This window comes from Cryptomeria japonica, chromosome 10, assembly GCF_030272615.1.
Source record: "Cryptomeria japonica chromosome 10, Sugi_1.0, whole genome shotgun sequence".
Taxonomy (NCBI): domain Eukaryota; kingdom Viridiplantae; phylum Streptophyta; class Pinopsida; order Cupressales; family Cupressaceae; genus Cryptomeria; species Cryptomeria japonica.
The window spans coordinates 394,254,153-394,326,241 of record NC_081414.1 but is presented as its reverse complement, the minus strand read 5'-3'; the positions used below and the strand labels follow the sequence as shown (position 1 = coordinate 394,326,241).

At 37.1% G+C, this 72,089-nt stretch overlaps 1 protein-coding gene across 2 annotated transcripts; it reads left to right on the top strand.

Moving 5' to 3' along the window:
- The first annotated feature begins 28,977 nt into the window (after positions 1–28,977).
- Positions 28,978–35,067, top strand: LOC131038532 (glucan endo-1,3-beta-glucosidase 13). Of its 2 annotated transcripts, none has more exons than XM_057970985.2 (4): positions 28,978–29,224; positions 29,338–29,589; positions 34,390–34,423; positions 34,523–35,067. In XM_057970985.2, exons 1-4 carry the CDS (start codon positions 29,167–29,169, stop codon positions 34,701–34,703), a joined length of 525 nt encoding a protein of 174 aa, XP_057826968.1. In that variant the 5' UTR covers positions 28,978–29,166; the 3' UTR covers positions 34,704–35,067. The 2 variants fall into 2 exon arrangements, with proteins under 2 accessions (XP_057826968.1, XP_057826969.1); XM_057970986.2 differs by having other exon boundaries at positions 28,980–29,224; positions 34,526–35,067.
- Positions 35,068–72,089: the final 37,022 nt, after the last annotated feature.

Sequence of the window (72,089 nt, the reverse complement as noted above, 5' to 3'; positions counted from 1 at the left end):
ATTATCCAACACCTTTTCTCTCAAGAAGTGATACTAAATGGATATGTGCTTTGTTATAGAATGTTGTACCGTATTTTTAAAAATGTTTATTGCACTAGTTTTATCACACATGATAGAGATGGGTTCATTGAATTTTATGCTAATATCCTTCAAAGTCTGCTTCATCCATAGAATCTGTGTGCAATATGAAGATGTTGCAATGTATTTTGCTTCAGCTATAGGTAAAGAGACATAATCCTGCTTCTTATTGTTAGACAACTCAGATAACCAGAGGACAACTAAGAGGTGTTGGGGGGGGGGGGGGGGGGGGTGAATTAGTTGTCAACAGATTATAGAACTTTAATCATTATAACCTTATTACCGGAATACATAAACCAAATACCGAAATAGCAAATATAACAATTAAGAAATATAAACCACATAACATTTACCAACCATCCACAAAAGATAACACCAAAATTTGTACATGGAAAACCCAGTAAAGGGAAAAACCACGGTGGGAAGCCTCCCCACAATCAGATAATACTTCTGCAATAAGTATGTGATTACAATAAGAGGGTCATGCACATGCAGGAAGGCCAACAACCTAGAGCACACTGCTCATCACAAAAGGAGCCTCACTGGCTACAAAATAAATCTAGACTATAATCCGAAAGAAGAATGAACTGCAAGAATAGAATCTCCTATGCCTAAGTACAATTCCGGTTAAGCTCAGTACCGGAGGTCCTAAACCTCTTTTACCAACACAATTCAATCACCTATGATCAACCAAAAACCTCTGCATATGATTACAACTTTATTCGCACATAGATAATCCCATAACCATAATCCCATGATCTACAAAGAGATCTTACATCATATTTATACCAACCTGGAACCTAAACAATTAGGTTGGGCACCTAAAATATAATACAATAAATTTAAAACTTAAACCCATAATCTAATGATCAACCAAGTTGGTTTGAGACCGAAACAACATAATCCAATCAATAAACCCAGCTTGGTAACACATTAGGATCATCCACCAACACGTTACATAAATCGGCCCATAAACTGGTCGAATAAGATAGCATTAGGTCCAGACCCAAATCCAACACCACTAATCAAAAGGAACACAAACAAGATAACCAACAACATCCTGAAAGCTATCTAGAAGTCGTGCCAACACCACTTATCACGTGCATCAAAATATCTTCAACAAAGCTGTATCGGTAGAACCCTTACTGATGACCAAAAGGCTTACTAGAACAAGTGATAGCTCCTGAGTCATCAATATTGAAGCAATTGATTGTGATACCCATCTGAATAGCATGAATGATAGATCCAAACCAAGTCCACAAGCCAAAACATACCGGAGCATACCAAATCAATATCATAAACCAACCACTCTATTGGAACCTACCGGAAGCCGGTAAACAACCAAAATAGCCGGTGTTGCCATCAATGACAAAAAATCAATGTAACACATAATTAATTCCTCCAATTTACAACACTTACTTGACCAAGCAACTAACCGGGAGCCAAGAAAGAATGCTCCAACACTTGTACTTTTCCTATCATCAACAGTTCTTTCCCAATCTACATCAAAATAACTTGTCAAAGTGAAGTCTGAATCTATGGGATACAATAAGCCAAACTCTTTTGTTCCTTTCAGATATCTAGATATTCTTTTTACCACCACAACATGTGATTCCTTTTATTCTTTCTGAAATCTAGCTGCCAAATACACTACATACATGATATCTGGTCTGGTAGAAGTCAAATATAATAGTCCTCCAATCATTGATCTATACTAACTTGCATCTATTTAGGGGACTTATCATCTTTTTTCAACTTGCATTCGGTGGCCATAGGTGTACACATCGGTTTGGAATTCTCCAACCCAAAATTCTTAGATAATTCCTTAATGTATTTAGATAGAGAACTAAAAATTACTTTATCATTTTGATTTAATTGCGAACCAAGAAAGAAATTTAACTATCCAATAATAGACATCTCAAATTCCTTCTGCATCTCATTAGCAAATTTTTTGCACATACCTTCATTTCCTCCAAAACTTATGTCATCAACATACACTACAACAAGCCAACACATACGGGAGCATACCAGATCAATATCATAAACCAACCACTCTACCGGAACCTACCGGAAGCCGGTAAACAACCAAAACAGTCGGTGTTGCCATCAATGACAAAACATCATTGCAACACATAATCAATTCCTCCAATTTACAACACTTACTTGACCAAGCAACTAACCGGGAGCCAAGAAAGAATGCTTCAGCACTTGTACTTTTGCTATCATCAACAATTCTTTCCCATAGCTAATTCCTATATCTAATTCTTCTCTTGTTTGATCCAACTCTTCTTTCATTGCCTTCATCCAATTCTCATCATTACATTTTTTATTCAATCTCTAAAAGTAAGCATAATAGAACATGCTTTTGAGCTACTTTTCTTCTTGTGATGATACCTTTGTTCTTATCTCCAATAAATTGATCCATTGAATGATTCTTCTAAACATATCTTTGCGTCTTAAATGTAGATGTCGGAGCTTCCTAAGCTTCTTTTTCTTCTTCTCCTTCTCTGATCTTCTCTTCCCTTTTTTTGTCATCCCATTCATCACTCATATACTGCTAATTTGTCAGACTCTTTAGAAGTATCTTCATCAACTTTCACATTTGCATTTTCAACAATCTTGTTCAACCTTTTGTTGTAACATCGGTATGTCTTGCTCCTTGTAGAGTATCTTAGGAATTTGCCTTCATCAGCTCTGCTATCAAATTTTCCATGATTATCCTCATCTCTCTAGATGTACCACTTGCTTCCAAATACCTTGTGAACCAAGGGAAAGGTCTTGGTTGTAAGGTTAGATTGAATCCAAGCACAAAAAACATAAAACATTCAAATAACAAAATATGAAAAGCAATCTATATACCTTGCCAAGAGAGTTATCATGTTCCTATGATTTGGACTCTTGTTGAAGCCAAGAACGCGCCCTTTCATAGCTTGATCTGATTGGTCGAATAGGGATGATGTGGTTGGATCTCTAATATTATGCACAATGGATAGAGGATGGATGGATGAGGAAGGATGGATTGATGATCAAGGTATGAAATGGCTAAGTATGGATGAGTGCAAATTTTGGTATAATAAGGGTATGAGGATGATTTCTTGGGCACAAAATAGCAGCATGGATTTACTAAACTTGGAGATGAGAAACAAGGGGATGGAGTCCTCAATTTATAGGAGGATAAGAGGAGAAATGGAGGGCTAGGATTGACCCAAGATGAAGGGTCAAGATTTATTTTGAGCCTACACAAGGCCCAAGAGGAGGTGACAAGAAAAGTGTGGGGACCAAGAGATATGCCTTAAAGGCATTTCTTGTCTCCACACTCCTCAAGGCTCATTGGGAAGACTTCCCAATGTTCCTAGGGAAGAGAAAGGAATAAAGTATTCCTTGAGGGATGGAGATGAGGAATTAAAAATTATTCAAAAAGGATGATCATGGGGATTCGAGGAATAAGGAGGAATTAAAATTTCCTTGGAGGATGGGATGCCTGGAGGAATTTGAAAATCTCACATTCACCTAGGAAAAGAGCATTTAAGGAAGGTAGTTGGATGAAAGGGACAAGGAGTTGACTTTGTGGCTAATCATGATGATTAGCCACTAGCAACTCATTAGGAGAGGGATTAGAAGAATGATTAGGTAGGATTAGGGTAGATAAGATTTGTTGGAGGATTTGACTAAGAGAGAGAATGAGTGGAGGGAATTAAAAATTAGATGAAAATTATAAGTGAGTTTAGGGAGCTTCTAGAAGAATTCATTAGGTTAATGATGGATTAGGAAAAAGGTGATTTGTAGGAATCACCTAGATTAATTATATTGAAATTAATTAATTAAAAGGAGGAATTTTGAGGGGACTTAATATTAGGGATTTTTAGTGGAATAAAGGTGGATTTATTCAATCAACAAACTATAGTGACAACATTAATTATATTTAATTAATATTGGGGAGGAATAGGAACTGACATAATTAATAAATTAATTATGCAAAGAACTTAAAATATTTATTTTTAAGTGTCTACATTTTGCCCCTCTTTTACACATCGACAAATTTGGTGGTGGGTAAAAGATAGAAGAAAAAAGAAATAGATGCCCCAGCATAAAGCGTGGGTGGTGTATGCCCCCTCAAAAAAAAATTTAATTTGTTTTTTGTAAAAAATTGACGAAAAATTCTCGAAATGAAGAAGGAAGAATTAGGGTGGAAGAGATGAACGAAAAAGAATGATAGGGCGGATGAAGAAAAATAGAAGAGGAAATAGAAGGAGGGAGACCGCAGAGGGAATGGACCCACAAGGGGGGTCCATATAAGCCACAAAGGGCCCAATGAGGAGTCATTGTTACACATAAGCCTTGAAGCCAATCAGAGCCTAGAAGGAGAGATGGAGAGATGGATCGCATTCCCACATGTGAGCATCGCACTGAGAGGATCTGATGGTATGAGAGGCCCACAGTCTATGGACCATCGGTTTGTAGGGCTATCCTCCTTTGTGAATTTTTTAGGTTTAGGGTAGAATCAGGGCTTAGTTTATGGCCAACTTTGGGGAGGCAGATGCACTGATCAGCGTTTCAATTAGAGCATTCACAAGCAGAAGGCAAAAAGAAGGGGTTTGGGGGGGGCACTGGTGTTTAGCACATGATCGTGCTACTACCTGGGCACTCGCGATGGAGGAGTTTTAGGGTTAGGGTTAGGAAAAAGTCAGCTAGCGCGAGCGGTCGCGCTGGGGTAGGTTAGGGTAGGTTAGGGTAGTGGAAAAAATTTGGCTAGTGTGAGCAGTCGCGTTAGGGTAGGTTAGGGTCTCTAAGGGGGGTCTGTTAGTGCGTGCACCTGCAGAATGGCATGAGCACCATGGTTTCGGTGCGAGCGCTAAGTGATGTAGGGTGGATTTTTCCAATGAGATCGAGCCCCCACTGTGAGAAGGGCCAGGGTGTAATGAACAGTTGCAATTCTTGTGATGGCGCATGGATCTTGTCACCATGTTGTTGGCAAGGGATGCATTTCTTCACATTGTTATATGCATCTACTTCCATTTTAGGCCAGTAATATCCTGTTCTCAAGATATTTTTAGCCAAGGTGAGCCCACTTGAGTGTGCCCCATAGATGCCTTCGTGCACTTCACATAGTTCCCATTCAGCCTCTTGTTTATATAAACATCTGAGGAGGGAACCATTGAAATGCCTTCTTAATAAGGCTTCTCCAAGCATATTGTAACGAGCACATCAGCAGATGATTTTTTGTTGTTGGGTCTTGGTAAGGTGTGGGGGAATGGTGTTATCTTTTAGGAAAGTGAAGGTCTCTTGATACCAAGGGGATTCAGGACCAACAAGTACACACACCATTTCAGATTTTGGTAGATCATATGCTGGTATGAATAATTGCTCGACCAAGAACTCACACTTCTGACTATGTGTTGGCATCTGAAGGAGGGAGCCAATGGTGGCCATTTCATCTGTAGCTCTGTTGTTTGTTCATGGGATTTGATCAAACTTGATTGTTGTGAAATGTTGTTTAAGATCTTCAACCATGCTACAATAGGGGAGAAGTTTGTCATCCTTTGTTTGGTATTTGTCATTGACTTGTTTTATGACAAGTTGGGAATCACCATAGACTTGTAATTCCCTTATCTTCCATTGGATAGCCAAGCATAGTCTGGTAATGAGTTCCTCATATTATGCGATGTTGTTGGTACATGCAAAAGCTATCTTATATGACATTGGGATGCAATCTCCCTGAGGTGTGATCAATAGTATTCCTGCCCCGATCCATTTTGGGTGCAAGAAACATCAAAGTACAACTGCCATGTGGAGGATGTGGTGATAGTCATTATGAATTCATTTGGCAGTTCTGTAAGGATTGGATGGTCACCTGGAAGTGGAGTGTCAGCTAGTTGGTCTGTGATAACTTGTCCCTTGATTGTTTTTCTATCCACGTATTCAATGTCAAACTCGCTTAACAACATGACCCATTTAGCGGTTCTGCCAGTGAGGGCAACTTTTGACAAGAGATATTTAAGAGGGTCAATCTTAGCAATTAATTTTGTTTTTTTGTTTAGCATGCAATGTCAGAGTTTCTATGTATTAAATACAAATGCCAAGCATGCTCTTTCAATGGGGGTATAATTGAGTTCATACCCCACTAGTGTTCAACTGATGTAGTATATGGCATGTTCCTTCCCTTGATCATCTGTTTGCGCCAATAATGCCCCCAATGCCACTATAGTAGCACATATGTACAAAATAAGGGGCTTTCCAGGAGTAGGAGGCATAAGAACTGGAGGTGACACCAGATATTCTTTGAGTTTTTCAAAGGCCTTTTGACATAAGCAGACCCATTTTGAATTTGTGTCTTTGCACAACAGGTGTGCAAATGGATGGCATTTATCAAGCTGTGAAATAAAATACCTAACAGATTGGAGTTTCCCCTAGAGGCTACACAATTGTTTGAGGGTCTTTGGGGGAGGCATTTCCATGATGGTTTTCACCTTTCTAGGATCGACCTCTATGCCTCTACGAGAAAAAATGAAACCTAGTAGTTTTCCCGATGTGACACCAAGAAAACACTTTTTAGGATTGAGGCGCAGTTTGTATTTTTCCAATCTTTCAAAGATCTACCTTAAGATAGGGATGTGCTCTTGTCTTGTTTTTGATTTTCCTAGAAGATCATCCACATAGTCCTCCATAATTTTGTGCAAGAGGTCATGAAAAATTGTTGTCATTTCATGTTGATATGTGGCTTTGGCATTTTTTAGGCCAAAAGGCATGACCTGGTAACAAAAAGTCCCCCATGGTGTTGTGAACATATTTTGTGTTGATCTTCTTTCGTGATCCAGATTTGATTATATCCAGAAAATACATCCATTAGTGATAGCATCTCATGTCCCGCTGTAAGGTCAACAATCATGTCTATGTTGGGGAGCGAGAAATCATCTTTAGGGAAAGCCTTCTTTAGAGCTTGGAAATCAGTACAGATGTGGAAGCCCCCAGCAGGTTTGCTGACAGGTACAATGTTGGATACCCATTCAACATAGTCTATTGATTTGATGAATTTTGCATCCAACATCTTTTGGAGTTCTTCTTTGACCAGGAGTGCAATATGTGGATGCATTTTTCACAGCTTCCGTTTTACAAGTTTTGCATCTAGGTGGATAGCAAGATTATGAACCACCAAGTCAGGATCTAGACCTAGCATGTCAGCACAGGACCATGTGAAGTTAATATTTGTCTCTATGAGGAAATTGATGAAGTCTTCCTTCTCTTGATCCGTGAGGGACTTGGCAATGAGCACGTTTTTTGGAATGTCTTCGGTGCCCATATTGATACTGTTTGTTTCCTCTATTAACAAATTTGACCTATCTTGTGGAAGATGACCAATGGTAGGGAGGTCAAGTCCCTCATCCTCAAGTGCCTTTTCTAGGTTTTCACTTTCGAATACGCCCTTTGTTTTTACTCTTTTCTCATCCAAAGGTGCCTCAGAGAGGTTTTCACCTAGGGAATCATGTTTTTTCTTTTCATTATATTTTTTGTGGCTAAGGGAATTGACCTGACTACCAAAGTATCCCTTTTCATGTAGTTGAATCTCGTGTACTTTGTGCAGTCTTCCAAATTTTGCATAGTTAGGAGAGTAATGAGAGCGTTATCATCAATGCAGATATCTAAAGTGGGTTTGTCTTGTTGGCCCCAGTCTAGGAGTTTAGGATGGACAAGATGTAGCTCGTGTGAAATGGGAGGGGTTATGGGAGTGATGGTGTTGATGTGAGTGTCAAAGAAGATGTCGTCTTCGTATTCAAAAGGCATTTCAAGAAATTCCTCTTCGTTAGAGTCTTCAATAGCCAAAGGAGGACTTGAAGGGGCATCAATGATAGTGATCTTAGGCACTGGAGTGTACCCCAAGCCTCTATTGTACTTGTAGGAGATAGGATTTATGGGTGCTTTTCTTCCTTCCATCCCAAGTCATGTCCTTTGTAACCCATTTTTTCAACTATAGCTGACGCTTTTGGATACATTTTTTTAGGTATTTTTGTTGGGTCTTCATCTTCTTCTTGGTACAACCATGAAGAGACATCTGTGTCGAGGCTCTCCTCATCAAGTGGGCCCCATTGCTGAAAGGTGGTATCTTTGTATTGTATAACTGATTTTTGATCATTTTTGAGTTCTTTTGGTTTGCCAAATGACTTGGGAGATAAGGGGAGGTTGCCTATTAATAAGACATCCTCCAATTTGTATCTTGATTTGTGGGTTTGCTTGGGATGAGGTGGAGATGATATTTGAGGTGTCAGATGGAGGAGTTGGTGAGGATCTATTTAGTGGGAAATGATATGGATGCTTCCCCCTCTAAGAGCTTGCGATGTTGAAAAGGTTGTGGATCACCTTTGATAGTGATCTCTCTTCCATTGAAGGGGAATTTGATGCATTGATAATAAGTGCAGGGTATGGCCTGCAAGGAATGAATCCATGGGCGACCGTGAAGAATATTGTAAGGGAGATCAAGATCTAGAACTTGGCAAGGGGTTTCGGGCCCACTTGAAGAGGTAAGGTGATCATGCCTTTAGAAACTCTTTCTGCATTATCATATACTTTTATTGTGATTCTTCCTGATGTATCTACCAAGTCCTCAGAAAGTCCCAATTGTTTTATTAACTTGTATGTACACAAATTGAGTTCAGATCTGTTGTCTATCAGGATATGTGTGACCTTGTGTTTTTGGATAAGGGATTCGATGTGCAAAGGTTTATTATGGTCTTCATCTATAGGAGCATCATTGGAAGTGAACACAAGGTGTTGCCGGGTGGAAAGGTTTCCAATGAGATCTTGGAATTGGGCAACATTAATATTATTGGGAATGTGAGACTCAAGGAGGGCTTGTTCCAAAATTGCTTTATGGACAGGGAAAGTCTTCAGAAGTTCTAGGATGGAGATCTGTGTGGGGGTCTTCCCGAGTTGGTCAAGGAGGTCATATCAATGGGTGGAAGACATGGGGGGAGGGTTTGGTGGAGGAGGGGCTCCTTGAACAGTGACTCGACCTTGGTGCGTGGTTACATTGCAGTCATTCTAAGAGTGTGAAGCAGAAGGTGTAGCACCTTGAATGACAATAAGAGGGTCATGCACATGCAGGAAGGCTAACAACCTAAAGCACACTACTCATCACAAAAAGAGCCTCACTAACTACAAAATAAATCTAGACTACAATTTGGAAGAAGAATGAACTGCAAGAATAGCATCTCCTATGCCTGAGTACAATTCTAGTTAAGCTTAGTACCGGAGGTCTTAAACCTCTTTTACCAACACAATTCAATCACCTATGATCGACCAAAAACCTCCACATATGATTACAACTTTAGTCACACATAGATAAACCCATAACCATAATCCCATTATCTACAAAGAGATCTTACATCATATTTATACCAACCTGGAACCTAAACAATTAGGTTGGGCACCTAAAATATAATACAATAAATTTAAAACTTAAACCCGCAATCTAATGATAAACCAAGTCGGTCTCAGACCGAAACAACATAATCTAATCAATAAACCCAACCCCGTAACACATCCGGATCATCCACCAGCACGTTACATAAACCGGCCCATAACCTGGTCGAATAAGATAGCATTAGGTCTAGACCCAAATCCAAAAACCATTGATCAAAAGGAACATGAACAAGATAACCAACAACATCCCGAAAGCTATCTAGAAGTCGTGCCAACACCACTTATCATGTGCATCAAAATATCTTCAACAAAGCTCTATCGGTAGAACCCTTACTGATGACCAAAAGGCTTACTAGAATAAGTGATAGCTCCTGAGTCATCAAATCCTGAAGCAACTGATTGTGATACCCATCTGAATAGCATGAATGACAGATCCAAACCAAGTCCACAAGCCAAAACATACCAGAGCATACCAGATCAATATCATAAACCAACCACTCTACCGGAACCTACCAGAAGCTGGTAAACAACCAAAACAGTCGGTGTTGCTATCAATGACAAAAAATCAATGCAACACATAATTAATTCCTCCAATTTACAACACTTACTTGACCACGCAACTAACCAGGAGCCAAGAAAGAATGCTCCAACACTTGTACTTTTCCTATCATCAATAGTTCTTTCCCAATCTACATCAAAATAACTTGTCAAAGTGAAGTCTGAATCTATGGGATACAATAAGCCAAACTCTTTTGTTCCTTTCAGATATCTGGATATTCTTTTTACCACCACAACATGTGATTCCTTTGATTCTTTCTGAAATCTAGCTGCCAAATACACTACATACATGATATCCGGTCTGGTAGAAGTCAAATATAATAGTCCTCCAATCATTGATCTATACTAACTTCCATCTGTTTTAGGGGACTTATCATCTTTTTTCAACTTGCATTCAGTGGGCATAGGTGTACACATCGGTTTGGAATTCTCCAACCCAAAATTCTTCAATAATTCCTTAATGTATTTAGATCGAGAACTAAAAATTACATTATCATTTTGATTTAATTGTGAACCAAGAAATAAATTTAACTCTCCAATAATAGACATCTCAAATTCCTTCTACATCTCTTTAGCAAATTTTTTGCACATACCTTCATTTCCTCCAAAACTTATGTCATCAACATACACTACAACAAGCCAAAATATACCGGAGCATACCAGATCAATATCATAAACCAACCACTCTACCGGAACCTACCGGAAGTCGGTAAACAACCAAAACAGTCAGTGTTGCCATCAATGACAAAAGATCCATGCAACACATAATCAATTCCTCCAATTTACAATACTTACTTGACCAATCAACTAACCGGGAGCCAAGAAAGAATGCTCCAGCACTTGTACTTTTGCTATCATCAACAGATCTTTCCCATATCTAATTCCTATATCTAATTCCTATATCTAATTCTTCTCTTATCTGATCCAACTCTTCTTTCATTGCCTTCATCCAATTCTCATCATTACATTTTTTATTCAATCTCTAAAAGTAAGCATAATAGAACATGCTTTTGAGCTACTTTTCTTCTTGTGATGATACCTTTGCTCTTATCTCCAATAATTTGATCCATTGAATGATTCTTCTAAACATATCTTTGGGTCTTAAATGTAGATGTCGAAGCTTCCTAAGCTTCTTTTTCTTCTTCTCCTTCTCTGATCTTCTCTTCCCTTTTTTTGTCATCCCATTCATCACTCATATACTGCTAATTTGTCAGACTCTTTCAAAGTATCTTCATCAACTTTCACATTTGCATTTTCAACAATATTGTTCAGCCTTTTTTTGTAACATCGGTATGTCTTGCTCCTTGTAGAGTATCTTAGGAATTTGCCTTCATCAGCTCTGCTATCAAATTTTCCAAGATTATCCTCATCTCTCTAGATGTAGCACTTGCTTCCAAATACCTTGTGAACCAAGGGAAAGGTCTTGGTTGCAAGGTTAGATTGAATCAAAGCACAAAAGACATAAAACATTCAAATAACAAAATATGAAAAGCAATCTGTATACCTTGCCAAGAGAGTTATCATGTTCCTCCGATTTGGACTCTTGTTGAAGCCAAGAACACGTCCTTTCATAGCTTGATCTGATTGGTCCAATATGGATGATGTGGTTGGTTCTCCAATATTGTGCACAATGGATATAGGATGGATGGATGGATTGATGATCAAGTAATGAAATGGCTAAGTATGGATGAGTGCAAATTTGGGTATAATAAAGGTATGAGGATGATTTCTTGGGCACAAAATAGCAGCATGGATTTACTAAACTTGGAGATGAGAAACAAGGGGATGGAATCCTCAATTTATAGGAGGATAAAAGGAGAAATGGAGGGCTAGGATTGACCCAAGATGAAGGGTCAGGATTTATTTTGAGCCCACACAAGGCCCAAGAGGAGGTGACAAGACAAGTGTGGGGACCAAGAGATATGCCTTTAAGGTATTTCTTGTCTCCACACTCCTCAAGGCTCATTGGGAAGACTTCCCAATGCTCCTAGGGAAGAGAAAGGAATAAAGTATTCCTTGAGGGATGGAGATGAGGAATTAAAAATTCTTCAAAAAGGATGATCATGCGGATTGGAGGAATAAAGAGGAATTAAAATTTCCTTGGAGGATGGGATGCCTAGAGGAATGTGAGATTTTGAATCTCACATTCACCTAGGAAAAGAACATTTAAGGAAGGTGGTTGGATGAAAGGGACAAGGAGTTGACTTTGTGGCTAATCGTGATGATTAGCCACTAGCAACTCATTAGGAGAGGGATTAGAAGAATGATTAGGTAGGATTAGGGTAGATAAGATTTGTAGGAGGATTTGACTAAGAGAGAGAATGAGTGGAGGGAATTAAAAATTAGAAGAAAATGATAAGTGAGTTTAGGGAGCTTCTAGAAGAATTCATTAGGTTAATGATGGATTAGGAAAAAGGTGATTTGTAGGAATCGCCTAGATTAATTAAATTGAAATTAATTAATTAAAAGGGGAAATTTTGAGGGGACTTAATATTAAGGATTTTTAGAAGAATAAAGGTGGATTGATTTATTAAATAAATCAATCAATAGACTATAGTGACAACATTAATTATATTTAATTAATATTGAGGAGGAATAGGAACTGACATAATTAATAAATTAATTATGCAAAGAACTTAAAATAATTAAAATAATTATTTTTAACTGTCTACATTTTGCCCCTCTTTTACGCAACGAAAAATTTGGTGGTGGGTAAAAGATAGAAGAAAAAAGAAATAGATGCCCCAGCGTAAAGTGTGGGTAGTGTATGCCCCCTCGAGAATTTTTTTCAATTTTTTTTTTTGTAAAAAATTGACAAAAAATTCTCGAAATGAAGAAGGAAGAATTAGGGTGGAAGAGATGAATGAAAAAGAATGATAGGGCAGAAGAAGAAAAATAGAAGAGGAAATAGAAGGAGGGAGACTACAGAGGGAATGGACCCACAAGGGGGGTCCATATAAGCCACAAAAGGGCCAATGAGGAGTCATTGTTACACATAAGCCTTGGAGCCAATCAGAGCCTAGAAGGAGAGAAGGAGAGATGGATCACATTCCCACATGTGAGCATCGCGCCAAGAGGATTCGACGGTACGAGAGGCCCATAGTCTATGGACCCCCGGTTTGTAGGGCAATCCTCCTTTGTGAATTTTTTAGGTTTAGGGTAGAATCGGGGCTTAGTTTAGGGCCAACTTTGGCTAGACGAATGCGCTGATCGTCGTTTCAGCGCAAGCATTCACGAGCGGGAGGCAAAAAGTAGGGGTTTGGGACATGTGATCATGCTACTACATGGGCAGTCGTGTGGAGGAGTTTTAGCATTAGGGTTAGGAAAAAGTCAGGTAGCGCGAGCAGTCATGCTAGGGTAGGTTAGGGTAGGGGAAAAAAGTCGACTAGCATGAGCAGTCGCGTTAGGGTAGGTTAGGGTCTCTAAGGGGGGTCTGTTAGCACGTGCACCTGCAGAATGGCTCGAGCGCCATGGTTTTGGTGCGGGCGCTAAGTGATGTAGGGTGGATTTTTCCAATGAGATCAAGCCCCCACTGTGAGAAGGGCCAGGGTGTAATGAATAGTTGCAATTCTTGTGATGGTGCATGGATCTTGTCACCATGTTTTTGGTGAGGGATGCATTTCTTCACATAGTTATATGCATCTACTTCCATTTTAGGCCAATAATATCTTGTTCTCAAGATATTTTTAGCCAAGGTGAGCCCACTTGAGTGTGCCCCACAGATGCCTTCGTGCACTTCATGTAGTGCCCATTCAGCCTCTTGTTTATCTAAACACCTTAGGAGGGAACCATTGAAATTCCTTTTGAATAAGGTGTCTCCAAGGATATTGTAACGAGCACATCGGCAGATGAACTTTTGTTGTTGGGTCTTGGTAAGGTGTGGGGGAATGGTGTTATCTTTTAGGAAAGCGAAGGTCTCTTGATACCAAGGGGATTTAGGACCAAAGAGTACACACACCATTTCAGATTCTGGTAGATCATATGCTGATAGGAATAATTGCTCGACCAAGAACTCACACTTCTGACTATGTGTTGGCATCTGAAGGAGGGAGCCAATAGTGACCATTGCATCTACAACTCTGTTGTTTATTCATGGGACTTGATCAAACTTGATTGTTGTGAAATGTTGCTTAAGATCTTCAACCATGCTATGATAGGGGAGAAGTTTGTCATCCTTTGTTTGGTATTCATCATTGACTTGTTTTATGAGAAGTTGGGAATCGCCATAGACTTGTAATTCCCTTATCTTCCATTGGATAGCCAAGCATAGTCCGGTAATGAGTTCCTCATATTATGCGATGTTGTTGGTACATGCAAAATCTATCTTGTATGACTTTGGGATGCAATCTCCCTGAGGCGTGATCAAAAGATTCCTACCCCCGATCCATTTTGGGTGCAAGAGAAATCAAAGTACAACTGCCATGTGGAGGATCTGGTGATAGTCATTATGAATTCATTTGGCAGTTCTATAAGGATTGGATGGTCCCCTGGAAGTGGAGCGTCAGCTAGTTGGTTTGTGATAACCTGTCCCTTGATTGTTTTTCTGTCTACGTATTCAATGTCAAACTCGCTTAACAACATGACCCATTTAGCGGTTCAGCTAGTGAGGGCAACTTTTGACAAGAGATATTTAAGAGGGTCAATCTTAGCAATCAATTTTGTTTTTTTGTTTAGCATGTAGTGTCAGAGTTTCTATGTACTAGATACCAATGCCAAGCATGCTCTTTCAATGGGGGTATAATTGAGTTCATACCCCACTAGTGTTCGACTGATGTAGTATATGGCATGTTTCTTCCCTTGATCATCTGTTTGTGCCAATAATGCCCCCAATGCCACTATAGTAGCACATATGTACAAAATAAGGGGCTTTCCAGGATTAGGAGGCATAAGAACTGGAGGTGACACCAGATATTCTTTGAGTTTTTCAAAGGCCTTTTGACACAACCAGTCCCATTTTGAATTTTGTGTCTTTGCACAACAGGTGTGCAAATGGATGACATTTATCAAGCTATGAAATAAAATGTCTAATAGATTGGAGTTTCCCCTAGAGGCTATGCAGTTGTCTGAGGGTCTTTGGGGGATGCATTTCCATGATGGCTTTCGCCTTTGTAGGATCGACCTTTATGCCTCTACGAGAAACAATGAAACCTAGTAGTTTTCTCGATGTGACACCAAAAAAACACTTTTTAGGATTGAGGCAGTTTGTATTTTTCCAATCTTTCAAAGATCTACCTTAAGATAGGGATGTGCTCCTATCTTGTCTTTGATTTTCCTAGAAGATCGTCCACATAGTCCTCCATAATTTTGTGCAAGAGGTCATGAAAAATTATTGTCATTTCATGTTGATATGTGGCTCTGGCATTTTTTAATCCAAAAGGCATGACCTGGTAATAGAAAGTCCCCCATGGTGTTGTGAACATAGTTTTGCATTGATCTTCTTTCGTGATCCTGATTTGATTATATCCAGAAAATACATCCATAAGTGATAGCATCTCATGTCCCGCTGTAAGGTCCACAATCATGTCTATGTTGGGGAGCGAGAAATCATCTTTAGGGAAAGCCTTCTTTAGAGCTTGGAAATCAATACGGATGTGGAAGCCCCCAACAGGTTTGCCGACAGGTACAATGTTGGATACCCATTCAGCGTAGTCTATTGATTTGATGAATTTTGCATCCAACATCTTTTGGAGTTCTTCTTTGACCAAGAGTTCAATATGTGGATGCATTTTGCACAGCATCTATTTTACAAGTTTTGCATGTAGGTGGATAACAAGATTATGAACCACCAAGTCAAGATCTAGACCTGGCATGTCAACATAGGACCATGTGAAGTTAATATTTGTCTCTGTGAGGAAATTGATGAAGTTTTTCTTCTCTTGATCCATGAGGGACTTGGCAATGAGTACGTTTTATGGAATGACTTCGGCGCCCATATTGATATTGTTTGTTTCCTCTATTAACAAATTTGACCTATCTTATGGAAGATGACCAATGGTAGGGAGGTCAAGTCCCTCATCCTCAAGTGCCTTTTCCAGGTTTTCACTTTCGAATACGCCCTTTGTTTTTACTCTTTTCTCATCCAAAGGTGCCTCGGAGAGGTTTTCACCTAGGGTATCATGTTTTTTCTTTTCATTATCTTTTTTGTGGCTAAGGGAATTGACCTGACTACCAAAGTATCCCTATTCATGTAGTTGAATCTCGTGTACTTTTTGCAGTCTTCCAAATTTTGCATAGTCAGGAGATTAATGAGAGCGTTATCATCAATGCAGATATCTAAAGTGGGTTTGTCTTGTTGGCCCCAATCTAGGAGGTTAGGATGGACAAGATGTAGCTTGTGTGAAATGGGAGGGGTTATGGGAGTGATGGTGTTGATGTGAGTGTCAAAGAAGATGTCATCTTCGTATTCAAAAGGCATTTCATGGAATTCCTCTTCGTTAGAGTCTTCGATATCCAAAGGAGGACTTGAAGGGGCACCAATGATAGTTATCTTAGGCACTGGAGTGTACCCCAAGCCTCTGTTGTACTTGTAGGAGATAGGATTTATGGGTGCTTTTCTTCCTTCCATCCCAAGTCGTGTCCTTTGTAACCCATTTTTTGAACTATAGTTGATGCTTTTGGATACATTTTTTTAGGTATTTTTGTTGGGTCTTCATCTTCTTCTTGGTACAACCATGAAGAGACATCTGTGTCGAGGCTCTCCTCATCAAGTGGGCCCTATTGCTGAAAGGTGGTATCTTTGTATTGTATAACCATTTTTTTATCTTTTTTGAGTTCTTTTGGTTTGCCAAATGACTTGGGAGATAAGGGGAGGTTGCCTATTAATAAGACATCCTCCAATTTGTATTCTCGACAGCCATTATCCATGATCTTGATTTGTGGGTCTGCTTGGGATGAGGTAGAGACGATATTTGAGGTGTCAGATGGAGGAGTTGGTGAGGATCTATTTAGTGGGAAATTATATGGGTCTACTTTTTGAAGGGGGAGGGTTGGCTCCTTGGATAGTTATGACGTTGAAATGGTTGTCTACAGGCTCAATGCGACCTACTAAAGAGTCAAATCTTTTTATATGACTAGTGCAGTTATATTTCACAGTGTTAAATGATGAGCCTTTTCCTTTATCATGTTTTGGGAAGGGTTCCTGGTACATTTTGAGGTTGTCATTGCTATTACCAGCTTTTGAATTCGCTACCTCAATCTCACCCCTATCAATGAGATCTTGTATGTAGATTTTAATCTTCATGCACTTTCGTGTATCATGCCCCTTGATACAATGATACTCACAATATTCACTCTGATTATACCACCTAGGTTTGGGTTGATTGGGATCAAACGGGCAAGTAATCAGGAAGACCACTGCGCCTGCTTGGACAAGCTTTTGAAACACCACTTCAATGGACTCAGCAAGAGGAGTGAAATCTCTTGGAGTCCTGTTATTGGATCGGGGTGGTCGCCCCTAGATCAAGACATTTCTATGAGGATTTTAAGATTGATTTTGATTATTTTGATTGTTGAATTGGCGATTGGTGGTGGTGGGCTTTGGAGGAGTGGCCATGGTCTGGACCCGTTTTGCATCAATCACACCATCATTGACTACGTTTTTTGTTTTTGGACCAAAATTTTGGTTTATCATTATGATAAGAGGAAGAATTTTGACTTGATTTTTGGTAATGTTTCAAGGTTCCTTCCTCTAACAAGACATGTTCGAGGGCTAGGCCCTTATTAGTCAATTTTTGGAAAGATTTAATACATTGAGATGTCAAAGGCCTTGATAGTTCGAGCACCAGATTCTTTTGAAATAATTCGATTTGGTGTTGTTCTAGCATGTCCCATTGGAATTTCTTGATGACGTGTCGCCATCTTTGCAAGAAGTTAGCAAAAGTCTCTTTAGGCCTTTGCTTCGTGTTACAAAGGTTCATCATGGAAACATCATTAGCCATGTTGTAGGCATAGTGAGCCATGAACTTCTCTACTAAGTCTAGGAAGGAGGTAATGGAACCTCGAGGTAAGGACGAGAACCATGCAAGAGAATCTCCCGTGAGACTCTTAGGGAAGAGGCTTCGAAGGTATAGGTCGCTATAGGAGACTTCTTGACATAGGATGTGAAATTCTCGAACATGGTCTCGGGGGTCTCCTTTTCCCTCATACTTCGTGAACTTAGGGATCTCAAACCCTGGTAGGTATGGTGCAACTTATATATACGGGTCATAAGGACAAGGAAAAAATTCCTCAAACAAGTAAGGTTTCATTTTGTTAGTCCCTTCCTTCATGTCATTGATGATGTTTTTCATGTCCTGAATTTCTTTAATGAGGTCTTATTGTGGATTTTGGACATGATGAATTGTGTTTTCCCCTAGAACCGGATGAGTCATGGAAGTTCCACCACCACTAATGTATTGATATGATGAGGAAGCGGGGATGTGAGATGTGATGACCAATATCACAGGGACTTAAGTGACAGTCAGTTGCAACCTGCAAATTGTTGTGACAGGAGGAAGTGAGGCTTGAATGAAGTTAGCGACATTGTTGATAGGAATGGAGGATTGTGGAATAGAAATGTATGGTCGGGTAGAAGAAGATGAGATCAGATTTGATAGTGGCATAGATGCTAAGAAGGAAGAAGGCGGAATGGAGACCACGAGGACAAATGTCGCGGGTGCTATTGATTGGGTTGAATGATTGGCGGGGCACAATTGATTGAGTTTGAATAACGGGTGCGACGGTATGAGTAGAAGCGAGGTCTCCTTGTGGTTGTTGACCAAGAGTGGATATATCAAAATCAAGTGGGAGTTGAGCTCCATTTTCAAGGAGAGTCTTTAGAAGAGCACTAGGATTGTGTCGGATAAATTTCTCCAACATTTCTTGATTATAAGAGTCTTCTAAGAAAGTTCGCACTTCCGAAGAGAGTTCATCTTGGTCAACCATATTAGGATCTTGTGGTTGACTTTTAATGCTAGGTTGCACACTTTGTGTAGGATCTTGTGTAGGGTCTTCATATAGGACACTAATGTCCGACATACCATATTTTTGTTTGGCCATCTTTTTCTTTTGAGATCTAGTTGGGACCATACAAGAATAACCTTAGAAAATATTGATTGGAGAAGGAAGAAATTTTGATGAAAGGACCTAGCAAGGATCTTGAATTTTTGGATTTGAATTTGATGAAATTGGATTTTGTTGATTGATAGGGTCCTTGGATTAGGACATGGATTTGATTAGGATTGCACCTTAGTCCTTGGATGAGGATTTTAGGTGGGAAATGTTGATGAAACCACAAGTGAGGTAATGACCAAGCTGGGTAAAATTTAGACCTTGGAATGATGATCAAAAGCCTTTCTTCCACTAAGGGTTGACTAATGTCCCTAAGCAAAATAAAGACGTGAGATAAGAGTCTTGATTGACTCAAAGGATAAGGCAAAGGTACTTGGAGAGGATTCTTCTTCAAGCACAAAGCCAAGTGATTGATTGATTAAGGATGAGGTCTAAATGAAACTTCACAAGGCATAAAACCTTAACCTGAGGTTAAATTGGATTAAAGGATGATTTGATTTGGATTTGAGAATTGATTTGATAATTAAAGGTGATTGATTTTGTGATCAATTGATGTGCTAAGTCTTTAGGAAAAGATTACAAATGATTGATTGAAGAGGGATGATAGTGATGATTAGAAGAAATTTGATGACTAGGCTATCCTTGGCATGAACATGACTCAATAGATGATTGGTTCGGATGGCAAGTTGTACGAAGGATACAACCACCCTGATTCTGACGATAGTTGGTGTTAAAAGATAAACATGAACCTTGATGGAGGGCATAGACTCTTAATTCATCACTAGCATCAAACTCATTGCTATGACCATGGACATAATCGTGGTAATGATGCAAGAAGGTCCTATGTTTGAGCAAGAGTTTGTGGTTTGTGTACCAAAACTTCCGACGTCTAATGAGTTGTGCTTGTGTGAGCTTCTTCTTCTTGATAGGTCAATGGATTGACTTCTTGGGATGCTTATACAACTTGGGTTTATGAAACATGAGATGGATGAAGTTTTGATGCAATTGGGACTTTGCATGGAAGACTACTAGGATGTGACTTGGGTATAATTATGATTGGAAATGTGATTAGGACTTTGACTTGGATGATTGTTTGTTTTTAGACAGGTGTTTTTTCAAATTGTATGAGGATAATGATGTGTTTAGTCTACTCTTGGCAAGTAAGTATCAAGCAAAGAAAACACAATAATCAAATGAATTATAACTCAAAGAAACTCATGCTCATATACAACATTCTTAGGGATAACAAGGACAATAGTCATTGGATCCCAATTAGTTTCCCAGCTACGCTTACCTAGAGCAGACACTTAGATGCTTGACCCCACTGGCTCCCGTCCACGACACTCACTTCTTCGGGACAACCAAGCATCAATTCCCATGAAAACTCCTCATGGCGAACTTTGTGTCTCTACTAAGGGCCATAAAAATATGGGCGGCTTCGGAGGTTCGACCTCCTCCACCAATGACTAGAAGGTTTTTGGCCACTATGCACAAGGTGTTTAGTATGGATTTCCATTAGGAGCTACCCTTCACAGTTGCACAAATGCAATTGAGGCCTATATCACAACGAAGCACTAAGAACTTAGTAGTCACGCAAGCGTGACTGAGATCTCTAGGATCCTACTAAGCACACAATGTGAGAGTGAACTCTCATATAGCCCCAACCATTGATTCTTTCGATCTTAATGGCCTATTTATTATAGTGAGTTGATAACCCTAGGTCCGGGTGTACTCACTTGGGTCGTTCCCCTCTCACCGGCTCTGAGAGTAACTCGGGAGGGCAGACCCACTAAGGGTAAACATGCAATAAACCTAGAAAAGACCAAAGGGGTCTAGATTTCTGATTGCCTAAATAGGAAAGAGCATACTCTCCTACCCTTTGACTCTTCAAGACAAGGAAAATACAAGATTATTTTACCCCCTAATTAGATCTAGGTGCCTAATAAAAGAAACACAATGTTTGTTTGAAACTCCTAGGCAACCTGCAAAAACCACTCGATTAGTAGTTTTGTATTTTTAGGTCTTGGACAATCAAAAAAGCTGCAAAACTCACCAAAAATGTTGTTAGTAGCCATAGGCCTGCAAAAATAGTGCACGCACTGATCTACAGTCAACCGCACTGAAGCGCCTACGCAGGCGCTGAAACGCCTTCGTACGTGCTAAAGTGGGCTGAAAGCAAAATAAAGAAATGCAAAAAATAAAACAAAAGAGAATTGTTGATTTATACCTGACTATCGCGTTGTTTTGATTTTGTCGTGCTGAAGCACCTGTGCTCACGCTAAAACACAAAAACTCCGAAACTAGTTAGCGATTAGACAAAAAAATTCAATTTTTTTAATTTTAAAAGCTGGGCGGGATTTTGAGAAATGGTTGCGCTGATATAGCTACGCCCGCGCTGAAGCGTGAGCGTACACGCTGAATGAGGTCAATACAGTCAGCAGTATTCTAAAATTCAAAAATTTAAATTTAGGTGGGGACCCAATAGAGCGCCTGTGCTATTCGCAGGTCGCTTGCGTTGAATTAGGTCTACTGAAAAGAAAATGCTAGTTAAGCAAGACTAACTAATTTTTTTTTTCTTTTTTTGGATTTTTAAATTTTTTTAGTGTTTTTAGATGTTGATAATAAGATAAAAGACAAAACAAGAAACAAAAAACATTGTTAGATTAAGTAGAAAACTTCTTAGAGCGAACGCGCTATTCCCGAAGTGCTCGCACTAATGTGCGGACCTACAGGGGAGCGGTAAAACAAATTTGAATCTACTACGGTCGCGTTAATGCACGTGCGTGTGCAAGCACTGAAAATATTGTCGCTCAGGCTGAACCCAAGTCGGTCGTGCCGATTTGCAGGCGCTCGCACTGTTCCAGTACCTGCGATAAAAAACTCACAAAAAGCTCAAAAAATATTAAATTTTAGGGACGTGGGTCCCACCGGGCATGCCAAAATGAACCAAGGGAAAGGTCTTGGTTGCAAGGTTAGATTGAATCAAAGCACAAAAGACATAAAACATTCAAATAACAAAATATGAAAAGCAATCTTTATACCTTGCCAAGAGAGTTCTCTTGTTCCTTCAATTTGGACTCTTGTTGAAGCCAAGAACGTGCCCTTTCCTAGCTTGATCTGATTGGTCCAATAGGGATGATGTGGTTGGCTCTCCAATATTGTGCATAATGGATAGAGGATGGATGGATGAGGAAGGATGGATTGATGATCAAGGTATGAAATGGCTAAGTATGGATGAGTGCAAATTTTGGTATAATAAGGGTATGCGGATGATTTCTTGGGCACAAAATAACAGCATGGATTTACTAAACTTGGAGATGAGAAACAAGGGGACGAAGTCCTCGATTTATAGGAGGATAAGAGGAGAAACAGAGAGCTAGGATTGACCCAATATGAAGGGTCAAGATTTCTTGTGAGCCCACACAAGGCCCAAGAGGAGGTGACAAGACAATTGTGGGGACCAAGAGATATGCCTTAAAGGCATTTCTTGTCTCCACACTCCTCAAGGCTCATTGGGAAGACTTCCCTCCCAATTTTCCTAGGGAAGAGAAAGGAATAAAATATTCCTTGAGGGATAGGGATGATGAATTAAAAATTCTTCAAAAAGGATGATCATGGGGATTGGAGGAATAAGGAGGAATTAAAAATTCCTTAGAGGATGGGATGCCTAAAGGAATGTGAGATTTTAAAAATATCACACTCACCTAAGAAAAGAGCATTTAAGGAAGGTGGTCGGATGAAAGGGACAAGGAGTTGACTTTGTGGCTAATCATGATGATTAGCCACTAGCAACTCATTAGGAGAGGGATTAGAAGAATGATTAGGTAGGATTAGGGTAGATAAGATTTGTAGGAGGATTTGACTAAGAGAGAGAATGAGTGGAGGGAATTAAAAATTAGAAGAAAATGATAAGTGAGTTTAGGGAGCTTCTAGAAGAATTCATTAGGTTAATGATGGATTAGGAAAAAGGTGATTTGTAGGAATCACCTAGATTAATTAATTAATTGAAATTAATTAATTAAAAGGAGGAATTTTGAGGGGACTTATTATTAGGGATTTTTAGAAGAATAAAGGCCAACAGACTATAGTGACAACATTAATTATATTTAATTAATATTGAGGATGAATAGGAATTAGCATAACTAATAAATTAATTATGCAAAAAACTTAAAATAGTTAAAATAATTATTTTTAAGTGTCTACACCTTGAAATATTTTATTGTTAGAGTTCTATCTTGCCATAGTTCATAAAATGTTTTTCTATGTCTTTTTCGATATAGAATTTTGTTAAGAGTGTAGACAATAGTATGAATTGCTTCTCTCCAATAGACTTTCAGGAGTTTTTCTCCTTTGATCATTGTTCTGGTTGCCTCTTGAATTGTTCGATTCATCCTTTCCACTACACCATTTTGTTGAGGTGTCCTCAAGGCTGACAACTATCTTCTAATACCATACTTCTCACAAAAATTATTAAACTCATCAAAAGTAAATTATCCTCCTTTGTCAGACCTCAAACACTTAATCTTTCTGTCAACTTCATTTTCAACTTTAGCCTTGAAAATTTTGAATTTCTCTATTGCTCTTGACTTATCTCTCAAAAATGCAACCCATGACATTCAAGAATAATGATCAATCAACAACATGAAATACTCCTCACCTTGTATACTCCTTATTCTGGTTGGACCACATAGGTTTGTATGCACTAAATCCAACAATCCGGTGGAGGAATGCTCCTTTCCTCTATAAGTTCCTTTTCATCTGCTTCCCAATTTGACATTCTCTACAAATGTTGTTATCTGGTTTGGTCAGTCTCGGTAAATCTCTCACTGCACTTGATGAACTAATCTTCACCAAGTTGTCAAAATTGATATGACACATTCTCCAATGCCAGATCTAGCTATCATTGATCTGAGATAAAAAACCAATGCTTCATAGCTCCTTCTAGCAAATATATGTTTCCACTAGTTCTTTTCCCTGCCGCAATAACAATTCTAGATCCTTTCCAGATCTCACAACCATCATCCTAAGAAACAACATTGTAACCATTTTTGCACATTTGTCAACACTCAAAAGATTATGATGCAAACCCTTCACATAGTAAACATTGTCAGTATTATGCTTTCCATCAAAACAAATAAAACCAATTCCCACAATTTGTGTTGTCTGATCATCTCTAAACCTAACAGATCCACCATCATACTTATCAAGTTTCACAAACTTACTTTTGTCACCAGTCATAAGATATGAACATTTCACTATCAATCAACCATTCATTTCTATCTCTTCTAGCATGCAAAGCGATAGAAACAATATTAGGAATATCAATCTTAGGTATATCTCTTTCTACAAAAAACAAACAATCACCATCTTCATAATTTGATTCATCATGTGAAATTCCAACATCATCTTTGACATAATAGGCTCTCTTCTTAAAATTTCCTATACCTTCTCTAGATTTCGGTCTTGAACCTCTTTCAATACATCTAGTAGCAATATGACTAGTCTTTCCACATCTAAAGCATTTAAGGGGTAACATACCTTTGTATTTTCCGATGCCTTTCTTCAATTTCCTTACGAAGTTTTCTTCCATCTCATTTGAACTTTCATCTTCCGGATCTTCCTTAGAGACTTTAAAGGTAGACCCAGTCTTAATTTTGTCTTTTCCAAACTTCCTTATCTCAAATGCTGATAGAGTACCATAAAGTTGCTCTCTAGTAAACTTCTTTGGATCATAGGTTTCTTCAATAGTCGAGATCTTGTCATTGTAGCTTTCTAGTAGGGACATTAACATCTTCTCAATTATGTCTTCATCAATCAAGGTGCTTCCAAGTTCTCTGATTTTATTTAATGCACTATCAACCTTCTGAAAGTAGCTAGATATGTGCTCTCTCCTTCCTCCATTTTCAAGTTCTCATATCTATGCTTAGCTGTTAGCTTCTTTGATTATTTGACTCTGTCATTTTCTTCATAGATATCTCTTGACTTTTCCTAAACCTTATAAGAAATATTCAATGAAATAACCTTTATCAATTCAATCTTAGGTAAAGCACTAAAGATAGCATACCTTGCCTTTTAATTCTCTTCATAAGCTTGAATCTCATTTGGAGTGGTAAGGCTATTTGTTGGTTGAACATACTTAGTTTCCACTACTTTCCAAGTATTGTATCTTAAAGAGATTAGGTAGTAGCCTCTTATCTTCACTTTCCAGAAACTGTAGTTGGATCCTTCAAAGATAGGAATAGTAAATTTATGTGCCATCAGATCAAAATCTACCTCAAGCAGTTTAGCTCTATCCAAGGAACCAAATCTATGATACCAATTGTTGAATATCTGGGCAACTGAGAGGGGGGGATCTCTGGGAAGCATAATCTTCCAAGTCGGCCAAATCAAAGCTCTAAAATAGGTCAACACTAAACATTCCAGTGGTGGGAAGGAATGAGAAGTAGACCATACCACAACACACATCAATGGTCAAATCAACACATTACAACCATTGCAAATTCCAGATCCAAAACAAGACTCACACGCTACATCAAAGTTTCTACACATCTTTGAATTCCAGACTTAATCAAGAACCAGACATCATTGCCCAAACCATCAAAAATGAGAATGGAACCAAGATACACATGAATACCACCGATCAACACCATATTCAATAACCAGAAATATTTGGATCACTAACAACAAGAACATCAATGCCAACCAAACATAATCATCAACAAAATATTTGTAACACAATTTTATTCTTTACATAATTGGGATGCAACACTTGTTCATCATCTTTTGTAATCTTATGTGGGATATCAATTCCTATGACCTTAGTACCTAGGGTCAACATTTGCTTTAATGTCAATCTCTAATATTGCCTCCTCACTTCCTTTTCATATTTACAATCTATCCAATAATCTTCAATATCTGGGACATGCACCACTTTCTTGGTAATAAAATTATGTATTTTCTCTAATGGGTCATAGATTTTTTGCTGATAGTTGAAATCAGGCAGATGCCTAGCTAAAAGATCTTCTTTTTCTTTTCTTGTGCTAGCCAATGAGTTACATACAAAGTTACCCATTTTTACTATAATTTAAACCCCAACTTGTGATGAGAACTATGATATATGTATCATGAAATTCCAAAATTTACTTGTAGAATTCTATTAGCCATGCCTAATTGGATGGATATCTAGGTAGTCTAAATGGTTTTCCAATAAACCCTTGTATTTTGAGGTATGACCATGTAGGAAAATGGATATACCATCTGCCAAAGACCTTAACCACATCTTGTACTTCCTTCAACACCCTGTCGCCAGTTCTTCCCTTTAATTCTCGAGTAACTAACATCTCAAAGTAATAATTGATCTCTCGGTAATGAAGAAATGATTGCTCCCAAGTGAGCTATAGATAATACACATATACTAGGTTCTTTCCTGGTCCAATACCTAGGGTTCCCATTGTGTCCAGGCCTTGAATATTAGCCTTAATGACACATGCATAAACAACATAAGATGACATATAAAATTCCTGGATGGTTCTAATACAAATTCATGAATTGAATCACTAGTAAGTTGGGGGCAATCAAATAAGCCCTTATTCTTCCTGATACACTGATTGAATGCAAACATCCAATCCTTGATTGCCCACTGACTTCCAACCTTGCTACTCGACTCAAGAAAGTGATTGCTTGATAGATTTATAGGTGAAAGTTTATTCTTTCAAGCTTAAGCAATTTGGCTATTACTTTTCCTTTCTTCCTTTTTTGAGAAGTTTGTTGCTACTTGATCTTTAGTCATCACCATGACTGACTTAGTTCAGACAATACCCAATACTCCTGTAATGCCCTCTAGGGTTAAATCTACATACAGTCGACCACTCTTGGCAACCATCACTGCTCTAGATCATAATCGAGAAAACATTGTTGTGCATGCTTGTGTGCTTCTATAGCTATGGGGAATCCTGCTACTTCTACTAATCCACTCTTGCCCAGATTCTTCATTTCATCAATAGCTAGATAGGTTCCCTTATTCAACCAATAAGGTCTCATAATTTGCAATCTCCCAAGTGAGTATCTAAGATAAACTTTCCTCATGACAACACCTGTGGCAGTTTCCACTCGAATTCTCTCTTAAACTTAGCCTTTCTAGAACCCATGTGTTCACTTTTTGTGGTTCCTAATGAGGATACACAATTATTAACAATCTAGCGACGAGGTTCTCTTAAATTTTAAATTCAACATGTCATTGCGTTCTTGTTACTTGTTATAATGCATAATTTATAATTAGGGTTCTGGGCACATACCTGCACAACTTGTAGAATCACCTTTAGAGGTTGCAGATAATACAGGTTGTCATGGAGATTTGCCTCCCTTCATGTACTCAAACCCAAAGCTTCTGTATTTAGAAATTTATCCTGCTAAATTTTACCATTACGTGTTTTTACTTGTGGCACATGAAATATGGGTAATTTACAACTAAATGTAAAAAAAATCACGCATAATCAACCTATAAAGTTGCTTACAACAGGCGGGGAATTCAAAAATAAGGACACACTTTATTACACATGTACTTCCATGTTAGAGTGTATCTTTCATTACCTACGTGATGTGTATACTCCATCCGTTTTACTCTCTCTAAACATGTGCGTTTTCATTGAGGTTTTGCAAGTTAGCTTTATTTTAGACTTCTTGTGAGCTTCAAAGTAATTGATGTTCTGTTTACCCCTTAATTCCTTAATGTCCATAACGCCCATCTTTCCTTATGTCCACTAAGAATATTACTACAAGAATCGAAAGCAAAGTAACACAATCACCTTTTAAATGTTTCACAAATTGCTTTCTGTCATTTTCCCACAAAAGTAATCATTCGATTATCTTTTCCACTACCCATAGTGTCGATATTTCCCCATCCCTACTTCGTTTAACCTTGTGACGTGCGGAAACGATAAGTTTTACTTCTTTTCTAACCCACTTAATTTATTTCTCCAAAATTTCTAGCGGCTCAACTTATGTCCTTATTATATACAGTTCCGCAGTCTGCGAGCAAACATATGATTTCCTTTTCCATTCACAACAATCTTTTTTATTGTATAAAAGTCACTTTTCCTCCGCAGTCTGACTCATAATTGCTTTTCAACCCTTTTAAGTGCATTTTACTCTCTTATTTATTGTGTCAAATTCTCTTCTCTAAAAATGACGGGTCCCCATTTTCACAAAATAAATGGGGCAGGCTGTGAAACCTCACAATAGGAGGCAAGTATGAGATGTTAAGCCACATTTAAACCCCATCTCATCTGAATTTAAAATAATAAGATGGTTTCCAATTTCAATAGTTGTTGACATATAATTTCCACAATCTATGATGTTATTGTACATAGCTTTTGGAATCAAGTCTTGAGATTATTTCTTCAATGTTTGAGATCAAACTCCATGATCCATCATTAGGAAAAAAAAGCACGACAAGAAAAAAAGAATGAAATGATTGTTACCTCAAACCAAAATGAAAAAAAGAAAGTAGATTAAAGAATATACATATACATGCATATGACATAGACTTATCCTCCTCTAAACAAATGTGGTTTTTGGATTTGAAAGATATCCCAAAGGGCAACTCTCCTTTTAACACACTTATGTACAAATTAAATAATTTTAAATATAAAAATATTGCTTTTTGGAAAAACACGGATGAAAAACTTAATTTAATAATTGCTGACATACATTTTTCTTTGTGTAGTGGGTCCTAATGAGTCAAAACCTGCAAAATTGTCTTCTCAAATGATTTCAGTAGATGTACTATTACTGACCATTCAAAGGCCGACACGTCGAGCACATTTAAGCTCTTCCCTCCCATTCATCTACTTCAAGGTTTAAAGACAAGCTACACGCAATGGTAATGTGCATGCCACTTGCCAAACACGACAAAAGCATAAGCAACTTTACTGTTGAAGGATTCACAATGTTATAGGATTTTGCCTGTTCTATCTACCATAGGTACCTAAGTTGATCAATGTAGAAGCGCACACATCAAGCAATTTGTCGATCTTAGGAGGAAGGGAGGAGAGCTCTGTTGTAACGGCAATGGCAGTATTTCTGTATGCATTGCTGTTTGCTATAGTTTTCTCGGCAACTACTTCAGGTATGTTGGCTTCATGTTGTTTATCTTAACACCATTTCTATTTGTATGAAAAGGGTTTCATTCCTGCAGATCTAGGATTATGTTGGAATGATTTGTGGGTGGGTGTGTAACAGAGGGGGCAGTGTCTCAGTGGTGTGTAGCAGACCCTCAGGCACCTGACTATTTCCTGCAAAGTGCATTGGATTGGGTTTGTTCGTCAGGTGGGGCAGATTGCAATTCCATTCAGCCCAACCAGGCGTGCTATGAGCCTCAGAATCTGGTAGCCCATGCCTCCGTTGCATTCAACAGCTACTGGCAGAAGTATAAGAAGCAGGGGGCTTCGTGTTATTTCAACTCTGCGGCATTTGTTACAGAAAACAATCCAAGTCTGTTTCTTAATAAGATTGTAAGATTGTTTGTTTTTAATGCTTGTTTACTCTGGTTGTGCTGCTTATAGAGTTGTGATTAGTCTTTCAATTTGAGCCAGTTCTGTATAAAACCGGTGTTTCTTCAAGATCCCGGGATGGGGAGAGGCCAATTTTAGGGACGGGTATTAACCTACTTAAATAATCTAAAAGCAGCTGAAATTTTAAAAAGTAAATATAATGTATTGAATTTACAATAAGAATCTCTTTGAGTTTAACTTCATCTTTTAGAAAGACCACCTTTCTTTCTATTTATGCACCAACTGTAGAAGGCTGTCTAATCTTGTAAAGAGAGATTCCCTCTCCAAATCCCCAATTCCTCAGGGTAGGGACGCCACTCAGACCCAGGGACATATCGCTTTGGAATGCTGAATAGAACCCATAATAGGGTCCTTGGTATATTTGCATATGAAATTTGACAATTTTTATTTATTCTGCAGTGCTGTGACCTGCTTCATATGTCCACTAGTCAAATTAACAATTCCTTTTCGAGTTACAGTTTTCATTTCTTATCAGAAATACAATTTCTAGTGATTATTTTAGAAAAACCCTTTACGCTCATGATGATAATGCATTCATCAGTACAACCAATATATGTAGGTAAATACAACTTCTAACTGTAACTGCCTTAGGTTTTCTATATGGGATGCACTTAACTTCGTAGGATTTACTTCTAGTTAAAGATTTCGTAAACAGTGAAGAAGGTCTTCACCTTGGCTTGTGCTAGAATATGAGATTCCTCTGCCTGGATTTGTGTTTCTCAAGTGAGAGGAGTTAATTGTAGCTTTTCTTAGAACCTAACTGTTTATCTGGTTTGAACTTCTAACAAATCTTGGGGGCAAAAAAGGCTTTGCTGAAACTGTCAATTATGAAGAATGGGAGCCAAATTGCCAATACAGCTTTCTATTGGATTTGTATTAGGTCGTGTAAGTTTTTGGCGAGCTGGCTAATTCAAAAAGATATTGATGTAAAAGTTACAGGTGTACCTAAGCTCCACTGAAATATTCCAGCTAAGGCCCAAAACATCCCCAATGACGGAAGCTATAGAACTTGATATCTCAACTTCCTTACCAGGAAAATGAACAAAAATATCTCTAGAAACAAATTGGATTTTCACCATCATATAATTTTTTAACTAACAATGCATATGTACAAATGTTACCCCAATGCATGGCATGATCTATGCACACAATGCCCACCTCATATCTTTGAAGCCCATCATTTCCTCCCACAGTTCTAGTGCCCATGGTTCGATGAATACCTTACTGTCCAGGCTTGCTTTGAATCTCCCCGGAAACTCTTTTTCCCATATAAAATCGATAGAAATCAGTTTATCCAGAACTTGACAGAATCAATTTAATGTAGTAAATTACTAGTGAAATAAAAGAAATCAAACAAACAAAAGCATCACTTACTGAAGATTCTTAAAAGAGTTGCAGATTGAAATAGCAAGCAAATAAGTCCCATCACTATTTTGCTAAATGTACCTAGAACATTGTACAGCCCCAAAGATCTCAAGTGAATTGATGAATTTGTCAAACAGTTAATTTCAGTTGTTTACTTTATTAAATTATTTTGTATAGAACATGTCAGACTATTGAAAATTCTTACTAAACATCTCAACAAAATTGAGAACTGATGCCACCCACCATATAAATAGCTGATGAAATTATGATGGTAATAAATGCTGTAACTTATCTAATGCTCGTGCCACCGCTCTATTTTTAACTCCTCAATTTTTTCTGTCTCTGTGTTTCTCATCTAATTGTGTGAGAATAAATCGCGAACAAGCTTATTGTCTCAATACAAGAGGATTATGAGCTCTGATCCTCACCACAGCCACCGCTCTATTTTTAACTCCTCAATTTTTCTGTCTCTGTGTTTCTCATCTAATTGTGTGAGATTATATCGCGAACAAGCTTATTGTCTCAATACAAGAGGATTATGAGCTCTGATCCTCACCACAGGCTTTGGCTTTAAAGCTAGCTTCTTTTCTAGTTCGAAGCTATTGTCATACAACATTACAATTTGAAACATGTTACTATTCTTTGCACTTCAGAGCTGGAAAATTAATCTCGCCATTGTTTTATTTTTAAAATGACGTATTTACAAGTCCTGGTTTTGGCTTTGAAAGGGAAAACATTTAAGGGGAAAACTCTACCTTACACATTTCAGAAATATGATTTTGGCAGAGTGCAACAACAATTATGGTGAAGTGACATTTGAACTCCATTTACTTCTGACAAAGGTAGATCATGAAATCCAACATATGTATTAAAAAAAAGAGTTGGTGATACCAAACACGTCTGATAACATGTTATATCTTAATTGTAACTAAGATCATTCAAAGTGTATCATATGTACTTCTGAAAAAAACTTAAACTTTCTCTCACTGTAGAAAATTGAATTGAACTCGAAGGAAAAAGAGGAGGCAAATCTATGCATTTCATTTGAATACACTGAACCTTTTTTGTGATGTGTATTAGTGAAGCGATATTTGAACTCTATTAGCTTCTAACACAAGTAGAGTATGAAATACTAGATCTATATAAAATTGAGTAGTTAGTCATACTGCAGTGAAATGGTTTTTAAACAAAAATGTTTGGTGTCTTTTGAAAATCTTAAACTTGGTTTCTGTTGAAATTGGAGAGCTTTTAATAGATTTTCTCTTTTGCTTACTAGTTCTCTAATGAAATGGTACCCAGTATCAATATGCTTGCTTCACCCTTCATATATGACATGACAATGACTTCCTTTGAGTCATAAGAAAAAAATCATTAGTCACCCAACTCAATCATTCAGACCTCGTTCAGACCTTATATAATTGTTATTTCGTTTGATATGTGAATATTTATGCTTGTAGAACATTTTGAACATATTTGTGAGTTTTTGTCAATTGAATACATCAGTCCATACACAATTTATTCGTATACAATTTTTTATAGGTTATTTTCTTCCACTATTTGTTCCAACACAATTTAATAGAATGATTCTTCAATCAAAAAATAGTACAAACATGAAGATCTCTAACATGTCTTTTTTATTTCTTTGTTTATTACAATGAGAACACTAGGAACACTGCATTTCTTAAATTGAATTGTTTGTAGCTATATTACACATCATTTGTATTTTCTTTTACTTCTAACATATTCAAAGTTTTCATTCTTTTCTTAAGCTTAAAATCAATATTTTTTTTATCATCATCACAACTAGCAATATTTGTAGATTAAAAAACAATGTTATCTTTAACATTACACTTATCAAAAGAAGCTTTAGTTATATCACATATGTCAAATGATTCATCAAATGAATAACATAAATCATTTGTATCACATGAGATATTACATTGTGTAGGCTTGAACCTTAGACATTTTTTTTAAAGTATGCTGCAGTAATTGATCTAATTGATTATTTTGTTCTTTCAATTTTCATATTTCATCCTTTTGAAAACTATTTTCCTTTATAAAGATTTTAGATTGTTTATCAAACCACTTCAACTTTTATTCCAATTTCTCAATTTTCTTTTTAACATAGTGAGCCACACTTGAACCAAAGATGGACCAGTTGCGAAGAGGGCTGGAAGCTCCGTGGTAGAACACACCAACAACAAATTGGAGGTCTTAGGTTTGACTCCTAGGTGGTCAATGAAAATTTTAACATGGTAGGAAAGCCTAGATCATAAGAGCCATCAGCCAAGCCAGGATACTAGAGCACTTGTAGTGTGGCTTAAGGGGGGGTGTTGGAAAATGAGCCAGACCTAAACTGAAGATGAACCGGTCAGTCACTAAGAGAGCCGTTTGCTCAATGATAGAGTTATCCCAGCAGCAAATTGGAGGTCCTAGGTTTGACTCCTAGTTGATCCATGAAGAATTTACTAATTTTAATGTAGCAAATTAAAAAGAACATTTGAAGGAAAAAGGAAGGCAAAACTAAGCATTTCATTTGATTACAATAATATGCTAGTGAAAAATAAACATGTTTGATGACATATTATACCCTACATGTAGGGTAGATCGGTAAGGGTATGTCTTTTACATCTTTTTGAAGAATCTTGAACTTCCTTTCATTCGAAGGAAAGAGAGGAAGCAAATCTATGTATTTCATTTGATTGCATTTAAGTAACATCTGAACTTCATTAGATTCTAACAAAAGAACATCATGAAACCCTAGATATATGTAAAAATAAGGAGTCGGTTATACTGCAATGAAATGACTTTTTGAATAAGCACATTTAATGAGACATCATACCCTAAAGTTAACTTAGATCTGTCAGAGTGTGTCTTTTAGATCATTTGAAAAATCTTTTAACTTTGTTTCAGTGTAAAAGTTAAAAAAGAATTCGAATGAAAACGAGGCAAATCAATTTATTTCATTTGATTGCACTAAATGTATTCTGGTGTATACTAGTGAAGCTACAATTGAATTCCAGTAGCTTTAAACGAAGGTAGAACATGAAACCTTAGATATATAAATATAAGAGTTGGTGATACTGCAATGAAATGGTATTTTGAATAAACACTTTTGATGACATATAATACCATAAGTTTTACTTTCTTTGATCAGTAAGAGTATGTCTTCAGATTTTTTTTTTGAAAAAGAGTAGATTTTTTTTTAGTTGAGAGAATAAAAATGAATTAGAAAGAAAAAGAGGAGGCAAAGCTTGCATTTCAGTTGCTTGCACTGAATGTTTGTTCTGGCATATACTTGAAGAGGATTTTATGTCATCTAAAAAATTAGTTTATTGGGCATTTTTTATTACAGGCAAGGGGAATTGCGTTTACAATTTCATTGTGAGGTATGCATCATATATTGACGAAGCCTACTGATAATATTTCTCATATAAGATTTTGAAATTCGCAATATTTCTATTTATTTTTATTAAATTGTTTTTCAGCAGTAGTCCTTCAAGCCCGGCAACTAATCCCAACTTTCCAGTCTACAATTCCAGTATTCCTGGAGGCATACCTAATGTAGGTTTCGGACCATATTTCTCCATCGGCACCAGTTTACCATCATCATCTTTGTCTTTGGCATTTCTGGTGTCTCTGAGTGTGGCTACATTAATGCTCACTTAAAGACTTTTGAATGTGGGCACCCAAGATGTGTGCTGCAGGGTTTCCATCTCGAGCCTCAACAGCTCAAAATAAAGATGGCCTGTATGAAATGGTATTGATTTGTTTAACACGTAGTGAGGGATATGGTGATATAGATGCTCATCTTAGTAGTTATCCTGTGCAAGTATTTTGGTTTGTGAAAAAAATTACATAGTTAACGTAATTTGAAGATGGGCATGCCATTCAGGTCTGTCTTATTCGTTTTCTTACCAGAGAGATGCTTATGCCTATAGAGGATGTATTGTTCCCAATATTGTAAATACATTGTACTAGTGGGTGGTGCATGGATATAATGGATATATGGGAATACTCTCATTTCTGTTGATCTTAAGTTTCCGCAGCGATATTGTCATTGTGTGTGCTCATTTAACCAGCAAGCTTGTTCCAAACAAATTGGCAAATCCCAGTAATTAAGTGTTTCTTTCCATTAAATTATCTTTTTACTGCATATGGATAAGCACTGAAAAGTTTTGGAAGAGAAAGATAGCTATTCATGTGGGAGTTTGCACATATGATTTATGGATTCAACCGTTTAAGGCATCAACTATGAGCTGGAGAAGAAAAATATTCCAATATAAAAGTTTTAGTGGTTATTGTTTTTCATTTGCCTTTATTTTTAGGTTATACTGTTTTTTTTTAAATATTTAATATTATTTGATTTATTAAAATTATGCATGGGATTTTAATTGTGAAAGTTAGGAAGATAATTGTTTTTCTTATTGCTATCAATACACTTTTTTTTCAAATAATGTTGTTGGATTATGGTATTGTTTGACTTATAAAGATAAAGAAATGTAGTAATTTAATAATTATCAATTGAGATATTTATTTTTTGTGAAGGATTTTTTCCTTCTATTTATTCTATATATTATTAAACTAGATGTACAATCCTATACACTTATAAATCTTCTTAGAAAATAACTAATAATTTAAGAGAAGTTCAATTCTGAATTTTGTTAGAAAATTATTAATAAGTTAAGAGAAGAATGACATTGAATAGGTTAAATAATTCAAAAACTAATGCAACAAAATGACAATAAAATATATGCTTATAACATCAAATTATCATACAAATCTTTTCAAGAAATTTACACTATGTTGATATATTATCTAAATAACATAAATATAATATATATGAATTTCCTTGTGCCCAAACAATTTGACACCTTAAAAGAATTTGCCCTCAAAGTGCACACAAATTCTTAGAGAATCTATGTTAATGCATTCTATATGTTGCTTGTTTTTTATATGATCATTTTAAAAGTATATGAAAATTTGTTGCATATAACAAATTTTTTATGTACTTTTTAATTGATCATGTGAAGACAAGTTGCATATTTGAGACTACTAGTTGCATTGTCTTCTCAAATATGCAACTTGCTAGTGTGTTTTACTAATGCCACAAGCTTGTTTTTATGGGCACAACATTTACAAGAAATTACCTAGTGGTTTTAAAATATTTAAAAATACATGCATATATAACTATAAGCCACAACCCTTTGCATTCCATGTCTCCTTGTGCTACAAACGACCTCTCATGCTCCACACGTCTATACATAAAAACAAGAGTCATATGTACATTCAAACACTCCATTTGACTATTCTCATACCTTTAGAGGCTCTTAACATTTTGAAGGTTTTGTGAAGTGGTTTTCCTTGTGCTATTTGGATTGATGCACCCAAGTTTATTCTTCACCCTAAAGGAATTTGTGTTTATTTCTTTAGTTCATATCACTCCCAAATTAAATATATTTCCCAATCTTGCAAAGAACATTTACATGGGATAACATCTAGCTAACTAAATGTAACATTCCACCTTAAGTGTACCACAACTTACACCACTAAAAATTTAAGGTGAAGAATGCCTTTTCCCATCATTTTTCTACTTGTATGCATTACATATAGGTCGAATAAAAACATTTATTTCAATCCAATAGATTCACTTCCAACAAACTTGCTATTTCCCTATGCAAAAATAGGGATTTATCTATACAAAGCTCCCAACTTAACAACAAATATCATAGGCAAAAATTATTGTCCTTAAGATCTTACACAACCATGGATCTAAAATTGCTTATCAAAAAAATATTGACACTCTTACAGAATCATATTGAATAACTTATAAAATCCTAGGTTAGTGCAACATAAGGAAATATCAAAGCATATGGTCCCTTAAGAAACCATTTTGAAAATATTCCTAGCAATAAACATAGCATCACTTTGATAGATTATCTGAATAGCTAGATTACAATATATGGAGAATCTCATTAATGGTCAAACAACTTTTTGATGCATTGTAAAGAATGTCTTGAACACAAATATGCACTCTCACATAACCTCTTCTAAATGCACTATATGTGGTGCTCTCCTTAATGTGATCAATCCAAAAATGTATAGAAACTTTTTACAATACCATACAACCATACATCCCTCACCATGCCTTCTTGGGATCTTATTGCAACAATATGCAACCTATTTACAATAACCTATCTACCACCTCTAGAAAGTAAACATACTTAATGCCCTTACAGGTTCCCTTTAATGTTCATCAACATAATTGAAAGATATAACCGCTTAACACATAACATAATGTGCATAAAATAAACATACAATGATCTTCTTAATTATGAGCATGATATAATAATTCACAACACATTAACTTTACTACCTATTGACTATGCTACAAAGCTTTTATCATTTCACTTGAGACCAAAGTAAAAGTACATAACAATCCCATTTCCCATAATCCCATTCCCACTATAGAATGAATACTATCCTTGCATCATTTTCCCCTTGATTATTATTTACAACATCCATACAATTAATACTTTTCATTTGATAACAACATATATAATAATGCAATTGCAATTTCTATTAATGCCTTCTACTCAATTTTCATAATAACACAATAAGATCATAAAGGGATAGATTAGGAAGGGTAACATAACTTTTAAAAACATTGTTTCAAATACAAAGTAATCATCCCTTATCATAGTTCCTATAAACTACCCTCCCTTTTACAATGCTTTTCATAAAATTACATATTTATTATAAGGCCATTCATGGCTTACAAATAATATTTACAATATTTGAATGTACTAGCTCAAAAAAAAGGTCTTCAACATCTTCAATCAAGGATCAAGAAGCATCATCAAAAGAGATCACGAACACACCTCGAAAAAAATATTTACCACCCAACCACGTGGAACCACAAAGGTCCACTCCCCCGTGCTAGGAGATAAAACCAAGGTCCACGCAAGTACTAGGGCAATACTAAGGCCATGAGACATGTTTCCCCAAAATAATAAACAAGAACCACATATCACATAACAACATCAAATAACATCACAAGAGAGAGAGAGAGAGAGAGAGAGAGAGAGAGAGAGAGAGAGAGAGAGAGAGAGAGAGAGAGAGAGAGAGAGAGAGAGAGAGAGCCAGAACACCTACTAGGTGGGTGTCATCATACAGCCTTAATGTTGGGATCCACCTTGCCTACCATGTACCGCGATTCCCTCTCAAAAGGATCCACCCAGCCTGTAACAATGGTCGCGGTACTCCAACAGGCCTATATGGACTAAAATAATCATTTATCTTATATTAGTGTGTTATATCCGAACCCAACCCAAGTTCATTTTTAAAAAGGTTATCACTTGAATTAAACCCACTCATAGGATCTCCTAGAAACCACTTTGGGTCATGGCAACCTATAGTGAGCCACCCACCTAGGGTATCTAGTTACCCTACTCAAAACATTTATCAAATAAAAATAATAATAATTCATCTCACACAATAAGCATATAAGTTCAAGTACTCTCCCATGTACTCCAAACCATAAGGATGAGTTTGACCCATATCCCTAAGCCACAATCAAGCATGAGAAGGAGGTGGCCAATACATAACATATATAAAACATTTTATTTTATTTTTATCATGAACACCTCACATACATGAATTAGAGTCTTTAAAATAGAGGTACCTACACCCAAACCCCTAAGAAGGAAAATCAACCCAAAGAACAACTCAAAAACCTATTAAAATTGAACCATGTTTCTTGTTGTTTAATAGATATTTATCTTGATAAATGGTTTGAGTGAAGACTGAAATATATTTGAGAAAATAGTATAATGATTTATATTTAATTTTAGCCTCAACCAAAGATTATAATAAAAGTTTAAATAAATTTTATTAAAACTATTTAAAACCCTCTTTGATAGAGTTGAGTAAAAGAGTATGTTCATAAATTAATTTTAAATCATTAAAAGATGATGGATTATTATAATATTTGGAGTTTTATTTCATATCCATTTATTTTATAATCATTTGGTTTTAGTTTGAGGAAGATATTTGATGCCCTAGTGACACAAACAATGAATGATTTTTAGTTTTGATTGACAGAAAATTAGTCTCCAAACAGGGAACATAACTTTCAAACTAACCGTTGGATTTTCTTAAATTCTGAATATGTTTTAGTACGCCTAGATTCCTACGTTTTCACCAAAGCGATTTGACAAATAATATCTTTAGTGAAAGTTATGAATAACATAATAAGAACTAGCAAAACTGGGACAATTAAAAATTATAAAAACAAAACTAAAACAAATACAAGAATTATTACTCCCAACATGACACTCATTTTCTCTAGGTTGAATTTCCCAGCCAAGCATATCCCTTACACAAACAAAGAAAGAAGCAGAAGAAAGTATTTCAAGAATAGCACTCAGAATTTTAAACTTAAATTTTCATCTAATATTTATTTAAATTATGCAAGCATAGCACAAGTAAGCCACATGGATTCTTCCTGGAATGAGGCCTACCTTGGTTCTTGCGGAGAAAATCCTTTGAGAAAGAACAAGAAAAAATCCAACCTCTTCCTGTGCAAATCTCTCTTTCTGCTCCTAAACCTTCAAATTCCTTCTGATTACCTTCCCAGAAAATACCAACCCCCTTCTCCAAAAATACAAACTTCAATAAATAATACCAACTTGTATAGTTGGAGAGGTTGTTTTACGGGAAGAAACCATTCCAACCTCTATGGTTGGTATTATTTATTAACACTAACTATAATAGTTTATTTAAAATTTAATAGATACCCCATGTAAATAAGCATACTAAATACTAGATAGCTAACAAAAATCTCAAATAACACATATAACTCAATGGTAACTATCAAGACTCATACAAGAGAAGTCATAGGTTCAAAACTCATTGACTAATATAACATTATTTTAAACGTCAATCTTTTTATTTTATCCTCTTTTTTTTTTTTTTTTATATATAGAATTAATAAAAACAAATCTTATTTTACACATACATATATATATATATATATATATATATATATATATATATATATATATATATATATACATACATATGTATATATATATATACATACATATGTATATATATATATACATACATATGTATATATACATATGTATATATATATATATACATATGTATATATATATATATACATATGTACATATATACATATGTATATATACATATATACATATGTATATATACATATATACATATGTATATATACATATATACATATGTATATATATATATACATACATATATATATATATGTATATATACATACATATATATATATGTTCATAGATATAACATAATCTATATTACTTTTGTTTCATCTTTTTAATGCAACATAACATAAACCACTTAAGTCATTTAATGTGTAGGTATCCTATCAAAGAAATAATAAAAAAATACGAACAATATAAATCCAAACCAATCAAAATACTCAACCCAATACCCATCATAAACATGACATTGCACAACCCTCAAGATAGGGTGATCTTCCTAAACAGGAGACCTACGTCCAATAGGTTTACTTGTGGGAACCTTGGTGTTATCTCCGCAACAACAACATTCGAGGATTTAGAGACATGCTCAGACCTGTGTAGCTAGGTGGAGTCGATAACCAGTACCTGTAATCCTGCATCGTCGAAATATATATCCATATACAAATGATAAACAAGGAGGGGGAGTGCGACATCATGTGGGTCTTCATAGAGTAACTACGACTACCTCCCCTCATCCTACATATATCTCATATAGTAATCTATTCCAATCATGGTTGGGTTAGCATTGTTAGCTCGAGATAATAAATATAAAATATAGCAACCATATGAAAAGATTATCATAATGAAATCCTGTACATAAACCAATGAAACCCCTAACTCACTAATGCATCAGATAACATACTGAACCATAAAGGTGCAAATATAACTAAATATGTCTCATCATCTACTCTAACAAGGAAATATAGAGTCCAACATCACCAAATATAACAAATAATGTCCATGCCAAGAAAAGTCGTTAGGGTGGGTATTAAAATTCCTAAATGGTGTACTTGAAGAGGAGGTATATATAGAGCAACCAGATGGGTTTTCCCTATCTGAAGACAATGATATGGTGTGCAGGCTACATAAAGCCTTATATGGTCTAAAACAAACACCTAGGGCATGGTATGAGCGCCTACATTCCCATCTTGTGAAGATTGGATTTGAGAGAACAAGTGAAGATAGCAATATCTACTTGAAGTCCGGAGGAGATCAGATCCTGACCTGTGAGGTTTTTGTTGATGACATTATCTTTGGTGGAGATGACAAGATGAGTCATGAGTTTGTTGATGAGATGAAGAAAGAGTTTGAGATGTCACTCATAGGGGAGATTAAGTTCTTCATTGGACAACAGATCTAACAGATGAAAGATGGAATCTTTATCACTCAGTCCAAATATGTCAAAGAGGTGTTGAAGACCTTTGGCATGGAAGATAGCAAACCGGTTGGTACACCGATGGTGACCAGTTGCAAATTGACAAAAGAGGATGATTCCGCACTGGTTGATGAGAAAGAATACCGATCAATGATTGGTAAGTTGTATTATGTAGTGCATAGCAGATCGGATATTGCACATGCAGTTGGCATTACTGCAAGGCTCTAGAAAAGTCCAAGAGAATCCCACTTGATTGCAGTCAAGCAGATTATTAGGTATCTGAAGGGAACAATTGACTATGGATTGTGGTACCCATATAGCAATGATTTCATTCTGAAAGTGTTCACAGATGTTGATTGGGTAGGTAATGTGGATGACCGAAAAAGCACAACTGGTGGTGCATTCTTTCTCGGCGGTAGATTGGTCTCATGGATGAGTAAAAAGAAGAGTTGTATCTCTCAGTCTACAGTGAAAGCGGAGTATGTTGCAGCTTTCATGAACTGCACTCAGACAATCTGGATGAAGCATGTTTTAAATGGCTTCAAAATCCCTGTATTTGAACTGGTAAGTATATTTTGTGATAACACAAGTGCTATCAATATTTCAAAGAATCCGATTTTACATTCTAGAACCAAGCATTTTGAGCTTAAGTATCATTTCTTGAGGGAAAAGGTTCAGAATAAAGAGATTGCACCGAAACATAATCTATATTACTTTTGTTTCATCTTTTTAATGCAACATAACATAAACCACTTAAGTCATTTAATGTGTAGGTATCCTATCAAATAAATAATAAAAAAATACGAACAATATAAATCCAAACCAATCAAAATACTCAACCCAATACCCATCATAAACATGACATTGCCCAACCCTCAAGATAGGGTGATCTTCCTAAACAGGAGACCTACGTCCAATAGGTTTACTTGTGGGAACCTTGGTGTTATCTCCGCAACAACAACATTCGAGGATTTAGAGGCATGCTCAGACCTGTGTAGCCAGGTGGAGTCGATGTCCAGTACCTGCAATCCTGCATCGTCGAAATATATATCCATATACAAATGATAAACAAGGAGGGGGAGTGCGACATCATGTGGGTCTTCGTAGAGTAACTACGACTACCTCCCCTCATCCTACATATATCTCATATAGTAATCTATTCCAATCATGGTTGGGTTAGCATTGTTAGCTTGAGATAATAAATATAAAATATAGCAACCATATGAAAAGATTATCATAATGAAATCATGTACATAAACCAATGAAACCCCTAACTCACTAATGCATCAGATAACATACTGAACCATAAAGGTGCAAATATAACTAAATATGTCTCATCATCTACTCTAACAAGGAAATATAGAGTCCAACATCACCAAATATAATAAATAATGTCCATGCCAAGAAAAGTCGTTAGGGTGGGTATTACAATTCCTAAATGGTGTACTTGAAGAGGAGGTATATATAGAGCAACCAGATGGGTTTTCCCTATCTGAAGACAATGATATGGTGTGCAGGCTACATAAAGCCTTATATGGTCTAAAACAAGCACCTAGGGCATGGTATGAGCGCCTACATTCCCATCTTGTGAAGATTGAATTTGAGAGAACAAGTGAAGATAGCAATATCTACTTGAAGTCCGGAGGCGATCAGATCCTGATCTGTGAGGTTTTTGTTGATGACATTATCTTTGGTGGAGATGACAAGATGAGTCATGAGTTTGCTGATGAGATGAAGAAAGAGTTTGAGATGTCACTCATAGGGGAGATTAAGTTCTTCATTGGACAACAAATCTAACAGATGAAAGATGGAATCTTTATCACTCAGTCCAAATATGTCAAAGAGATGTTGAAGACCTTTGGCATGGAAGATAGCAAACCGGTTGGTACACCGATGGTGACCAGTTGCAAATTGACAAAAGAGGATGATTCCGCACTGGTTGATGAGAAGGAATACCGATCAATGATTGGTAAGTTGCATTATGTAGTGCATAGCAGACCGGATATTGTACATGCAGTTGGCATTACTGCAAGTTTCTAGAAAAGTCCAAGAGAATCCCACTTGATTGCAGTCAAGCAGATTATTAGGTATCTGAAGGGAACAATTGACTATGGATTGTGGTACCCATATAGCAGTGATTTCATTCTGAAAGTGTTCACAAATGTTGATTGGGTAGGTAATGTGGATGACCAAAAAAGCACAACTGGTGGTGCATTCTTTCTCGGTGGTAGATTGGTCTCATGGATGAGTAAAAAGAAGAGTTGTATCTCTCAGTCTACAGTGAAAGCGGAGTATGTTGCAGCTTTCATGAACTGCACTCAGACAATCTGGATGAAGCATGTTTTAAATGGCTTCAAAATCCCTATATTTGAACCGGTAAGTATATTTTGTGATAACACAAGTGCTATCAATATTTCAAAGAATCTGATTTTACATTCTAGAACCAAGCATTTTGAGCTTAAGTATCATTTCTTGAGGGAAAAGGTTCAAAATAAAGAGATTGCACTGGAACATGTTTCCAGTAAGGAGCAGTTAGCAGACATATTCACCAAGCCTGTCCCAAAGACTACATTTGTGCATTTAAGAAGTGAATTGGGGGTACTGCCCCTTCAAGTGGTGAACTAAAAGTATTTGCTCCACATCAGTTAGGTATTGCATAGTTAATTTTTTTTTATTGATTGATGTGTTGAAGGATGCTACTCCTCGAGGGGAGCAGCATAATGGAATAGGGATGCTTGTGCCTCCACTTTGGAATTGTTGTCAAAGGGGGAGGAGTGAAGCGGAAAAGATATCTGCAGAAAATGGGGGAGAAGATGTGAAGCGGAGAGATATCTTTGTATATTGCCATCAATGCCAAAGGGGGAGATTGTTGGCATTATGTGAACCGGTATAAGGACATAATGATATTGTATGTTGTCATTGATGTCAATATGTGTTATAAAGTGAACCAACATATGTGATATGTGAGAAGAGAGAACCGACATATGTGTGAACTAGTATTTATGCCAAAGTGAAGCGGTGTATTTGCTCAAGGTGAACCGACATGTAGTTATGGGAATCAACACATGGAAGCATTGTATGACTACCGGTTGGTAGGTAGTTCCCACTTCAGGATTTTTGGTTGGAGTACCTCAAGCCTGTGTGACTCAATCGGTGATCTTTGTGTGATGAGTTAGCAGTATAACGGAGAATAGGTCATGTTGCCACGTAATCTCTATGCACGTGAAGGATCTTGCATGAAGAAGACTATTCCTATCTACCTCGAGAATGTGCGAAGTTTGTCAAACTGTGATAACGCGTGATGGGTTATCAGTCGCCATGAAATCGGTGGATAATGGATGATGGAGAATGTCTTGAGATCGATTCAAGACTGTTGCATTTTATGCAGTATGATTCAACGGTCAGGATTGAACCGCTTGAATTGCTTAACCCAACAGGTTTAGGGTTTAGGGTTTTTGCTACCGACCTGTCTATTTCCTATAAGGTCGATGTTGTGTTTCTTTCTAAGGTTGTTGGCAAAAGTTGTGTGTGTGTATCCAAGGGAAGTGATACGTGATTCTTGCCAGACCAAAGGAGAGGAGAGATACCTGCAAAGTGAATGTGTAGAAGGTGAAGAGGAGCCAAAATGGATCTGCATTAGCATTGAGTGCTATTACCTGATCATTGTAATTCCTGATGATCTTTAACCACTTCAACACTTGTCGAATCCCTTAACAAGGTAGCCTTAACTGGCTTGATACAAATCCCTTAACAGGGTAGCTTTAACCGTCTTGATTCAAATCCCTTAACAGGGTAACTTGAAGTTAATGAGTTCTGGGAAGCTATAGAGCTCTAGAGATCCTTTAGCTATTGAGTTCTTGAAATCCTCTAACAAGGTAACCCCAACTAGGTTTAACCCTTAACCAGGTATTGTAGCCATCCCTTAACCGAGTGATCCCTATCAGGATCGGTTCCTAGCAGAACCTATTGTAATGTCTTTAACCGGACAAGGCTCCTAACAGAGCGGACTTCTAAAGAGTTCAAAAAGTAGCTTGTGGGTATTCATCCCAACCCTGGTTTTTCCCAGTTGGGTTTCCATGGGAAAAATATGTGTGTCATGTGTGATGCTTTTATCTTGTGATGCTTTATTATTACCTGTTGAGCATATGATGGTTCTATGTTTTATGCCTGTCTATAAAACATATTGAACTAATTGTTGTGAAGATTGGATGATAGTTTACCTGTTCATGCATGAGGGTGTAATGGTACTATAGTATTGAGTTAAGAGGAAAGCTTAGTGAGTGACCAATTTATGATTGTTTTAGTTATTCTGGGTCTTATCGGTTGCACTTTGTTTCAACTAGTATCAATGCTTGCCAGTCATTTGGAGTATTTGCTGTCAAACCGGTTTTAGACTGTATTTTTGTTTGTACTGATTCACCCCCCCTCTCAGTACTGGTTTGGTACTATACGTTCATCATTGAGTTATCAATCACATCCTACATCACAAATCGGTCAATGCATATCATATAGGCATCAGTGTACACAATCATCAAGCACATCTTCCATCATAGATCAGTTAGTGCATCTCATATAGATATCATACACATCAATGCATAGTCATCACATCTTGCATCACACACATGTTAGTCTATCATATCATATGCATCCATACACACATCATACTACATACATGCATCATAAAAACCATAAAAGTGACATACACATAATGCGCCAAAAGTTTCTCCATCATATATATCTCATAAAAATGTATCAATAATATATCTAAAGTCCATCAAATGTCTAAAATATATCATGTGGTACATCAGTGTCTCAAAGAATAAGATACTTAAATCACAATGTATAAAAGAATGGTGTATATAACTCATGCTTAATCATTGCATGAGTTACAAGGAATCAATGAATCAAATAATCTGAATCTCCATTGTAGAGTATAATTTGTTTCTCTTGGGATGGCTTGACTGGGCTCTATTATGTCCCATGTCCATGTCCTTGTGATCCATATGTAGAGCCCATGGTTGACCTTGTGGAGTGTCCACTTTGTCATGAGTGGGTACTCCTGTTGGATCCACTGATACTTGGATTGGATCTACTTGTGTCTTTTCTCAAGCCATCACTATGCATGGAGCTCATCCAACTAGTCTAAGGGGGGACCACATAAGTCTCCCTGTATGCTATTGGGACCACTACCTCATATCGTGCTCAATACCACCTTGCCCCATGTGAGAGATCTCATATCTCATCCAGCTATCTCCTGATCAAGGTTGTAGGTAAATCCCCCTCTCCTTCTCATCATTTTCCAGTTGTCCTCTTGGCCTCACCCCTCTCTCACTAGTAGTGGGATGCCCTCTCCTTTGTCCTTTTCCATGCATGCTCAATGACATCCCTGGTTGCGATAGTTGCGTCGCTCTCCTAGAGAAGCTTATCTTTCTCTGTCTATAGTTGTCCCCTGTCTGGAGTGAGCTGGTCTCACTCCTACCTAAGTTGCTCCATCTGAGATGTCATATCTCTAAGTCTTTGCTCAACACTGGACAATTCCTCCTGGAGGGACTAGATTAGTGTTGTGGGATCTTGGGGTGCAGATGATACCTCTCCCATTTCATCTGCCTCCTCGACTTGCTCTTTGTCTTGGTGGCCTTTCTCTATGACCCTATCCCTATGTCTTGTGATGGTGCTTGCACACCCTCATCAATGTCCATGGCCTTGATAGTGTCTTGTACCCCTCCTCCCTCTCCTCCTATGGCAACTATCCTTTTATTCCTGTCTCTCCTCCTCAATGTCCTCCTCATAGGTGTTGTTGGTACCACCAACGCTCCTCAGGCCCTACTACCACTACAATTGCTCCCCTTTGAATAGGTTGATAAGTGTCCAACCTCACTCCCCTGGCCCATGCCTCCCTCCATCATGCCCTTAGTGGCACTAACCCTTCTCTTCCCACTATTCCAAGTCTCCTCTAGGCCCACCATGTTGTATATGTGTCAATGATGCCTGTATCTACCAACCTTGTCCTCAGATCCTACATTGTGGGAGCCAACTGTGTGTTGGCAATTGACACTCATCTGGTTTATTTGTGTTGTCATTGATGGCAACACATATCATTTTGGGTTGGACACTTAATGGGTACTCACCGATATTCATGATTCAGCAACTGACATCCAGGGAAACCAACAAACTAGGAACTAGTAAATGAGGCTGACATAAGAGATTGATCTGATAGGTCTACACCATAGCATCAACGACATCGGTCATGAAGTTTAATGTATTTATTTTTGTCTAGGCCGACATGTAAACAAATTGTAATATCATTGTAAGCTGACATAAGGCATTTATGTTTATGTTTGGGAAGGGTATTTAAGTCAATCCTGCTAGGATGTTTTGGATATGAGATATGAGATATGAGATATGAGATATGAGATATAGAAATACATACATGGTGCGATATGTAATGATATTGTGCAAACAATATTGATTGACTGTATGCTAATATAATATTCTATAGTCATTCTTGGTTATTGGTTTAGAGGTTTGGGATGTAGAGCAAGTTACCGGTAAAGGAGGACATAGTGAAAACCGGTACAAAGAGTGCTTGAATCGGAACTCATCCAGCATAGCAGATGCATTCTTTGAGTTCAGAATTTTGTTTGTAAACCATCATTTGGTGTTTGTAGTCAGTGAGGGTCCTTTTATGATGAGCAGTGTGCTCTAGGCTATTGGCCTTCTTGCATGTGCAAGACCCTATTGTAATATTTATTCATTTGGCCAGTGGATAGATATTGTGGGTCACCAATCCCACTGTGGTTTTTCTTCTTTGAGGTTTTCCACGTATAAATCTTTGTGTTATGATGTATGTTCTTGTGGTGGAATTATTTTTACTCACTATTATATTCTTTTATGGTTACTGGTTACTGAAACACTTTGTTAATAAGGTTAAAATTTATTTCACTGGCAAAACACTGTTTGACCCCCCCCCCCCCCCCCCCTCAGTGTTCTTAGATTCCAACACAGTGTCCACTCTACAATCAGACCTGTCCTATCAAGGGATGGACAAAACTCTACCACCCTCTCTTTGGTGATAATGCAGGGCATCTTGAGAGTCATTTTGAGTCATATTGAAAAAAAATTATTTATCTCTTGTTTTGGGTTTTTTTGAGTCTAATAAGGTCCTTTGAGGCCATTTTGGAAAGTTTCATGCAAAGTTGTCAAAATTGTCAAGTTGTCAAATTGCAACATATTTGTAAAGAAGTGTCATTAATCTTAAGAAATGGAGTTAAGGTCAGTTGGATAGTTGAAATTTGATTGTAATATATAAATATAGACTCCTAACTCAAATTGAGGGATTGGAGGAAGGAAAAAATAAGGAATTTTTGTTTTGTCATCTTTTTCTCCATGTTTCCATATGTTGCAGCCTATTATCTTTTATTTGTAGGGACTATATGTCCATGAAATGATGAAAAAATGATTGGAGATGTTATAAAAATGAATTAAATTTCTTTTGGAAGTGGTTTCATATGATTTCATTGAGTATTGTGAAAGATAAAGTAATTTTGGTATTGTTAGGACTAGTTTTTCTTTCATTTTTCTGCATTACAGTCTAAAAACGTAATTTGTATGGCCCGTAAGTGAATAGTATAGACCTACACACATTATAAAACTGAGTTATATTTAAAATACAAGTGGTTTGATCAATTTTCATGAAGAATTGAATAAGTTATGTTATTTTTTAGTGAAAATTGTCCCGAACCTTGCCTAGGGTTTCCAACAACACTAAAAAATTCATTTCTCTTGATTGGTACGGTGTAAAATTATAAAAATGGATAGTTCTATGTTTAAATTTTATTCAATATTACCAAGTTGCAGGGTCTAGAGTTAAGGTTTGCACATGTTAAAATTGACTGTTCCATTTGAAATAGTGTTTGATAGTTTGTAGGACGACAAATGGAGGGTTTGATCAAGCAAAGTCATTACATTGTTTTGGTCAATAAAAGTGAGTTACATCGGATCTTTCAGGCCACATAACAAGTTTTTCCATGTAATTTTGAAGAGTCCAAGGCATGCATGTTCAAAGAGCCCTAAGTAGGCCAATAGTAGTGGTCTAAGGAAGAGTACATAGCTTGCACCTATTTTGGGGTTAGTGAGAACCTCTATAAGTTTTGAATATTTGTCATTTTAAAGGTCCTTCCTTTGCATCAGGTGGCCCGCCAAAACTTGTGATTTGACTTTGACACATCCTCTATGAATCCAAACTTTTGACGAACCCTTTCTGACCTGTACCGCTCAACCACGTACTCCCATCGGTTGATAATGTACATAGGTTTTATGATGTATGGGATATGACATGCATCCTCTATCCACCTTTTAATGATCATGTAGGGCCTCCATGTAATCCCTCTAACATCGACTTTATCTAAGATCACCCTCCAATGGTCCACGTCATCTACCTCCTTGTAATGCAGCCCATCGCACCAACTATACACCATGGGATCCTCAACTCACTTGTCCAACCTACCTCTAGTCATGTCACTATGATGTGATCCTAGGCCCAAACTTGTAGCAATGTCACATAACCAAAACTACAGCCCTTGTGGTAGCATATATCGTTTAGCTCTCGGTATAACTTAGCCATAATCAATGTGCCCCAAGCTATGGGCCACCTTGCTTTCACCATGTCAATCGTGACCTAGATCACACCCAAGACCACTAATCTCTCACCTCTGTTTGGTAAAATGAATCCACTGACTAATGAAAACACATAGAAGTAAACATTTCTATCCGGCAATACCTATCTCAATTCCCAATCCAATGATATCTTTCCATGGTGGAGCACAACATCAACTCCCACCATTCTCTATATAGCATCATTGGGGGGTTCCCTCTCAGAGATAACCCATACCCCTCTAATTGGCTGCCTCATAATTTAGTAAACATCCTCACCTGTCATGGTGATCTCCCCGGTGGACAGGTGAAAAGTAGTTATGTTGCTCCTACATCTCTCCACTAGCACAGTAATCATCACCATATGAGCCCTAATATGGGGCATCCTTGCAAGGTGTCTGCTACTCATAGCATCGAATATCTCCTTTGCCAACTCACCAGGATTTCCATGTTCCACTGCATCCAACCCACAAGACAATGTTAGCTTTTATTACCTATCTAATCTTTTTCTTCTATGTCTCTTTTTCCCTCTAGCAGGAACTCTTGCCACCTTTTGTGGTAATCCCATTGTTTTCCTTCTTTCATGGCATTCCCTCCATTTCTTCTAGCAATCCTATAGCTAACAATTTAGTTCAATAGTCGCCATCCCCTTTCTCTATTCCTCCCAAGCGGGATCACATTCTCCCTGTCCAATTTGTGCTCCCTCCCTTGACCTTGCAGGAATGTGATCCCATAGGTCATCCACCTATGGGACTGCATTCCTTCTAGTCACATGCTTAATCCCACCACAATAGGATAACATTCCCACCCCCTTTGAAACCTAATGCTAATCCTACCCCATTTTTCTCTCTATGTGCAAGTGGTGAGAATACTTTCCTACCACTTCGACGTTTTTCCTAGCCCTATCTAAGCTCATAAATGCAAAAAAAATGAAAAAATGAGGTCTAAGTTTTTCCAAACTCACTTGGTGATTCAATTGTCGGTTTTGTTTGACGCTCACCACATCATCAATGCAGTGCCTCGATGCCTATCTAGCTTCCATCTCGTCTGCATGTATGAAAGCTCTAGAATGTGCAAAAGGGCTCTAGGATCTCTCAATTTCTCTCTCATGCACAGTAAAAGTGAATAGTAAATTTTCAAATTTGCTAATATAGGGCCTTCTAAAGCCCTAATTTTCATCATCCTAGTCTCTTCAGGACCATTTTTAGTGTCATTTCTTCCTATGGAATCATTTTTGAGTTTCATTTTCTCCTAGAGGCTTTGTTTTGTGTATTCTTTCATCCTATCTTCTAGGGCAATGTTTCTTTCAAGATGCCTCCTCATCCTCCATTTCTCATTCACCCTCTCGAGGGGGCATCACTAACTTGTCATCCATCTTGTCGCCCCTTTTTCATCATTAGTCTTGTCTAGGGCATCTTGCCACTCCTATTTAATCCAATTGTTAGTGTCTTGTTTTCTTTTCACTGATGCTATTCTAGCACCACCGCAAAGAGGGGAAAAATATAGACACTTAAATTTGATTAATTAATTTAATCGAATTTAATCCCTTTGGTCGCATACGTTAATTGAATAATTAATATTATTTAATTGATTATTGTATCCCCTTTGGTTACTCAATTCAATTAATCAAGCCATTTCCAATTAGTTAGTTAATGTGTCATGTGGAACATTTTAATTAATTAATTCCCCTACCCTCTTCTACTAAATAAACTAAATAATTATTTTATTTAGTTCATGTTACAATTTTCTTCTTAGTCTTTTTATTTGAATTAAATAATTCAAATAACTCAATTAGAGCACATGGCTCCTAATTTTAACCCATCTCCTAAGCCCAGTCCACTAACTAACCTTGGGTTGTAACCAACACTATCCTTTCAACCACCCTTGTTACATGTGTCCACATTCCCTATTTTTCAAATATTTGGAAAAGAATCAAATTTATTTGGGTGTTTCTCTCCCAAATGGACATGTGTCTCTTGTTACACTTGTCATCTTGGGCAATGACACTTGGCCTTTGAGAGGACATGTGTCATTTCTAGCATTACCACTTGTCCTCAAGTGGGACAAGTGGCATATTTCTAAGCATCCTCATTCACTCACCCATGCCCATTTAACCCATTCATTTTCCCTCATTAATCATCACTCACACTTGAATAGCATTGTTATAATGCCAATTTAATCACTTTTCATCATCCACTTTTGCATCAATCATTAGCATGTATTTCATAATTACATGAACGTAGAGCACTTTGGAGTACCCTTTGTAGCATGAAATCAAACACGCATCAAAGACAAGGACTACCAAATCAAATGAGAACTTGAGAGTTTGCATTTTTTATTGATTATTATTTTCTTTATCTAGTTTTCCTTTCAAACCTCCTTATCATGAGTGTAGGCTTGACAGTGTATTGTGGGTTGCAAGTTTTTTTCCTAATCTTTTCTTCACTCACAATGTTTTGTTCACTATATGTGTAAAGGGGAAAATTTGATTTGGCAATTTGCAACATATAAGGAGAAATCACCAAATCAATTTTCTCTTTGGGGAGGAATTCCTTTACATTCAAAAGAGGGGAGGAATCTACTAGATTCAGTCACAAATTAGATAAGGACTGATTACAAAGTGGATTGATTGATTATGATGTGTTTTTCCCTCTTTTGTAAGTTGAAATATTGATTTAGGGTACAGTACATGTAGGAATTGAAGACAAAACTGAGAAAATAATGAGCTACAGGTTTGGGATTTTGTCATGCACCTAGATCTAAGTAGAATAAGATGATTTGGATCTGCCATGAGAAAATGCCCAAATAAAACAGGGACCGTGACGCAGCAACATGGTCCTCCAAATTTTTCGCCCGTCAAAAAGGGTTTTTGCATCTCTACAAATAGAACCTAATCTGAGAAGAACAACTGGACACTTGTTTCCTACACACAAAAAGAAGGGGAAATAGGGTGGGAATAGGGGCTTGCCTTAGGTCAAACCTTGATTTTGGAATTAACCATGAAATTGAGATAAATGTAATTGAAATGACTAAAAGGAAAGGTTCTCCTTTTGAGGGAGATGCTGAATTATGACTAAAAATGAAATGATTATACCTTCTTGTGAAGTTTTCCTTGGCTCAATATGGAATTAGGGTTTCATAAAATAGGATGTAGTTCTCCACTTTAATGCTTGAATCTTGACTTTATTGATGCTCCAAGGCTTGAAGGAAGACTGAGAATGCTCAATTGCTCTTGAATGCTTGAATTCTTGATCTCTTGTGTTCTCAATACTTGCTCATGAATGTCATGGATGTTCAAATGAGAGGGGAAATCCTCTTTATATACTTTCTTATCATCTTAATTGACTATTTTTCCGACCTAAGCCGTCACGGAGAGGGAAATCCCGCTCAAATTTGAAATAGGAAAAATGGTTTAAATTGGGCCCATTTTCATGGCACCACCCCTGGTCTTGCCCTATTTTAGGCCATGATCAAGGTGTATACCAAGTGCAAGATCAAATATTTTGGTGTTTGTGATGTGCATGAGCATAATTAGGTCTTCAATCAGGCCAAGGGGTGCAAACACTAAGGTGAAGACCCAAATGCGGTCAAAATTGCAAGGGGTGCAATTTTAGGACGCCACATGTAGGCCCCACTTTAGCGGGAGTATGAAGTCAATTATACTCTTGGTAAAGTAAAAAGGGTTCACATTGAAATACTTTCAGCAAGTCATCAAGGAGGTAAGATACACCAAGCCCCCAGTGGACTAGATCTCACAACTTCAATGAAAAGGTAAAAGGGAAGATCATGAGAGAGAGAAAGTGAGAACCATGACTACAATTAGTAAGGTTGTCTTAGTATGAGTCATGAAAAGAAAAATAACAAAAATTATAAAGAAAAAGCTAAGTAGCTTTAAGTATCAAGATATGCAAGAGAGAGAATCATTGAGCGGAGTGTATGCCCCCATGTTAAAGCGATTGTGCATGCCTTATTGGGAGCAATTTCTTTAAGGTAGGATACACCCAAAAAGACAAGAACATTATCACAATAATATGCCCCCAAGAGAGGACAAATAAAAGGACAATGAACACAAAAAACAAAGCACGAGGTGGTTTCACTTCACTCTGGGGTCAGTATGCTTTTTATGATAACTCATGTATATTATGTATATATATATGCATAGAATTGTCCTCATCCCCCAAAGATAGGAAACCACCATGGAAGAAAGGAACACGTGTCTTTTGAGTCAACATGGGAGAGACCAAAAGAGATCTCAATGCTTTGTATCATCCTCAAGTAGACAACACTAGGGACAAAAAATAGAAGAATGGAGAGACAAATAGAAGAAGGATCACAAACAAGCAAGAGAGGAGAGAGAGAGAGATGTTGGCAATATAGCATTATAACAGACAATGAAATATTGTTGGCATTTCATAAGGATATTGAGAAGGTTGTTGATTTAATGGATATAACTAATTAAAGATGTTTACTGTCTTGATATTATTATTTTGTCATTGATGTCAAGAAATTGATTTTCTAATTTAGTATGATGTTGCCATATCTTGAGAAGTATGATATGAAGATTATAAATATGTCAGTAAAAGACACAGGAAAGAATATGATGAATAAGGGGATGAATAAGGTATTCAATGGGCAACTACTACCGAGTCAGACAATGATGAGATCATGATGTTTTAGATTGTTTTAACATCATACATATGTTGTAAAATGTAAAGGTTAATACTATACTATGTTATCAAGCAAAGAACCTAGTCGGTAAACCCTAAGGTTATCGCTACCGGTTAATGAAGGCAGAATGTCTACCGAGTGAAGTTTAGTATTCACCGAGTTGTTACTGAGTTGTAACCAAGCTATAACATAATGCATTAAATGGTTACATGCATTATTTAATGAAGGAAGCTGATGAGTTGGAATTGATCAATGATTGGTGAGCCGTGGAAGAAGTTTGTTAATGAATCTAAGGCAATGAAAAGTCGGCATGAAGATCTACAGCTTAGATTGAGCCACAATACCCTGGCACAAGTTCCAAGACAAATATGCAATTTCCAAGGTGGGGTAAAACATTTTCAAATCGAAAGATGCATTAAACCTGGACAAGATAGAAGATCTAATGGCTATGATTGATCATGGGAAATGTGATCAATGAGATTAAGCAGTTACCTAATTGTTTACAAATAGGAAACTATTGATAAACAATGTATGCGGGAAAGTGTATGCATAGGGATGCTACATAATGATTACCGAGCACAGAAGCTTGAAGACTTGTTAGAATAACAGAGTATAGAAGCCCAGCAGATAGACAAGATTAGTTCTATGTCTAGATTGTATTGAACAAATAGGAATCTGCTTTAGCATTTTAGATGTGAAGTTGCAGATAGATTTTATTACTGTTATTTTGTGAAAGTGACAGAAAATCTCTTAACCGAGTGGACTTAACAGTCTTATTTGTAAAACCCTCTAGCAAGGTGACATTCTGATTGAGTGTTTGAAATCCTTTAACAAGGTCACTTCTAACAAGGTGAAGATCCTAACAGATCTGAGGGAAATCCCTTAACCGGGTCACATCTAGCAATGTGTTTGTAATCTTTAACAGGATCTACTTTTAATCGAGCATACTCTAGAAGAGTATATTTCTTAGTGGGTCCGAAATCCCACAATGGTTTTTCCCTATTTGGGTTTCCATGTTAAATCTGGTGTTATGAGGTTTATGATGTTCATATGCTTTTGAGTTTGCATGTTTAACAGTTTGGTTATATTATTGAAGTATATGTTACCGAGGTTGAATCTGATGTTTTTATGGATGATTAAGTTTGTATGATTCACCCCCCCCCTCTCATCTTGTTGGTTATTGGATCTGTACTTATATTAAGTATCAAAACTATCAAGAGAGAGAGAGGCTCTATGGTGCTAATGAAGCTAATCAATCATGTCATCCACCTCTCAATCTTTCTCATCATTATTATGGGAAGGTGGACAACATGCAAGAGGAGCCACATCGAGCACAATAGATGGAGCTATTACAAGTTCCAAACAAGGACCATGCTCTAATGATAAGTCACTTTGTCTATTACTAGGAGCTAGGATGAATTCTTTTGAAAATTGTTTAGATAAATCATTGTCAACATAAACATATTCATATTCATCATCTAAAATATTAGGATCAACATTTTCATCAGTAACAACATTATCACCTATTTCTTCATCAAGATCAATAAAAATAAGAGCTTTAATGGGAGTAGAACTTGAACCATAGTTTGTCTTAAGCAATTTTCATCTTGGAGAATTAGGTTGAACTTGTTTTTAAGGAGAAGGTTGAACAAATGGAATCATGTCAACAGTTTGTGTCTTGGGAAAAGAAATGGTTTGGGAAGCAAGTTCACAAGTTGTAGCACTACGTCTCAATGGGAGTTCTCTCGCACAATGGTTTCGTTTAGTTTTAGTTGAAGGTTGTGAAAGTTTAGGTTCATCAAGTATAGGATTATTTTCTTCTTTTAAGTAAGGATGCATAGGAGGTCTTTTAGGTTGAACAATAGGAGAGGTCGGTTGCTTCCCTTTGTAAGATGTAGGAGGCGGAGCCACACCATATAAAGGAGGAATGTGAGGATTAGGAAGGAGACAGGGTCCATCATGAGGAGGATGAATAGATCTACCCTTAGGAGGAATAGCTTGGCACTTTGGAGGAGGAGCATTTCTATCCTTGGGAGGAAGAGTGGAATCATCCATAGGTGAAGGAATAGATTCCTCTTTGGGAAGAAGATTATTTCTTTCCTTAGGAGGAAGAATAATCTTATCCTCAAGAAGAGGTATATGATCATAAAAAGGAAGGCTGAGTGTTGGATTTCTAGGTTTACTCTGATAAAATCATCTCATTTTTCCATTTTTGATATGATTTAAAGAGAACATCACTTCTAGGTTGAAGTGGTTGGAATTGTTCAGACCAAAAATAATCAAGACAAACATCTCAATGCCTCACTGTAGGTTGATATATGCTATAATTAATAGTTATGATTTCATCATTATGAGGAAATTTAAAACACTTATGAACAGTAGAAGGGATCGCTTTCATGGAAGAGAGCCAAGGATGTCTCAACTTCACATGAAATTGATTAGTTGTAGGAATGATAGCAAATTTAACATCTAAGCTTTTAGTGCCAACATCAATAGGGAAGTGTGATAGAACCAATAGCAGGACAAGAGAATTCATCAAAAAAATTAACTATCACATCAGTATCATCATATATCACTTGATGCAATTGCAAAGTATAAAGAAATTCTTCAGCTATCACATTAACCATGCAAGCTGGATCAATAAATACTCCTTGAGAAGGTATGCCTTTTATTTTCATAGTTATATATAATGGGCCATCAGGTGCTTCAATATTCTCACTAGGATCAAATATAATGCACAAGTCCTTAGGAGGTTATTTTTTATCTATAAGGTTCACCCTATTGTTAAACCCTAGGCCAACACCATTGAGAGAGAAGGCAAGATGATCAGTCTCAATCACATTAGTGAAATGGAAAGGTAAAGGATCAGTGAAAATTTGAAGGTTTTGATTAGGAGGAGCTACTGATTTGTTTCCTTTATCATTCACACCAACCACATATATGGTATTGTTATCAATCAAGTCTTGAATCTTAAAGAATAACACTTTTCAGTGTCATGACCTGGTTGACGATGGTATTGGCAAAAGGATTTAGAAAAAAAGTAAGGTGAGGATGTCTTAGATGAATCAATTGGTTTGATAGGGGAAGTTTCAACACATTCCTTTGTAACAATTAAGACATAATACCATGGAAAGATTCATTAAGAGGAGTGAATTTTTTTCTAAAGTATTTAGACAAAGGAGGCACACCTATTGCAGCTACCACTTGAGTGTTTTTGTTGTCATTGAACTTGATGAATCCCTTGTTCAATTTGAACTTCACAAAGGATTGTTGAGAACTTTCACCTTTAGTACTTGGATCCATTAAAGAGGATGATTGCTCCAATTGACTCATGCTAAGTTGATAATTGTGAAGTACTACGCACAATTGCGGAAGGGAAGTAAAATCAGAAAAGAGAAGTTTATCTCTAATTTATTTTTGTGTATTAGAAATGAAAATTATTTGAATATCTTCATCAGGCACATGAAAATAAATTTCGAGAACACAAATGCTTATATCTATCAATAAAATCAATCACTTTTTCTTTCACACCTTGTTTATAATGCATCAAATCAGTCAAAGTAATTTTAGGACCAATATTATTGTGAAATTGTTGAATCAAATCATTAGCCAATTGTTGAAAATAAGTAATAGAATAAGGAGGCAAAGAACAATACCATTGCAAATTTTTATCCCTTAATGTTCTAGTGAACAATGTAGCCAACAATCTTTAGTCATGAGAAAAGTCACTACACAAAGTTTGAAATGTTTTAACATGAGTCAAGGGATAAGCTTTTCCATTATAAAGCTCCAATTTAGGGACTTCCATATGTTTAGGAGGGAAAACTCAGATAATGTCATTGGATAATAGGCTCACTACATAAAATGTGGGCACATTATGTTGGCATTTTTGATGATTATGTTTTGATTTTCATTGATAGACACACACTTGCTATGAGATCACTTTTTGTATGTATGAGTTAAAGCTCAACTAGTATTTATTCCAACCGGTATGATGTATTATAGTCTTTAGACTATCGATGTTTTGCAAAAAGTGTTTATCGATCTGAAGTGGTATGAAGACCCCAAGCGGCTCAAGGATCTCAAGCGGTACGAAGGAACGAAGTGGCAAAACTCATATTTCCCAGTCTTCATTTTGTCAAACTAGCAATCGATATTTTTCTTAAACCGGTATTCTGTATGAACCAGTGATACTCTATGATGATTTACCAACCGACATTTTGTGATGAATTACCATCCACCGATTGTTTGGCAATGCCGACACTTTAATAGTGCTTTTTGTGTCGTGTTACAGAATATGTCTAGATGCATTGAACCTAGGAAATTGTATTGTAATCCTATTGGACCAACATGAAATCAGATTCCTTTATAAGGACATCATGTCTAGGGTTTTAGGTTGTTTATAGGGTTTAAGGTGGTTGAAGAGTTTTTGTAAGTGCGAACATAGAAGAGAAGTTCAAGTCTGTGAGAGAAAGTAGAGTGTGAATGTGTTGAAGACTGAAGTAATGCTGGAATGCATTAGGAATGAGCTATCAAGGATCTAACCAAGCAATCTATGCTATTTGCTAGATCACTCACTTGTTGATTACTCACATCTTCGACAAGTCTGAAGCCCTTAACCGGGTAGGCCCAAAAAGCCTTTTGTAAATCCTCTAACAAGGTGGTTCACATCTATGAATCTAAAATCCTCTAGCAAGGTAGTCTTTAATCGGACTTATCTCCTAATAGAGATTGAGATTCCTAACAAGATCTGTTCTGGTAAAGAACATTGTATGACCTTAACCGGTCTGGTTCCTATTCTGTAGATAGTTACTTGTGAGTTTCATCTCATCGTGGTTTTTCCCATTTGGGTTTCCACGTCAAAACCTCTCGTGTTATGGTGTTTGTGCTTCTGTGGGTGAATGCATTACTTGCTATTTGGTTTGCATGTGTGCTAACCAATTTGTTTGCTAAACTATTTTACTGGTTTATTGCTAGACTAGTAAAGTATTTAAGTACAAAGATTTTTGGCATACTAATTCACCCCCTCTTAGTATTCATCAATTGGTATCAGAGCCAACCTTTCTATAAGACTAACCACTTGGACAGAGATATGGGGGAATACACTATGAGGGAACTTACTCATTGGCTCACTCAGTCTGAGCAAGCCTATGATGATCTTATAGTCAAATATAAGGCCTCTCAGGCAAAAAGGAGAGAACATGCTGAAAAAATGATGGAGCTATCTGAAAATAGTTCTTCTGATGAAGTGGACATGGAAGCCCTGATTCAAGAAGTAGAAAAGATGAATGAATCCAATTCCAACCTAAGAAAAGAGTTGGATGGATTGACTATTCGAATGTGCCAAGAGCTTGAGAATCGGAGGAAAGTTGAAGATCTAGTAAAAGACAAAGATCATGAAATCTCCAAGTTGAAGCAAGAAATCAGTGCCCTAACCACTCAACTCCATGCAAGCAAAGTGGAAAAGGAAGATATGCAAGGAGAACTAAACATAGCCATCTCCGAGAATGCAAACTTGATGGAAACAAATGCTGCTATTTTCATAGAACTCTCTGAGTCAAAGGAAGTACTTGCTAAGTTCAACAAGAGTACTGTTAAGCTAGAGAAAAAGCTTGAATCAGCCAAACCTGTCAAGAATACTGATGGACTTGGTTACTCCGGTCATGAGCAAGGTGAGACCTCCGGTGCAAATGTTGAAGCATCAAAGAAGCAACCGACATTCAAAGGTAAAGGTAAGCAAAAGTTCAAACCTCTTTGTTTTAATTGTCTTAAAGAAGGACATACTGCTAATGTATGTAGGAGCAAAGCCTACAATAATTTTCCTTACTTTATAAACAATGTACCTAGATCCAATAAGTTCAATGGTAATTGTTATGCATGCAACAAGTTTGGGCATAGAGCATCTGAATGTAGGTCTGTTATGAACAACACTGGAAGATATCCTCAGAGGATTCAAGGAGTTGGTTCGGAACCTTTTGTGAACTAGAATCCCAACCGGTTTAATACCTTTAATCATCAGTCAGGAAGCGATGGCTTTCAAGCTGCAACCGGATGGAGAGCAAACTGCTTGATCTATCATTGTCATGGTCACACTGCTGCAACATGCAGGAGGAAGAATGGTAGCATGAATAATGGACCTTGGAGAGCACCTGGAATGGTCTGCTATCATTGCAACAAAATGGGTCACATTGCCAAATTCTGCAGATTAAGAAAGAACATATCAGATGACATACCGGTCACTCTGGAAGGAAAGATTGATATTGAAGTTGTTAAAGTGGATATGAAAAAAACATGGAAAAAGAAACCAGGAGTATTGCAAGAAGAACTGGTTTCTACACCTAGTGTGGAACCCACGGAATCGGAAAACTAAGCATCAGAAAAGCTTAGGGGGAGAAAATGGCGAAATACTTCAAACCCTCGGTCTACACCGATAAAAGACCTTAACTGGTATGAGATACCTGTCAGTCGGTAGAAGACCAGAAATGGTAAAAGGCAAATTAGGGTTTACTCTTAATATTGGAGGATTTATTATGGTAGGTGGAGAACCTATTTAAAAGGTATTTTCAAATCATTTCTCACTTATCATTTTTTCGAGCGAAGAAGTTTTTCAAGTGCAGAGCGAAGGAAAGCAATTTACACTATGAATCAAAGAATTTATCAAATTCCCAAAGAATAATCTGAGGCAAACATCTATTGGAGGAGTGTAGAACGCAAAGTGGTATCCCTACAACCGAAGGAGTGTGTGGAGAAGTTCAAATTGCGAAGCCCTAAATTTTGATCAACGAAGGTATTTTTCATAATTCTCTGTTTATCATGGCTTCTGCATCTCATGATAGCTCTAGTACACCCATTGATTCTATGGACTTCATTAAGCGAAAGTCAAAATACAATGCCCTGTCTCAAGTATCGGCTGGTGTTATAGTAGAATAAGGCATTTCCGATTACATAGACTGCAAAATCAAAGACCTAGGGTCTCTTGTAATCCATTCCTAGCTGAGCTTATTATGCGGAAAGGATAAGAAGATTAAACCGGAATTCAACATTCTAGAAAAGAAGAAACTTCAAAATGCAGTTTACTTTCTTGAAGAATTTTTGGATGATCACATTCGCATTATTCTAAGCAGGGTACACGGTGACAAGATGTACCTAGAGTGGACGTATGATATCACACCTGAAGCGATTCATGCCATCACCGGTTTCTGTAACATAGGGGAAGTGCCAGCCCTAAGGAAGCTCAACAAGACTGAAATGTCCAAGCTCACCAGTTCAGTGAGTGACTCACGTGGAATGACCGTCAACTCAATCAAGGATGATCTAGTCAAGTATGCCTACATGGTGATAGGTTACCAGATGTTCTCTACTAGCAAAATTAATTCTATCTCTGCTAAAACAGTAAATGCCACTTACAAGATGATCAAGGAAGATGCATCATTTGATCTGTACACTTGTATGCAAAGACAACTTATGTTGAATCTCAAGTCGATCAAACAAGACAATGCACTGAGATTTAAGTTCGGAAAACTACTAGTTGGTTTGTTCTTTTACTTTCAAGGCTACTTTCCAAGAGTAGGTGATATTCAGTGGTCTACTGACCAACCGGTGACAAAACAAATCAAGGAAAGTCTACAAGCGGTTGGAACCGGCTATCCAGAAGCATTGAACAAATACTTTTATGAGTTCAGACGCAAGATGAGCCAAAGGATAAGAATATCTGGTGATTTAGTCAAAAAGTATGAGGAAGACATCTGCTTCACCATCAAAGTGGATGAATGCATAATGGAGGCTATTGAGCCCAGACAGGAAGAAGTAGAGCCTATGGGATATGAGGTAATGAATGATATGCTGGGTGGGAATGCTTCTACCCTAATCGCCTCACCCCTTGATCCTAAGGCAAAGAGAACCAACACCTATTTGGAAAGGGTTACACCAGTTGCAGAACCCTCAGAAAAGAAAGGAAAGGCAGTGCCTTCAGCATCGGCATTAGTTACTACAGCCAGTCCCAAAGTGACCAAGCGGTCACCAGTTAAGAAGAAACTAGAAGTAGCACGTGCAAAAGTCTTTGAGAGGAAGTGGAAGAAAAAAAGCAATACACCTGACTCAGAAGAAACTGTGTCAGAAGAACTGCCTAAGAAGAAGACTAGGCAAATGAAGAAAAAGACAAAGAATGAACCGACATCATCTGCACTGGTAAATATTGATATTTCTTCTTACAAACCTTTGGCACATTGTCAAAGAACTATAAAGAATATTAGGAGAAAAGTGTTGAATGATTTAATTGATTGTTTTGATGACTTCAATGATGAAGAAAAGGAAGAAGTTGAACAGGAAATCATTAAGTATTTGTGTGTTAATGACCGGTCGCCTTTAGAAATTAGATCTGAGATACCAGATTCTTTGTATAATTCTTTAGACAATAAATGGCACATTTCCATAGAAAAGGAACAGGAAATTAGGGAGGAAATATTTGCTCAACATTTTCCTGATGTATCAAATTCAGAACTTTTCGAAGTTATGAATAAATACAAAGGCCTCTTCTTCATGAGAAGAAGAAGACTCCTGTTACTGGAAGGAAAGGTTCATGAAGTGATCAAAGATAAACATACTCATGCTCAAGAAGCTCTTAAGATGCATCAAGTGGCTGAAGCCAACAGGAAAGTTGAGCAAGAACTAGAAACTGGCAAACCGGATGACGTGTATAATAGTGAAGAAGAACCGGTCACTGACCAAATGGACCCCATTGATGTTGACACCTTAGATGGTGAAAATGTTACTCAGGGCACACCATCAGAAGGAAAAGGACAGGAGAAGTAGGTAGAAGAAGAAAAGAAGCAACAAGAAGAGGAAAAGAAGAAAGAGGAAGAGGAAAAGAGAAAAGAAGAGGAGAAGAAGAGAAAAGAAGAGGAAGATAAGAAAGAAGAGGAAGATAAGAAACAAGAGGAAGATAAGAAACAAGAGGAAGAGAAGAAACAGGAAGAGGAGAAGAGGAAGAAGGAAGAGGAAAAGAAAGAAGAGGAGAAGTGGAAAGAGGAAGAGAAGAAACGGGAAGAGAAGAAGAGAAATAAAGAGGAGGAGAAGAAGAAGGATGAAGAAGAGAAGAAGCGAAAAGATGAAGAGAAGAGAAAAGAAGAAGAGAAAAGAAAGAAAGAAGTAGAGGAGCAGAGGAAGGCTCAAGAAGATAAACAAAAAGCCAAGGATAAGGAAGCAGCTGAAAAGAGCACACAGGTGGAGACTCTAATGGCAACCGGTAGTCAGGCTAAATTGACTGACATTACCAGTCCTATTGACCTCCAATCTGCAAATGAATCGGAGCTTCTATAGAGCATTAAGCTTTCTCAAGAGTGATTGGATGCTCTAAGGAGGAAAAAGGAGGAAGATGTTATCCAAGCTGCGGTGGACACTCTTACTGGTTTGATACCTGGTACAAACCTTCCTAGTACTGGTTCCTCACTTGCATAATTGAAGCTTCTATGTATAGTTGTAGAAGACCAGGTGCAAAGCCTGGAAGAGGTCGCAGAAGCAAATGCCAAGAAGGAACATCAAAAGGCTCTAGACACTACCTTGGTGAGAAAATTAACAGAGCTCCGGTCTGATCTTCAGAAGGCATAGAAGGACATTAGACATGTAATGGATGAGGGCAATCTACTACTCAGCAAGATTTGTCAACCTCAGTTATTTTGTGATGATGTGCTCACTCAGAAGGACAAACTGCAATCTAATATGCAGTCATTTATTAGCACCTTCAAGATGCCCTATGACTCCTTCTCCACCTATGGACAAACTGTTCACCGACTTCAACTGCAATCTGCAAGACTAGAGGTAGAGATAAGCAACCGGACATGAAATTTGCAGGAACTTCAACTGGTCCTACTGGCAAGACTGCAAATTCTCTAGAAGTGCTATCTAAATCTTGATGCCCTAATAGTCACTCAAGAGATGAGCACGATAGATGCCATGGAAGAATAGGTCTCCCAGATGCAGACAGAGAAAGAGGTGGCTACCTCCCTACTTGACTCATGGTCCTTATCCTTGAAGCAATTTTTGCAAGACTTTAAATTAGTTTTTGACAAGTTTTACTCATTACTGTCATAAACACTTATTATTTTATACTAATGAAATAGGGGTTAGTCTGCAATATTTTTTTTGTCATTGTTGGCAAAGGGGGAGAAGTATATAAATTTTGATGTTTTGATGTATACTTTCATGTAAAAAGGGATAGTATATATGCCTAGGGGGAGTAATTTTGATTATGGCATATTCTTTATTGTAAAACACTTAGATGTCAAAATTTTCCTAAGTGTTTCCATCAATGCCAAAGGGGGAGATTGTTGGCATTTTTTATGATTATGTTGTGATTGTCATTGATGGACACACACTTGATATGAGATCACTTTTTGTATGTATGAGTTAAAGCTCAACCAGTATTTGTTCCAATCGGTATGATGTATTATAGTCTTTAGACTATCGGTGTTTTGCAGAAAGTGTTTACTGATCTGAAGCGGTATGAAGACCCCAAGCGGCTCGAGGATCTCAAGCGGTACGAAGGAACGAAGTGGCACAACTCATATTTCCCAGTCTTCATTTTGTCAAACCGGCAACTGGTATTTTGCTTAAACTGGTATTTTGTATGAACTGGTAATACTCTGTGATGAGTTACCAACCGACATTTTGTGATGAATTACCATCCACCGATTGTTTGGCAGTGCCGACACTTTAACGGTGCTTTTTGTGTCATGTTACAGAATATGTCTAGATGCATTGAACCTAGGAAATTGTATTGTAATCCTATTGGACCAACATGAAATCAGATTCCTTTATAAGGACATCATGTCTAGGGTTTTAGGTTGTTGCTAAGGTTTAAGGTGGTTGAAGAGTTTTTGTAAGTGCGAACATAGAAGAGAAGTTTTAAGTCTATGAGAGAAAGTAGAGTGTGAATGTGTTGAAGGCTGAAGTAATGCTGGAATGCATTAGGAACGAGCTATCAAGAATCTAACCAAGCAATCTATGCTATTTGTTAGATCACTCACATCTTCGACAGGTCTGAAGCCCATAATCGGGTAGGCCCAAAAAGCCTTTTGTAAATCCTCTAACAAGATGGTTCACATATGTGAATCTAAAATCCTCTGGCAAGGTAGTCTTTAATCAGACTTATCTCCTAACAGAGATTGAAATTCGTAACAGGATTTGTTCTGGTAAAGAACATTGTATGACCTTAACCGGTCTGGTTCCTATTCTGCAGATAGTTACTTGTGAGTTTCATCTCACCGTGGTTTTTCCCATTTGGGTTTCCATGTCAAAAACTCTTGTGTTATGGTGTTTGTGCTTTTGTGGGTGAATGCATTACTTGCTATTTGGTTTGCATGTGTGCTAACCGGTTTTTTTGCTAAACTGTTTTACCAGTTTACTGCTAGACTAGTAAAGTGTTTAAGTACAGAGATTTTTGGCATACTAATTCACCCCCCCCCCCCCCCCCCCTCTTAGTATTAATCACATTATATTTAGATTGATTCATAGAAGTTGTTTGTTGCTGCAAGGAAGACACTGTTGGGATAGATTAGTGATGGTAGCTTCGGTAGAAGGATTAAAATTAGACATGTTGGATTGAGAAGGAGGGGTAACATTGTTCAATGAAGGAAGGGGTTGAGAATAAGGAGGGATATTGTTATAGGAAGGTGGGGGTTGAGAATAAGGAGGTGGAATACTATTGTAGGTAGGTATTGGAGATGATTGGGTAGCAAATGGAAGACTCATAGTAGGAGGAATGAAGGAATTATGATTAGAGGAGTTTCCCCCTTGACTAACATTTGTAAGTATAAAATTTTGCATAGAAGTAGCCATGATGTTGGATGTGAAGGTGGAAATACTAGCCATAGGGGTAGTCATAGGAATGGAGTGATTAACTTGACTAGGAGGTTATGTATAATCAAGGACTTTAACACAACTATTCATAGGCATAATATTGGAATCAACAATATGAGAAATACCATGCAAGATATCAACACCAATTTTATCACTTTGAACCATTCTTTTTAATCCTTCAATTAATGAGAGAGCTTCACTTTTTGGGTATTGTTGACTCATCAATTGTTGAAGAATTTCAAATTGATTGTCAATCTTCTCCAATTGGTCAATGGAAACCCTAGTTAGTGATTCATCCACATCATGAAAATTATCAAGAGGATAAACGAGGATATTTCTAGGATTGGAAGAACCACCAATATCCTCATTGAAAAATTTATCCAAATTAGGCTCCATCTCCTTGGTAATTAAACCTTGGGCAGCCTTAATTCTACAACTTCTTCTCACAGGGATATTATAGGTTGGACTAATAGTAGTAAGACTCGTGCACTAAGGGAGGTAATTTGAAATTTTGAAATTTGAATATTGAATTTTGAATCTAATTTGTAAAGTAATTGAATAATGCAAAATTCTAGGAAGAATGATTACTCAATTAAATGAACAAATTGATTGAAAGAATAAAGAGCAATAATGCAACCTCCTAGGAAATTGAAATTTAAAATTAGGATTATGTAAAAATAATCTCTTAATTTTAAATTAAAATTATCCAAAAGAGATTGAATTTTAAAATTAGGGCCTTGTGAAAATAACCTCTTGATTCTAAATTTTAAAATAGTAATGTTGGAATTTTAGAATTAATTTAAACTTAAAATTAGGGTTCTTTTAATTAACCACTTAATTTTAAAATTTAAAATTGTAATTGTCCAGAAAAATTTAAAATTTAAAATTAGGGCCTTGAAAAAAAAAGAACCACTTAATTTGAAATTAGTTCTAAGATTCAAATTTGGAAACTGAAAATTTGGGAAATGCACAAGATTAATTTAAATTTAAAAATTAGGGTTTGTTGAATTAACCACTTAATTTTAAATTGAAATTTGATCTAAAATTGCTATTTTGACTTTGAATTAAAATTAACAACCAAATGTGAAGAGGGAAATTCAAAATTTAAACAACCCACAAGCTCAATTTTTAAATTAAAAATTAGGGTTTTTGAAATTAACCACTTAATTTTTGAAATTTGATTGCAAATTGAACATGTAAATGAAAAATTGAAATGTAAAATTAAAAAGTGCTCAGATCTGAAATAATTTATCCGAATTACACAAATCACAAGCTCAATTTTGAATTTAAAAATTAGGGTTTTAGTGAAATTTACCTCTAAATTTTTAAAATTTGCATGAAAATCAAACCTGTAAATGAAAATTTTAATTTTAAATTGCATACACACTCAGATCTAAAAACAAAAATCAGAAGTAAGCATAGGACATGTCGAGTTCACCAAAATGTAAAGGGGGAAATTTGATTTGGCAATTTGCAACATAGAAGGAGAAATCACTAAGTCAATTTTTGCTTTGGGGAGGAATTCCTTTACATTCAAAAGAGGGGAGAAATCCACTAGATTCAGTCACAAATTAGATAAGGACTAAATATTAAGTGGATTGATTGATTATGGTGTGTTTTTTCCTCGTTTGTAAGTTGAAATGTTGATTTAGGGTAAAGTGTTGGAATTGAAGACAAAACTAAGAAAATAATGAGCTACAAGTTCGGGATTTTGTCGTGCACTTGGATCTGAGTAGAATAAGTTGATTCAGATCTTCCTTGCAAAAATGCCCCAAAAAAGAAGGGACCGTGATGTGGCAACACGGTCCTCTGAATTTTTTGAGCGTCGAAAAGGGTTTTTCCATCTCTACAAATAGAACTTAATCTGAGAAGAACAACTACACACTTGTTTCCTATACACAGAAAGAAGGGGAAATGAGTTAGGAATAGAGGCTTGCCTTAGGTCAAACCTTGGTTTTGGAATTAACCATGAAATTGAGATAAATGTAATTAAAATGACTGAAAGGAAAGGTTCTCCTTTTGAGGGAGATGCTAAATTATGACTGAAAATGAAATGATTATACCTCCTTGTGAAGTTTTGCTTGCCTCGACATGGAATTAGGGTTTCATGAAATAGGATGTAGATCTCCACTTCAATGCTTGAATCTTGACTTTATTGCTGCTCCAAGGCTTGAAGGAAGATTGCAAATGCTCAATTTCTCCTGAATGTTTGAATGCTTGATCTCTTGTGTGCTCAATACTTGCTCATGAATGTCATGGATGTTCAAATGAGAGGGGAAATCCTCTTTATATACTTTCTTGTTGGGTTAATTGACTAATTTTTCGATATAAGCCAGCACGGAGAGGGAAATCCCACTCAAATTTTTAATGGGAAAAAGGGTTTAAATTGGGCCCATTTTAGGGAGGACCATGGCACCATGCCCTGGTCCTTCCCTATTTTAGACCAGGATCAAGGTGTATACCAAGTGCAAGATCAAAGTTTTTGGTGTTTGTGATGTGCATGAGCATAATCAGATCTTCAATCAAGCCGAGGGGCGCAAACACTAAGGCGAAGACCCAAATGTGGTCAAAATTGTAAGGTGTGCAATTTTAGGATGCTACAGTATGTATGTATGTATGTATGTATGTATGTATTAAACAAAATAAAAAAAATGGAAAGGGAAAAGAAAAGAGATTACCCTCCCTTCAAAACCTACATGAATAAGAGTGACGAGAATTTTTTGGGTGGCTATATAGGGGCTTGTTGTAGTCAAACCATTGCTTTAGTGTTTCCAAGATAAGAGAAAGAAAAGACCAGACGATGTTTTTGCTATCTCACAAAGCATAAAGTGCTAGAGAGGGTGTGTTGCGGGCAACACATGCAAGGTTAAGTTTCCTCCCCCCACTACCCCGCACCAAGAGAAAGAGAATTTGAGCGGCTCATGGGGTAATGAAGCAAAGGGAACATAGGGCTTCCCCACCATCCCGCAAGAGATTTTGGGAAGAAATTTGGCTATGGGGGTAAGAAACACATAGTGCGGGTGATGTTCCCCGCCACCTTGCAGGGAAAAAGGTGTGGAGTGGGGGGTGTTGCGGGGTAAGTTATGAGCGGTCCGGATGGTCATCCCTCCACCCCGCAATGGTTTTCAATGGGTTGAGGTGACTTCGCAGGGTAAGAAATGACATCGGGGAATAAGGTTCCCTGCTAGCTTGCAAGAGAAGATGAACAAAAATGGAGCCTCCGAGAAAACATGAGATGACTTTAGTGGGTCCATCCCACAACGTGGCTCATCCGCGGTCATTGATTTTCACTTAATGGGCAATCGAGTGGCTATGTTTTAATCTTGAATTATAGAGAGATCTTGCACATCCATCTTTGTGTGAATCTCTCAGATCTACGACTAGCATACAATTATCTCTAAGTTGTTGGTATTTAAACTCTTTTACAGGCAGGTAGTTGTTGACTTGATGGTCAAGGTCCTTTTTTTTTTTTCTGCTTAGTCAATGCCTGGATTTCAACTTGATTTCAGTCCAACCACCAGGGATCTCTGCCATTACTCCATATTGGACTTTGTGACTCATTCTCAGATGCAACCCATGCTCATTCTTTGCAGACAAAAGACTTATGGGTCTAAAGGAATTTTTAGACACCATCCCAATGAAAAATTCTCCTAATTTTTAGGAGATGTTTGTCCCTCTCAGTGCTTCTATAGGTGACTTCCAGATGTTTTCCTCCACTGCCCATGCTCATTCAATGTAGAATGGAGACTTTATTGGCCTGCAGACACCGAGGTGATGCTTTGTGCACAGGGCTTTCCCCTCATCTGAGGATTTTTCTCTTCCCCATGTTGCAAAGGACTACCTTCAAAGGTTGTTTCAGCACACCATTAGATCATCCTTGATTTGATCTTCCCCCTCTTTGATGTTTTTGTAACCTAACCCTACCCAAGATTAGAGTTTCTTAACTACGGTACGATTTGAGTTATGCTTGAGATTTAAAGGCAATTTTGTAACCCTGTATAGGGATCTTCTTTCTTTTCTTCTATAGAAAACTTATGTTTCTCTGCACTTCTAAATTTTGCCTTGCCTTTGCATGAATAGAATTTTCCTGTTTTGTCTTCATTTAGGTCTTTCAACTTGTGTAATGTTTTTACATTTTTGTCTGAACTCATTTTATTTTTTTTCCTTACTATAGGTGAGTGTGTTGATACCTTGTGGATATAATTTGTGAACTAGATCAGTTCCTCCTACAATCTTACAATTTCCAACCTTCACTCTGCATTTTGGAAGCTAATTAGAATAGAATTTTGTGCATGCCTTGGGTAGTTTTATTTGTGTTTCGTGTAGCTACAGGTAAGGAAGATCACTTTTAGTCTAGGTGCAAACCTTATTTCCCCCCTTTCAAGTATCCCCTCTTTCTCCCTTTTCCCTGTCAGATCAGTAGATTAGGATTTATCAATGTTGGGTTGGTCCAACACTTGCACTCAGATTAGAAAGGAAGTTGGCCTTCTCTAGAGACTCAAGCTCACTTCTACATGTCCCACACTTGGGAGGTTGTTTCCATGTTTCACAAGGTTGATGATCAAGGTTTATCGTCACAAGGTGTAACTTTTGTGACAACAATTTTTGGCACGCTTGGTGGGACTGATTGAACTAGCTTTGGTTTAAGCTTTATTATCATCTTGTTAGTGGTTGGTGTGTGCATCAGCAAGTTCAGCCTTTGGAGGTAGCATTTCACATACCTAGCGATAATGCAACAAAAATCTACTGGTCAAGCAGTTCAATACTCTAAACAATTGAAGATTTGGTGTGTTCTTTAGTCTCAACCTCTGGAGGCTTCATTCTTTAAGCGTCTGACTCGAACAAATTTGGGGAATCATGGTATGTCACCTTCCTCTGTTAAGATAAATCATTTTGTCCTTTACAAGAAGTCTATTTAGAAAAACCCATTTCTTTTGAATGTTTTTGCAATGAGTACATACCACGAGTGTAACATGAAATCAAGCAAACAACTGCTATGGAATCAACAATAGGAGGAGGCATTATGTCAACAACAAAAACAACAATATTTCTAAGCTCAACAAAATCACGAGTCCTTCCTTGAAGAGCATCTTACTTCTACTAGGAGGGAAGAGGTTAGACAATTGACAACCCTAGAGGTCAAAATCATGTAGGCAGAGGCCTTTGCCCCTCCTCTTCCTAAAAGAAAAGTTTCAAGCTTTAGGAAGGATAGACCTCTCAAGCCTTTGGAGGAGCCTATCCTTGAACAATAGAATCCTTATAGATAGCCCCTTTCGGAGGAAGTCCAACTTGCTCCTTGTTTTCACGAGGAGCTCATTCATGAGAAGTTTGAATTCTAGGCTCAGCTCTAGCAACCTGAGTTGGAGGCCTTGAGATAACATTTTTTGCCTCTAATCTATTGTCTTGATGAAATTCACCTTT

Coding starts and splice junctions, on each gene's coding strand:
- LOC131038532 (XM_057970985.2), top strand. CDS start 29,167: ATGGCAGTATTTCTGTATGCATTGCTGTTTGCTATAGTTTTCTCGGCA. Junction 29,590..34,389: donor TGTTACAGAAAACAATCCAA/GTCTGTTTCTTA, acceptor TTTTTATTACAG/GCAAGGGGAATTGCGTTTAC. Junction 34,424..34,522: donor GTTTACAATTTCATTGTGAG/GTATGCATCATA, acceptor ATTGTTTTTCAG/CAGTAGTCCTTCAAGCCCGG.